The 72089-nt window shown below is 37.3% G+C and overlaps 1 long non-coding RNA gene across 1 annotated transcript; it reads right to left on the reverse strand.

Moving 5' to 3' along the window:
* Positions 1-37544: 37544 nt before the first annotated feature.
* Positions 37545-47883, reverse strand: LOC311583123. The gene is made up of 3 exons (XR_014774383.1): positions 47791-47883; positions 44516-44693; positions 37545-37772 (listed from the first exon to the last, which is right to left on the reverse strand). It is a non-coding gene; the product is annotated as an uncharacterized lncRNA (long non-coding RNA).
* Positions 47884-72089: the final 24206 nt, after the last annotated feature.

Consider the following 72089-nt stretch of genomic DNA (forward strand, 5'->3'; position numbering starts at 1 on the left):
AAATTTGATTTTAACATTAATATAATTACAATGCAATCACCAGGTCTCTCTTCCTTGCAAACCTTCCCACATATCCCTCTGTAATGCCCTCATACATACCCCTTCTTGTTCTTCAAATTCATGGACTTTTTTTCGCTAATTTTTGGTTGGTTGGTTGTTTTCACCTTCATCTGAGACTTCTTCTGACTAAACAGTCTTCCAACTCTCATGGTCTTGCATAACCAGCAAGGTTAGGCAGAGCATGTTGAAATATCCAGCAAACAGGATGGAGGGCTTCACTCTCTGGCCAAACATGCTTGCTTTTTGTCTTATGAAGAGCATCACAGAAACTCACGTCTATATATTCAGATATTTTAACTAAGTCGACTACATGCAAAGGAGACAAACTTTTACAAACCTAACTGTGCCACTTAATACAACAGGGTGTAGATTAGCCCCAGGCAGTTTTTAGGTACAAATAAATTGTACTTTTCCAAGCAAAAAGAATTAGCTGCACTTATGAAAACCAATATAAATCCTCACTGTCTAAAGCTGTTTTGACTATTAAAATATTTTAACTGCAGATTTTTCACATAAGCATTTTCCATATTTTTATATTGATCCCAGAAATGTTGACTTATTAATACAAGTGAGGGATCAGCATATGGGTTAGCAAGAACTAGAGATTTTCCACCAGACTCCATGAACTTAAACCAGAGTACCTCCTCTTTTGTGTTTGTTTCTATGGAGTATACATATACCAACTCAGTAGAGTGGAAGTCATGGTCATTATTGTAAACTCAGCCAAGTACCCATGGAAAGGTCAAGACATGACAGGAGAACCTACAACTGTCATCCTCCTGAACCAATATAATTCCCAACTGTACTGCACATACTTATCTTTATACCCACAAATAAGAGTAACTCCTACCTCTCTTCAAAGGATTTTTTTGTTTGTTTTTTTCAGTAGATGGTATTGTTACAAAACCCTAAAACTTTTCAAAAGACAGAGAATAAGAAATTATAGATAATATGTTAACCACACATGTAAAGAATGCACAAACAAAGTCTCTGATTTACCTACCGGGTAATAAAAGCTGAATTGTTTTTCTACTTTTTCCTCTCTTTTTGAGTATATTCACAAGTCTGGAGTGCCTATCCTTTTTTTTTTTTAAAGCCAAATTCAGGCACCTGGCTCTGCCTCTCCAGTGCTGGGATTAAAGGCGCGTTCCCAGCAGCAATGAATTCTAGCCATTCACCGAGCTTCAATTTCTATCTCAACAATTAATAAAGTGGAACAAGAAAGAAGACACCCAACATCAATCTCTGGTCTTTACCAGCACAGGCATGCTTACAGGTACACTTCCATACAGGTGTGTATGCACACACGTGCACACATACACTCACACAAACACACACAAGTATTAAAAACTGTAAAGTGGGGTGATTCAATAGTTTCATACTGATTGAAATCCATCATGAAAAAGAATATATTTTAAGGGATGTTGTGAAAATAGTCTTCACATAGTCCAAATGAGATGTAAAGGAATTTCTTAGGGGAGGTGAAATGTATGGAAAAATTGTTCTCATATCTTGAAAACTATATTTTTAAGAGTTCATATCACTACAGTAAAAACAAGTTTCTTTCAAGGGAGGTGGAATGGCTACTTTTAAAGGAAATTGGAGAGAGGAAAACATAGAAAAAGAAGAATATATGCTTATACTCATAAAATAACACAACTTTTCTTACTATATGTGCATTGTGTCTTACCACTGACAATTCAAATGCACTATAAATGTATGGACTGTAAATAGTTATACCAACTTAAACATTCATCTTTAATTTACCACATAGTGCTCTTACCATTCTCTCTTGTTTTTTTATGTTTTTTAAAATTTTTTAAATTAATTTATTCTTGTTACATCTCAATGGTTATCCCATCCCTTGTATCCTCTCATTCTTCCCTCCCTCCCATTTTCCCCTTACTCCCCTCCCCTGTGACTGTTCCTGAGGGGGACTTCCTCCCCCTCTATATGATCATAGGGTATCAAGTCTCTTCTTGGTAACCTGCTGTCCTTCCTCTGAGTGCCACCAGGTCTCCCCCTCCAGGAGACATGGTCGAAGGTGAGGCACCAGAGTATGTGAGAAAGTAATATCCCACTCTCCACTCTACTGTGGAGAGTGTTCTGTCCATTGGCTAGATCTGGGTAGGGGTTTAAAGTTTACTGCCTGTATTGTCCTTGGCTGGTGCCTTAGTTTGAGCGGGACCCCTGAGCCCAAATCTGCCTTTCATAATGCTCTACTTTTAGGTTTCTAGGACCCTCTGGATCCTTCTACTTTGCTATTCTCTTATGCTTCTCCCATCTAGAGTCCCAATAGGATGTTCTCCCCTCTGTCCAGTTTCCTGGTAAGTGAGGGCTTTCGTGGGACATGCCCCTGCGGCTAGTACACAGATATAAGCAAGTATATATCCTCTCTCATTTTTTATTTACATGTGGCATATGTGTCTTTTGTGCAGAAAATTTCAAATTGCTTAAGAAAGAGTTGCTACTTGATCTCATTCAATAAGCAAGAATTGCCTTATAAACTTCCAATAGATATCCTGGACAAATTAATGGTTTAAAAATATCTTTCACATGAATTATTAAAAATTGCTTAACACTGTGGGAAATATACATCTACTCCAAATGTGGAAAATAGGTTTAGGAAATACAGTCTTTAAAAAATGATGTCACAACATTCAGATCAAATACCCAGAGATCATTTCATATTCAATTAAGTAATGTAAAAATTTATTAACATTATGAAGAAGGTAATGATAGATATCTACCGTCTATAGCTTCAACAGTACAAAAGTAGATGCGCATTTTTGCAAACAATGTTTGTCTATAAAGATACACACAGGCACACACACACAGACACACACACACATACTTCATACGAATATGGAGATGGTGAATGTGGCTTTTAGTTTTCTCACTATAAGCGGGCTCTGCTCCTTAGCAGGCCCTTTTCTTCCTCTTGTCAACCTTCTGTAAGCATCTGTCATTATTTCAACATCTGGAAGAAAAGATAAGCTGCTTCAGTCGGAACACTGCAGTCAGCAACTTTCTCCAGAAATCTAAATTTGTCACTTCTGCAGAGCATCCATCTTCTGCCAGCTTTTGACTTCCTATCCCCAGGCCAAACTTGAAAATCAGGACTCCAAGTTTGTAAGGCTGCTGTGACGGACTAATTCAGCTATGGAGGGGAAAAAAAAGCCTGACAAAGGGTGGAAATCATGATTAATTCAAATTAATTTCTACAGCAGCAGGGACCCATCTAAATATGATATAGAGATTTAATCTCAGTCTGACTTTGACAACAGCCATTAGACACGACTTCTCTCTTAAAGAAGGAGGTGTTCAACATTGCTTTCTGTTTTCTTTGACAATACTTTCTCAGTCTGTTTCCACTTTGAATTGAATGCAAGAGCATGTTTTCATCGTAGTCAGAATACTTCTAGATGATAATTTGAAATGGAATATTAAATAAATTCACATAGAAATCATTGGAGAACATCTATTCTTTCTTTTTTTATGTCATTGTTTTTTTTCCTCCTTTATTAATTTATTCTTGTTTTATCTCAATGGTTATCCCATCCCTTGTATCCTCCCATTCTTCCCTCCCTCCTAATTTCCCCTTATTCCCCTCCCCTATGACTGTTCCTGAGGGGGATTACCTCCCCCTCTATCTGATCATAGGGTATCAAGTCTCTTCTTGGTAACCTGCTGTCCTTCCTCTGAGTGCCACCAAGTCTCCCCGTCCAGGGGACATGGTCAAAGGTGAGGCACCAGAGTATGTGAGAAAGTAATATCCCACTCTCCACTCTACTGTGGAGAGTGTTCTGTCCATTGGCTAGATCTGGGTAGGGGCTTAAGGTTTACCGCCTGTATTGTCCTTGGCTGGTGCCTTAGTTTGAGCGGGACCCCTGTGCCCAAATCTACCTATTATAATGTTCTACTTGTAGGCTTCTAGGACCCTCTGGGTCACATGCCCTAGGTGGAACAGGCTTCCATGAAGCATAGATCACCAGAATTTATCCAGCCAAGATACCTGGAAATATTAAAGATCTGAGACACTTTCTGTGAACTTCCTTAATGCCTTGGAATTACAGGGGTGCTACAAATCACATTTCAAGCAGTGAAAATAAAAGACCTTTTGTGTTAATTTGTTTTGGTTTAGAGACAGTCTTACAATATAGGTCAGACTGACATAGACCATACAGTGTTCTATATGCTGGCCTTAAACTTGTAATCTATTGCCACTAGCTTCTCTTGTGGAGATTACAGGCATAGGTCACCACATCTGCAAGGTATTATGTCATATAAAAGAATGTAAATTGTATGAAGTATTATAGTCAGTTTGGCATAACATTCTTCTTTAAAAGTTCATGCTTTCTTTCTGGACCTTCAACTAAGTTATTTTAAAATACTTTAGTTCATTTCTTTAAAGTGTGGTAGTTTAATACCAGAACACAAAAATTACTTGTTTACTCCCCACACCTCAGGATGACGGATATTTGCTTTTGAGAAAACCTCAGCTGTTTTTCTGCTTGTTGTTTATTTGTATTTTAATGAGGGTTATTTCTCAGAATAAAAAGGTTGATGGAAAATATATTAAAAGGATTGGATTATTTTTTTGTATAATTATTGCAGAATCACACATTTCCATATGTGTGTCAGAAATATTTTAGTTGGAAAAAACAGCTTTCAAGTTGTTGTTTCTTCTTTGATTTCATTCCTTGGGATGGAACTGAGTCTTCTCATGCTTGCTTCTTTATATAGATTCAATAACTTATAAGGCTGTAGGAATAATGAAAGAATCTGTGGAATATTCCGTCAAAAAGATTAGTGGGTAAAATTTCACTCTAGCAGTTACTGTCTTTGCTCAATTAATTAGCCTGTCTGAATCAATATTATCATCTCTGAATGTGGGCTAATAATAATTGTAGGAGCTGAAAATTAAGAATTATATTAAATAACAAATCTAGATTATGAAGTAGAAGGCAGTGGTGACGTGTAGTTCATGAACTACTTTAAACTCCAAAATACCACATTTTATATTTTATACATGTCATCAGACACTGCCTCTATAAAGAATACTACCAATTACACCACCAGTTCATAATTCCTTTGTCACTGTTTCTAAACCGTTTTCACATGGATAAGCCCTCTGCAGGGCAGTGTCTCTGTCTAATTGATTTTCAAAATTTTGCTTCTAAACTACTGGAATTGCAACTATAAAATGTTATAGATGAGCAAGTTGAGGTGCATAGAGATGAACAGACCTTTTCTTTCACGGTAGAAGAATAACTTTCTGACAGAGCAATGGCTGAAATTTATTGTAGCTCATGAAGGTCTTATTTCAACACATTTCTCTTTAGTTTTCAAAATGTTGTGATAAACAGGGAATTAACACCAAAAATGTATATAAGTGATAAGACATGTTCATAATGTATAACATATATTATATAGTTTGTCATCTGTATAAATTTGTATGTACAATATACGCTATATATGTATTCATGCACATAGTGCACAGATATACTTGCAAGCAAAACACTCATATAATGAATGAATAATTTTCAAAAATACATAGGAATATAATAAACCATTTGAATAGAATGAGACTGTACATCTATAGAAAAACAAAAGGGCTGAGGAGGTGACTCAGTGTTTGAAGTAATTGATGTGTGAGAGTGAGAAACAAAATTCAAATCTCCAGAGCCCCCACAAAGCAGAGCATGGTAATGGAAGAGTCTACAGTCCTAGTGCTCTGTTGTGTTGAGAGAGAGGAATCCTATTGATGTTCTCAGGGTAGTGAGATGGTGTACACAGAAGCAAATGACAAAAGACCCGAACGAACACACACACACACACACACACACACACACACACACACACACACACACACACCAAAGCAATTTTTATTTCATTGATGTGTTTATCTGCAATTAGAGCCAACACATTTTATATGTAAAAATCAGAATTCAACCTGTGTGTGTGTGTGTGTGTGTGTGTGTGTGTGTGTGTGTAAAGTGCATACTGTAGTATATAATAAATCTCAAGTTCAAAATGTCATCATTTAAACACAAATTTATGATAGTTGTATTTTAAATTTTACCTTGATATTTTAACTATTGAAAACAGAAAAATAAAGATTGGCATAACTATTGTGAGATTACTTTGTGACTACATATTTTTAAAAACCAAACTCAGTTAGCTAATACTCTCTGAATTTGTAAAATTTGTAAAATGGTGCTGCCATAACAGAGCTTGCTCTCTCCCCCAAGAAGTCCCAGTGAAAACTTTTTGCAAAAAACCAAGACCCATGGAAATGGAGATTAGTAAATATTTCAGGTATGGACTAAATTTGAGATAATAGATTCTAGGGAAAAAAAGAAAGAAAAATGAAGACCAGAAAAATCCAAAAGTTTTAAAAGTAAATGAAATCAAGATTAAGCCTAATCAATATATAAAGAAAAATATTGCGCCATTATAATAAATAGTATTGGCATTACAATCATCATGAAATGACCAATAGTGTGTTTACTGCCTCCTGTGTTTCAGTTACACAGCAATGAATATGGCAATGACCATCAGTTCTCATTAGTACATGATAGAGTTGGTCACTTTATCAGTTCTGTTTAATGAATATAAACAAAGACCATGAAGAAAAGAGAGTGAGTATATTGGGGAAAGTTTTTTTTCAAATTTTTTATTATTAATTTATTCTTGTTACATCTCAATGGTTATCCCATCCCTTGTAAACTCCCATTCTTCCCTCCCTCCCATTTTCCCCCTACTCCCCTCCCCTATGACTGTGACTGAGGGGGATTACCTCCCCCTGTATATGCTCATAGGGTATCAAGTCTCTTCTTGGTAGCCTGCTATCCTTCAAAAGTTTTGTCCTAATTATAAATACAAGTGATCACACCCTATAAGCATTATCATTCTAAATTAGCCTATCCTGTGCAAGTTTTAAAAAGTGGTGTCCTGCCCTAGGAATTCTCAACTGATGAGGAGTCTCAAATGGAGCTGCCCTAACTAGGTTGCTGAGAGTGGTCTGGGCAGCCTATGTACTTTTAATATATTATCCAAATACATCCACACACACATTTAATCCATCTTTTCCTGATAAATTTCTGAATAATAAAAAAAAAATAGTGAATCCTTACATGAAAAGTAGTGCTTTGTCATGCTGTCTATAGCCATTTAGGCTGTGTATGTTTTCCTGGGACATTTGTTGCCCACTTAGCTTGTGTGTTGGTAGGGTGGTACCCTCAAGGCCTGTGTGTGTGAAGAGGATTTTTGCCCATTTAACCTGTGTTTGTGTGTGGGGGGGGGGTGTTGCCCACTTAGCCAGTTTGTGTGTGGGTGCTGCCCTCATAGCCTGTATTTGTTGGAGGGGTTGCCCTCTTAGTCTGTGTGTGTGTGTGTGTGTGTGTGTGTGTGTGTGTGTGTGTGTTGCTATCATAGCCTGTTGGGGGGGGGATTTATTGCATCTGTCTGTATCTTCCTAAGGTTTGTTTCTGCCTTAGAACATCTCAGCCTTTACACAAAATTGGATCCCCTGATAAAAATTTTAGAAGTAAAATTCCAGAAATGATAAAAATTATTTTATTCCCCAAATTTAGAAGGGAAGTTCAAGGGATTCAAATGATAACTTATTCTTCTGAAAATCATCTATATATGTGGACTGATAATTGTTCAAAGACACAAAGGACATGTTCCTACGGAATGTGCGGGAAACATGCAGGTAGGACCACCGGAGTAGAGCTTGAAAGCTTGAATGCCCATAGATTTAATGCTTTACTACATGCAAGTAGAGTACACACACACACACACACACACACACACACACACACACACACACACGCACACACACACACACACGCACTCATACTGTGCATTTGAATCTAAACGTGCACTGAGCACAGCTTAAAAGGAATAAAGCCCCAAATTGTGCCAAGACAGGTCACTCAATTTGTAGGATTCCTTCTAAGGGAACTGCAGGTTAAGTTAAATAAATAAATAGAATACGTGTTTCCAAAAGGCACGGCCTGGAGCCGTGTGCGTCTTCCTGAAGTAAATAGCCCTTTTGCACTCCTCACATGGTCTTCTTCCGCTCACTGCATTTTAAACCAGCCAACATGATCGGTAAAAGAGCTTTGGATCTGAGAGCAAGTTGCACTAATGAGTCTCCTGATGCTGTCCTAGGGATGGGCACAGCCATTTCCCATCAATAAAACATGAGGATGAAGCACCCAGGGCTGTTAAGGTACCAGCCAAATCTCATTCCAGGAGTTGCAGTTTGTGTCAATTAAAGAATAGACTTCAAGAGATGAAATTCACTTTGCTCGGGCTTGTAGGACACCTCTGGCAAGCATTAGCACAATAATCGCAGTCATATTTCCTCCACCTCTCGGTCCTCTGTGCAGGGCTGAGAGAACGTTGCTCTCCATTCTCATTGGTGGACTAGTCTAATTTACTCATTGAGGCTTGAATTAAGTCCCAATTGATCTTGTACAACACTGTAATAGCATAAAACCATACATATTTTCAATTCTGTATTTTCTAATTTATTGAGTAAACTCATTTTTTTCTTACTTTTTTCTTCCTTCCTTTCTTCTTTCCTTGTTTCTCTTTTTTTCTTTTTTGGCTTCTACTGGGAGCATTTTAATACAACTGGGAGATAAGAAAATGATTTTCTTGTTTATTAAAACAATGCTTTTATAAATAAGTTGGGTTTCTCAGCATGCCTTTTAACACATTTCTTTTCCTATCCTTGGATTTCAGGATTATACTTTGGTGGAAGAATTATAATTCACTCGCTCTGTTTATTTCTTACACAGAGACTTATACAGCAATGTAAATATTATCATACAAGTTAGTTCACAATGACAAACTTCTCCATCCTTATAACATGTCAATTAACAAAAGGTCTTTCCTAAAAGAATCTATTCTGCTTGAAAAGGTGTATTTAGAATAATAAAATTCCATGGCTTTACATTTGGAAATCTCATCTACCTAATTTGCATCAAACTGATTTTTAAAAAAAAATTTTTTTTAAAGAATAGGGAAATTGACGTTTCCTATGTAACTTCCCCAACCAGAAGTGTTTTTTGCACATTCAGTTTTATAGAATTTGTCTTTATTGTTGACTTACTATGGGGTAAGCTATATATCAACCATTCCTAAGATTTTTTAAACTGTGCCCTGATTAAAGAAACATGAAGGCGACAGAGTACATTTTAATTTCACCAAGAGAACAGGTGCTCCTACCACCCTGCAGTGCAGCAACTCAAATAACATCCATGATGAGACTGCCCCTTGGCTCTGCTCCTCCCCAGAGGCCTGGCCCTGCCAGGAGCAAACTCTCACTATCAATAGGTCCTTTACTCCTGACATTTCCCGAGTCCCTGTCACCATCAACAAGGACTGGCTGCCAGTGCTCTTCCCCTCCTGCCTGATTGCTTCCGCTGCAAAGCAATTTGGAACCTAGGAACTTTACAAGCAGCAGCACTCTCTCTATCACCTCGCTGTATTTTATGTGTGACAGAATGCATTTCACCTGAGCACCAAAGCTGTGAGGTGATTTCCCGGAATTAAGTAGTCATTTGGGGGCAGAACTGAGTTTAGGTAAATTATTTTCTCATATTCAGTTTAGAAAGCATTCTAAACTGTGCATTGTTCAGCATTCTTGAGATTTTGAAGGCAGTCTTCGGTAGCATGTTTGAAATCTGTATGGGCGTTAACAAAGGAGGATGATACATTTCACACGCAAACTACTTTTTCCCAATCAATTCATGCTTCCTCAGCCATTTTAATGACAGAGTATGAGAAAACTTTTCCCTCTATATCCTCTTCAGATTTCATATATATTATTACAATAATATATATATTACAATAATAAATAATATATATAATTATATAAATATATATGCACATATATACTGTTTGTTTTTTTGGATGAATGACTTCTCCAGATAAGCTTTTTGCAAACATTATTTATGTATTACCAAGGCTAGCCCTTGCCTATAATGATGTACAGCCTTACACTTTTGGAATGAGAGGTCTCTGTGCCTGTTTTGTGTCTTAGTGCAATAAATTCTGACAATATGAAATTAATCTTGGTACTGGAATCAGTTCTCATGTAGTAGAAAGAGGGAAAGACTAAAGATAAGTTCATAAGTAAATATCTAATTATAGATATAATAAGCTTTAAGCTTAATTTGTTTTCTTTCTGTGGGCAGAATGATTACAACGTGAAATGAGATAAGGGGGCTTGCAGAAGCAGATGTGAAAATCAAGAAAGGCTTGCTTATCCCTGGCTGAGTGGTACGTCACTGTAATCCTAGTACTCTAGAGGCAGAGGCAAGAAGATGACAAATTTGAAGGCAGCTTTGGCTACGGAATGACACTGTTCCTTCAGAAAAGACAGAGAAAAATAAAGGAAACATTAGAATAATAACAATGTGGATCAGTAACACAGAAAAGGCAGTGAAACTTGAGAGTGTCAGCAGAGACTGGAGCCTAGAATTGTAAGGAAACAAACCCCCTTTAGTCTATTTAGAGGAGTGAATCACAGCAGAAACTATTGGTCACAAGTCACGTCAGTCTGCCTAAAAATCTTACTTTTAGAGTAGAACCTTTAAGTCCCATTCCACAGGTAGAATTTTTTAATTCATAAAACCCATTTTTTTCCCCATCATTCCAAATGACAGAAAAGATTTGGATCCTGGAGCCACTTTCCACCCTCATGCACTTCACATGCCAATTTGCTGCTTTTCTTGCAAACTTACATTTTTATTGTGTGTGTGATCCACCGGCCACATATAAGGCCAAGCAACTCTAGTTGAGCAAATTAAACCACATCATATCGAAACGTGATTTTTCTCAGCCAGCATGCAATACCTATCTTCAAACAGTTTGCAGCAAGCGTGTATTTTGCAAGTTGTACTATCTCAATCTGTATTTGCCCCGAAACCTTCCTCAGGCTCTGTCTACATTGTCAAATGGTGAGTTGAGCGATCACCCTAGGAAGGGTATTGACGGAGACAGTGCAGGTCAAATGAGTCCCTTTCCCCTCAGCCTCTACTGTATAATAGCCTCATGCCTCCTCTTCAATTTGCCTGCATAAACAGCGCCTGAGGGCATCTGTAAGCCGGGCCAGTACTCCAAACGTGCCTCAAATAATATTACAGGATTTAAGGTCTTGTCTACAAAGCATATTTGACCTGGAACATTTCATTGCTGAAGGAGACAGTGAACAACTCCGCATTAACTTCTTATTCCTGCAAAACTGAGGCTTATCAGCCATTACCACACAGCATCCCGTAGCGTCATGGAATCACGACCTGCATATGTGTCTTCACTGGCAGTTCGAGCATTCTCTCTACCTCAGAATGTTGTGATATGCGTCATCTTATTACAACCCACTAGCAAACACTTAACGTCTTTATCCTTGGAGGACACCCACGAACCAACTAATCATTGCAAGGCACACCTTACTCTATACTAGGGATTGCACGCAGCAATCCACATGCAATTCTTAATTGTTACACCAGGATGGAGGTAATTGTTAATCCCATTCTATTTAAGAAAAAAATGAAAATTTAAAGGTCAAATATCATTTTAAAAGATTTAGTCGTTTATTTTATGTATATGAGCACTCTATCTGCATTCACACCTGCAGGCCAGCAGAGAGCATCAGATCCCAGTGTAGATGTTTGTGAGCCACCATGCGGTTGCTGGGAATTGAATCCATGACCTCTGGAAGAAGAGACAGTGCTCTTAACCTCTGAGCCATCAATCCAGCCTCAGTAAAATATCTTTGTACAAAATTACACAACTATTCATTTAGTAGAATTTTATCCTCAACTGAGAGGCTTATATATTATGCTGCACTTCCCCATAAAGTAAAATATTTGCTGACCTATTGAATGTAATAAGCACTCATGCAATTCTACTATGTATCTGGGCATGAACACCATATAAAAGGTGTCATGGTAAAAAGGATACACATCATTTCCGAATTTGATGGGATTATATTACAGTAGGTATGTGAACACCGAAGATACCAAGATGAAATTGCTCTGTCAGACTCAAACCAATTTAGAGGCAGAAAGCTCGGAAGGAGAAAGTCTCATGCTTCCTGTTCTAAGTCCCTCCTAGTGGGCTTTCTAAAGGCCCAAAGGAGATTGCTACTTGTACATGTATGCTATGCTCTGTAAATCTTTGTGATGCTAATCTTTGTTGTCAATGTAACACATTTGGGGAAAAGGAACCTCAGTTGAAGAATCGCCTCGCTCAGACTGCCATGTAGTCTTGCTATTTTCTTGATTGCAAATTGATATAGGAGAAGCTTAGGCCATTTTGGCAGTACAGTCCTGGGGCTGTGTAAAAAAGGTATCAGAACAAGAGCTGTAGTGGCAGCCAGTAAACAGAATTCCGCCAGGTTCCAGCCTTGAGTTCCTGCCGTTGCTTCCGTCAAAGATGGGCCATAACAGACCATAACCTGTAAAAAGGAAACAAACTCTTTCCTTCCCAGATTCCTTTTGATTAGATTGTTTTATCTATAACAGAAAATCAAACTAGAACAGTCCTCCTACTATGCACATATTTCTGTAACTAAATTTCAATCTCCAATACTAGCATTTGGGAGGCTGAGGCTGGAAGATCACAAGTTCTAGGCTATGTGGGGCTACCACCTAACAACACTCGGTTAGAACAAAGCAAAGCAAACAAACATGTTTTCTAAAGATTCCCGACATCACTGCCATGTAAATATTAAGGAGCATTGAGTCATGATGCCTCTTGCAAGAGAGAATAAGGGAAATTTGGCCATTTGGGAAGAAATCAAATAGAAAGTAACAAGTGAATTTCTAAGGAGAGTTTTTAGCTTTTTGTTACTGAATGAAATCAAGGAGACATTTTTTTTTCTACTGCCTAGGTATTAAAAAGTATATTCTATATCTGGAAGGGAATTTGGAACCAGGTATTCCCTTTCAAAGTTGTAGTAACTCTAGATTCATTTTTTTTTCACATTTGAATGGCAGATTGCAATATATTACTGGATATTAATATAATTTTTCCCTACCTGTAATTTGCAGGGAATTGCCGACTCTCACTTGCAAGCTGAGTGTGAATTTTCCTTCAGAACTTCATGGGTTTCTCTACACAATAGTCACAGACAGGTCAGTTTGGTTTAGCAGTTTGCCTGAAACTGGCAACTAGGCAAGAATTTAACCTAAGTTGTAAGAAAGTTTCAATTTAAAAAATATGTGGATTTCTTTTCTGCCAGGGACTAGGTAAATGTTGGAATTAATTATTCTTTATTATTACTTTCAAGTCTAGAATCTTAAATCCAAAATAATTGTGCCCCTCTATTTTGGTCTAGACTTTATTGCCTCTCATTGGCGTATAAACGACTTGCCTCTTTTTATTTTATTTTCCCATTCAACGTTGATCATTCAGCAAATTATTTCAATAGAGATGTTTTTCTCTTTATTCCTTTCCATACTCAATACATTCGTGGACACTATTTGTTTCTTGGCTTATAATGTAAGTACTAATACCCTCATCCTGATTTAAATCATCTTTCATAGTTTTGGACTAAATTCCCCTGATCATCATGACACACATCCCTCTTCATTCCAATGTTTTCAAAGGACTGTGAACTGCTCCCAACAAGTGTCACCATAAACAGAAACAGTTCAAACAGAAGCAGTAAGGACTATAACATACTGAATATGTATATTTGATTATGTATAAAGCAATATAATATCAACATCATAATTAAGTTCTACTAGTGCCTATAATTCAAGGATTTGAAATAAGTATAGTCATTAATAAGTAATTAATATAACTTAATTATTCAGTGATTCAAAATATGTCTATTCAGTAATGTACATTCACAGGCATTGGTCAAGGAAGACAGAGTATAGTAAAAGAAAAACAAAGAATGAAGCAACACCCTATTTTCAGTGAGTTAATTTAAGCAATTTGTTATAAATTTTTTCATAGATGCCATTCAGTATGAAGGTCTTACATAGTCTACTTTCCTTCTTTTCTTAAGGACCACACAGAAATGATTTATTATAGAAATGGGAATAAACAAACTTCACCTCTGTAAGCCCCCAAAGGAAAACCCAATGCTTAAATGATTAACAGCAATTTGTACATATGTAAAGACAGCCACAGCTTCCAGAATAGAAATGTGGGTTTAATCATGTTTGGATTTTGTCAGTTACTTTTTCTAGGAAATATATAGGGTGGATTCTCTGTTTGAAGCCTCGCCTCTGTTATCTTATTCATTTGAATGTCATGCCATCCATGAGTCTCTTCAGGTGGAGATCACTTCATTCTTAATATAGTCAGGTTGCCCGGAGTGCTTTTCACTGGGAAATGGAAGAGGCACAGAACTGGGGACCTTCTGGGCTGAGGAACAAAGTCCAAAGGAAACCCCTGGTGAGACTGTCAAACACAGAATGTAAGGAGTTATGAAGAAGGGCCACACATTATCCAAAGGAAGGAAGAATGATTGGCAAGGTCAGTCTATTTGTAGAGATAGCATTTGAGCTCAGTTCAATAGCAACTTGAAAGCTTAGATATGTCAGAGGGCAGTGAGAAAGGGGGGTGGAAACAGAAAAAAAGAGTCAAGCTTCTCCTCATGGGATACTTGTAAGAAAAAGAACCAACTGTGTTAAAGGAGTTGCATAAATGGAAAAGGATTTGTAAAAGCAAGCTAACACATAGCCATTAGGATATTATAAAACAGGTCTTAATCGTATTAGGTGAACAAAATAATTGTCGATTGTGTGTGATATACGTGGACATCTCTTCAAAAAAAGACAAAAAACAGACAGGCAGCTAATATTAATGTGTGTTTAAAAGTCATTATCATGTAGCACTATAAAACCTATGATCAGTAAACAGTGTGAGAGAGAAACACTTGGTCAACGTACATACAAATCAACGCCATGTTCCTGACACTTTCTTCCTCACCTATTGCAGGTCCAGCTGGGTCTGGTACAAGTATAGGTCAGTATGAGTGGGTTTCCAGAGGCATGGGCTATGTCTTTTTTTTTTCCTTTGGTCAAGGGGAAATGTGCCACATGTTTCAGCAAAATATTCAGTCATGGATGGTGGAGGAATTCATGTGGTCCCAACCTGCCCAGAGGAAGGAGGGGCAGCTGAGAGATGCTAGAGAGGCATCCATTATCTTCAGTGATACAGCCACAGGTGAGGTACTCATTCCCCAGTGAATAGCTTCCTGCTCATTCTCAGATGAGTGGCACTGGCTTGACACAGTGATCAGAAGGCAAGACAAAAATAAAAAAGGAATCACGTGAAACTATAGAGACGTGGTGGAAGAAAGATGTAAAGGATTACTGGGGATAGGAAGTTTCTTTCTTTCTTTCTTTTTTCTTACTTTCCTTTTCTTTTTTTAGGCAGAGGGATGAGTGTAAACAGAATGTATTATACACAGATATCAAATTGTCGTGTAAGGAATGAATACATTAAATTAAATCTGAGGAGGAGATTCGCTTGGCTCTCTTCAAAATCTGGCGTGTGATTTTCCTCAGCTGTACCTTTAACTCCGGCTATCCTTCCATTGTAAGATTCTATTATTCCTATTATATCTACCCAAACACTAGATCAATGGCCATCTCCTTTCCATGAGTCACATTTTTACCCATTGCATGCAGTTTTATTTATCCATTTATTTATTTATTCATTTATTTTTTTATTTTTTATTTTTTTTTACAAATCACTCTTTCTTTTACCCGTCCAACGTTTACCTTCCTTTAAAACTCCAACTTTAGAGTCCTGCTCTAAGGACGACCTTTAATGAGTATACCAGGAGCTAGGAGAGCAGCTTCCCAGGTGCTTCTGGAACTCCTGATACAATGTTGCCTGTGGACTCCTTCCTCGGTGGAAAACTCTGATGAGGAACAGGCTTTCTCATGGCGTGCGCTAGACACTGACTGAGCTCAGCACCTAGTGAGAAAGCTGAAATGTGAACAACAGTACTCAACAAGTACCATCATGTCTACAGGATAAAGACATCATATCTTCAGACGACGCTCCAGGATTAAAAACGCAATGGGTGCTTGCTCCTGCAGAGTGAAGCCCCCGGAGTCTGCTGCCCTCCAGAGCTTTGCTGTTAAAACTCCTATCATTAATACGTAACTTTAGCAGAGCATTTCCTCTGTCTCAGTGAATTGGAGCTATTTCCAGAGTACCTTCCTCCAACTATCAAAACAGGTAAGTATTAAATCATATTTTTTGTATTAGTTCTTAGGGAGTTGTATATATGTCTTGATCATAATCAATACCAATTCTTCAAAGCCCACCCCTTTTCCTTATGAACTCAACTCTGTGTCCTTTAAGAAATCATACAAATATATTTTATAATATTCTTTTATTGTATAGAAAGTATATTGGTCATATCCATTCATCAGAGTATTTGTGTTCTGACTGAATGGGAAGAAAAGCTGCTTGCTCTTAGTTTTTAGGTTAATTACACAGCTTATAATAGTTAACTATCTGCTCAAAGACACTAATCATTTCATTTACGTCAGGCACTTATGTGGATTATAACACCTCATCTTTACATTATTCTTGCACAGTGCGTGTTTAATCTCCATTTGGGGGATAAGTAAAGAGGTTCCTATAAATAAAATAATTTGACCATAAACATGTGAGACATGGCTCTAAGAAAGTCACCCTCATAGAAGCAGAAAACAGAATGACAGACACTGTAGGCAGTGGTTGAGATGGTGCAGGGAAATGTTGGTTAACGGCTACAAATTTTGTTAACAGAGAATGAGTGAGCTCTGGAGATCAGTTCTATGGAATGTTGCTTTTAAATCATAATATTTGTGTATGCTTGCAAACTGCTAAGAAGTAAATGCTTTAAATATATATTTAGGGGTTAGAGAGATTACTAAACAGTTGAGAACTCTGGTGGTTTTCCAGGTGACCTCTGTTGTAATTCCCAGAAGCCCACATGATGGCTAATTCCCATTAGTTCTTCTCTCCAAGTGGATATGGTGCCCTATGCTGGCTTTTACAGGCACTCTACACATATGTTACATGTACATACATTCTGTCAATTAAACATATCAAATAAAAATAAGTAGGACTAGTTTTTAAGGTAATTGTTTGGCAGTTTCATATGTGTATACAATGAATTTGAATAATTTTCATCTGAACTCTTCTCTCATCCTCCTCATTCTCCCGCTGAAACCCTCCTCGGCAGTTCCCTTTATATCAGAAACATATTTTTCACTCTCTCCTTTTATTTCAAAGAATAATATCTATGTAAATGTATTTTTACATAGTTTACATTTTAGCATAACTCGTCAGTTTGTAATATATGTCTACGTTAGAGGCATTGTACACTATAAATATATACATTTCAAATAGACCTTAGTGAGGTTGAAAAGTGAAACCCCCTGACTTTAAATCGATGCAGTGTGATGGCAGGTGGTATGAATTCATCCATTAAGCTCTCTCATAGGCAGTTGCAAAAACTTTGGCATCTGTTGTGCTTTACTGAAATTCGTTATCAGAAACAAGCAAAAACAATTCTGAGTGAATGTGTTCTCTTAGACAATGGCACAGCCGTGTCAAGGACCCCAAGTTCTCGTTCATGTAGGCATAAAAAAAATCCACCTTACTCAGGTAAAGATCAGAGGAATTACAAAGCATTCTTTTGGTAAAATTTTTGATGGTGTGTGCACAAAATGTCCTCCAGTCCTCATTTGACAAACTGAAGATGACTCTGCTACAGACACCACTCCTAACAATGTCCTACACTTACCTCCTTGTTCAGCTGGATATATATATATATATATATAATCTGTTTCCTTGTTTATCTATAATAATGCTTCCCTTTTAATTCAGCTGTAATATAAACCCAGTTTCATTGTTCAACTGTGTGGAACGGCCCCACCTCTCTGTCAGGTTTCTAGAACCCACGCCATGCAGGACACATCAGTGATCAAACTCTGCCATTTCCAGGCAAAGGGAGGATATATTACCTAGGATCAGGAAGCCTGCCTTTTCTGGAAACAGGACTTGTCATCCAGGAAGTATATATCAAGCATCCAGCACTTAATTCATTAACACAAAGAAAATAATAGGAGCAAGTGAGATGTAAATTTGTAATACTAAGTGACTAGTTGTTAAATTATTAGGGTATTAATTAAATTGGCATTTATTTGTTATTTGTCTGTTAATTTCTTTACTTATTTAGCCCCATTTGTCACCACCACAACTACTCCTAGAGTTGTTAATTATTTCTTTTTCTTTTGAGGCGAGATCTTTCTGAGTAGAATAGGTTACCCTCAAAAATTTTGCTTCCAACCCACAGCAATTCTTCTGCCACAGCCTTTGCAAAAAAGTGCTTGGATTGAGTGTATGAGTTACCATGTGCAACTAATACTTTTGCTATTAATAGCAATACTGTTACAACCATTACAAAATTCTTGTGAGAATTCAGTACTTCTATTAGGACCAGGTTTCCTATAGTTAAATTGGCCTGTGAATTTTGTTCTGGTTTCATTTCTGTTGATGTAATAAAAATGACTCTATAAAAAGCAACTTAGGGCATAAACACTTCATTCTTCTTATAGTCAGGTTGTAGTCCTTTGTTGAAGGACAGTTGAGTCAGTGAGCACAATCCAGGTGACATCATATCCAGTCAAGTATAGAGAGAAACCAATGCATGCATGTGCACTTTCTTGCTTGCTTGTGCTCTGTTTAATTTCTCTCCCTTACATAGTAGAATACACACTCATGTAGTCCTTGCCTGTGGAGTGGAACTGCCTCCAGTGGGCTGCGTCTTCCCACACGAGTTAATTTAATCCCCCACAAACAGGACCACAGGCCAATCCAATGGAGACGGCCCTTCAGTGGGAATCCTTTTGTGCTGATTCTAGGTTGTGTCAACTCTTTACTCCTCTGATAAGATTTTTTTTCTTTTTTTAGGAAAATACAAATGACAATTGGGCTTAGAATTCTGACTCTACACATGTCAAAGTAGTTCTGGCTATTTACCAGCATTTCCTGTACTTACTGGTGTATGCTTCTTTTCTTCTTCTGCGTGACTTACCTGTTAAGACTTCAATATTATTTCAAACTCAGAGGCAGAAATCTTCCCATAATCTCACTCTTGGATTCCTGACATCAAATTGTCATAAGAGCACCACATTAAATGAAAATAAGATAAAGCAGAACAGTGATGTTGGTTGTCCGTTGCATCATAATATGGATGGAATTGTTGGCAGAACTCCTGGTCTTCCCCAGATTGTGTGTGTGTGTGTGTGTGTGTGTGTGTGTGTGTGTGTGTGTGTGTGTGTAAAAAGCAGTGAACAAAAAAGAATGACTTTATACATCACCACAAGATCATTCACTCTCACATATCTTCCCATCCAGGAGTGTTATTATCCCAAACACTAGTTCATTTTTTTTTCACATCTCACAAAAGACCAAATAATAGAGGACATGTTCTTCAGGGCATACAAGAAATTTCTTTCTTCTCTAAGAAACAAAATGAAGATGGTATCTGAAGGATCATCTTAATGAAAAATAAGCTTCCTGTTTTCATTTTATTTTTGTGGTAATGGGCTTAAGTCAAGGCCTTACAGATGCCAGGCAAAGTTCTACTCTGAATTCTAGATATGCATGTATGCATGTATGCACGCATGTAGGTAGGTAGGTATGTGTTTGTTTGTTTGTTTGTTTGAAGTATGTATTTATGTATTTGAAAGAGTGTCTTAGTAAGCTTGTCAGGCTGGTCTTCAATCTACTCTGTATGCCAGTCTTCATGACTCAGTGTTTCAAGAGGGTTCACAGACCTCCACTAGCAAGCTTGGCTCTCAGAAATAGTTGTATGGGTTTTTTTTTTTTAATAAAAAGGGAGACATATTTTAGGCTAGAAAATTATGATATCAATATATTTCTAGTGATCTCTCTTTTGGACTATAGCAGAATTTTACAAACTCTGAAGTGGCAATGTCTTAAATTGACACGGACCTTTTGTCCATATAAATCTTAAAAATACCTTAGTGATTAGCATTATAGTGTCATCACCTTTGAAGGGAGAGTCCATTAAGGAACACTTGAGTAAATGAAAATTATCTTCTAAGCTTGGGAAAACACTGATAGGGGCCCACATCTCATTCTTCATAGATGAGCAGAAATAGTCTTGTCTACAAAGTGAACAAAAGAGTAAGGTGTATTATAACAGCAGCAACACAAAGCTGATTTGCCATGCTTTCATGAGCCATCTGTTGCCTGGTGAGGGACAAGTGAAGCCTAAGTACTTTTGACAAAAATGGTTTAAACTGTCTTCGGAAAACCTAGGAAAATCTTTTCTTGTTAATTAAACATTTTTTATTTTTACATATACATTTATTTTATTACATGTATATACAATAAACTATGTATAGCAAGAAGAACCATGACACAATCAGGAATTATATAAATGTTACACTCATAGTGTTTTGGCTATTTGTATTTGACAGCCTTGAACAAAACGTCTTTGCTATCTTGTTGTGTCTAAATTCTGAACGTAAATCAGTATCTATAATATCTCCTCATTATCAACTTAAAACATCTATCTAGACCTAAGATCATCTTAACCCCTAAACAACTAAACTTCATTGTAAAACTAAGATAATTGGTCTTTAATTCCATCAGAGACTTGAGAAGGAATCAACTTCATTACCTGAGTATGCCAGGAGAGCAGGTTAGTAGGCTTCCAAATGAGGAGATGCCAGGACACTTTCAAAGAAAGCTTTCAGACTGTCCCACACAGGACTCTAATTAAGCCTGGAATTTTTCAGCATTTGGTAACTGGACCACAAATGCAATTGCTAGCTTGTTTAGCCATTTCCCCAATTTTAATTGGGCCCCAACTAGGTACTATTTGTACCAAATCAGCCGCAAATAACCTTAAGAGAATGGCACCCCCATTTCCTTTAAAGGGGATCAAGTAGGTTTTTGGTTGCTTTCTTGGGCTATAGAGGGTAATTATCAATGGGAGTTGATTACAAGTTATTATCGGACTTATTTAGAAAGGAAAATCTTATCATGGGGATCTACATATAAGATATATCAGACCAGCAAGATAGCTCAGTGAATAAGCATGCTGGCAGTCCTGCTTACCACTTGAATCCAATCCCCAGAATTTCCATGGTGGAAGGAGAGAATCTTTTCACCTCCCTATGGACCCGTGACAGGCATCTCTACACATACAGACATACATATGTAAACACACATTCATACCAAATAAATGCATGTAACAAGAAACCCTTTTAAAAAGAAATATCTACATTAAAATAGATTAATGAAGTATTATTCCTCTCGGTTTCCTCTAATGTTAGTAATTTTTTCTAATTATTTTAATTGGTACAGAAAAAAATGGGTTTCACAGTCACATTTTCATATATATACACACATATACATATTCATTTTACATGTATTTATTTATTTGTTATTCTTTCCTCATATAATACATACTGACCATAGCCTCCTTCTCCCTGCTCCTCCTGGTCCTCCTCTGACCATCTCCCTTCTCCACCAGATCTACTGCTTCTCCATTTCCATTCAGAAAAGAACAGGGATCCCAGTGATAGCAACCAAGCATGGCATAACAAGATGCAACAAGACTAGGCACAAACACTCATATCAAGGATGGATGAAGCTACCAAGTAAGAGGGAAAGAGTCCCAAGAGCAAGCAAAGGAGTCAGAGACTCCTACTTTCTGACCGTAAGGAGTTCCACAAACACTTCAGGCTAAAAGATAACACCATCATCATCATCAACAACAACAAAACAAAACAAAACAAAAAAACCTGCAACATGTAATCAGAGGAACTAGCCCAGACCCATATAGGCTCTGTGGTTGCCACTTCAACCTCTGTGAGCCCCTATGAACCCAATTTATTTTATTCTGTGAGCCATATTTTCATGATGCCCTTGACTCCTCTGGCTCCTGCAGTCCTTTCTCCCCATCTTGTCTAGGATACCCTGAGTTCTACCTAATGTTTGGCTGTGTGTCTCTGCCTCTGCTCCAATCAGCTGCCTGATGAAGTCTCTCTGATGTCGGTGGTTGAGTTAGGGTTAGGCTCTATGAGTGTAGTAGAATATCATTAAGAATAATTTCACTAACTTTATTATACATCGTCATCATCATCATCATCAATCAATCAATCAATCAATTATTTCAGTCCTGTCTTGTTCTGCTTCTTAGCAATCCAGGCACTGGTGGGCATGGGCTCCCTCTAGTGGCTTGGGCCTCAAGTTACACCAATCATTGATTGTCTATGCTAAAAAAACTCTAAGCCACCATTGCCCCAGCACATCTTTCAGGCATGGGTGGAAAGTTTTGTGCATGAGTTGGTGTCCAGGCACCACTAGGACACTTTCCAGGTTACCAAAGATGGCCAGTTTAGTCTCCATATCCTCCATTACTAGGAGTCCTCCCTAGGGTTATCCTTATAGCTTCCAGGAAGTTCCCATTATACTAGGTTTCAGTGTCCCTTATGCTAGTTGTTTTTCCCTGTCCCTCCTGTCGCCTGTTTCCTCGTCCCTTCATTCTGTCCCTCCACTCTTGCCTGATCCCTCTTGTTACCAGCTCCATCCTACCCCAGTCTACCAACAAAATCTATTGTATTTCTTCTTCCCAAGGAGATACCAGCATTCTTTCCCAAAGCTGTCCTTGTAATGTAGCCTCTCTGGCTCGATGGATTGTAGTTTGATTATCCTTAGCATATAATATTCATTTATAAGTAAGTATATACCATGTTTGTCTTTCTAGGTCTGGTTTAACCTCTCTCAGGAAGATTGTTTTCTATATCCATTCATTAGCCTGCAACTTTTAAGATGTCATTTTTTTCCCTAAGAGCTGAGGAATACTCCATTGTGTAAATACACAACATTTTCTTTATCCATTCTTCCATTGAGAGACATTGAGGTTGTTTCCCAGTTCCTGGCTATTATGAATAAAGTCACTATGAACATAGTTGAGCAAGTGTCCTTGTGGTATGACAGAGTGTCTTTTGGATATATGATCAAGAGTGGATCTTGAGTTAGATCTATTCCCAATTTTCTGAGCAACCATCATATTGATTTCCACAGAGTCTTTACAAGTGTGTACTCCCACCAGCAATGGAAACGTGTTCCCCTTGCTTCACCTCCTCACCAGCATAAGCTGTCACTTATGTTGTTGATCTTATCCATTCTGACAGGTGTAAGATGAAATCTCCAAGTAGTTTAGATTTGCGTTTCTGTGCTGAGTAAGATTGTTGAATATTCCTCTAAGTGTTTCTCAGCCATTGAAATTCTCCTTGAGAATTCTGTTTAGCTATATTCTTCACCCCTCCTTCCACTATTCTTCTCCATCTCTCCCAGGCCCTCATTAGTTCCTTTTCTCCCAATATCAAATAGAGTTCTCCTCATTTGATATTATATTATGCTATAAATATGTTTATGATATACATGATATTTATAACATATAAATGTGTATGAAGTCTAGCCATTTCAAATGGCACTCCCCCTCTGTATGTGTGTGCTTGTGTGAGTGAGAGAGAGAGAGAGGAGAGAGAGATCTTAACTATTTTTTATATGAAAGAAAAGATGACGTTTCTCTTCCTGAAGCATGCTCATTTACCTTAACGTGTTGCTCACTACTTCTATCCATTCCTTAGAACTGAGATAAAGTTCCTTGAAAAATCCATTTTACATGTTTCCTTATATCATAGCCTCTATATTCCCTCTAAATTTTCTTCCTATAACTCAGACATAAAGCACTTATTCATGTAAAATGTAAAATATTTGTTCCTGTTTTCTTGATTTTTATGAGCCCTCTGTACACCTAGGAAGATGTAAGCATTTTTTCCTTCAACCTTCAAAACTACTAGTCACTCACTGCTTTTTATACAAGCTAATCAACCTCTAGTATTTTGTTATGACATGTAAAAATGACTAATTGAATATTTCTACCGAAGAGATTAATAGTGATAGAATTCCTCACTTATTATTTGCCTCTGTTTTTTAAAATTCATACATTGGAAGGCTTTATAATTTAAGTTGCCAGAAAAAGACTGTGCTGCCTATCTACTACATCTGAACAGAGCGCCTAGGTCCTCACCATGCATGGTCCCAGTCTCCTTGTGGGTTCCATAATATGGGGAGTAGGGCAGGCTTCTTACATAGACTCTGGTGCCCACTTGTTGATAAGTTCTCGGGGGTGGGGCCTTTTGCTAGGCCACAGAGGAAAAGAATACAGACAGTCCAGAGGAGACTTGATTGGCTGAAATCAGGTGTTAGTGGAAGAGTGCTCCCCTTTCTGAGGGCTAGGGGAGGGTTAAGGAGATGAGGGAGGGAGGGTGGGACTGGGAGGTGACAAGCGAGGGAGCGAGCTACAATTTGGATGTAAAGTGTTCAAATTAAAAAATGAAATAAAATAAAAATAAATCATAAAAACACAAAAATTTATTTAAGCTGCCATAAATATCTGCTCATTAGCACTTTCTATGCTGTTATAATGCAGTAGATTTCCAACAATGTAACATAATAAAAAGTATGAATATATTTAATATTTTAATATACATTCTCAAATTGATGATCTATTTATAGATCTTATTGATGACAGCATCTATGGAGAGGCAAGATGTATGCTTGTGTGTATATGTATGTATGTATGTGTGAGAAATAGAGAGAGAGAGAGAGAGAGAGAGAGAGAGAGAGAGAGAGAGAGAGAGAGGAATCCCATGGTAAAGGAGAGAAGAAGATGAAACATGAAGACCGAGAAGTTGTTGGACAGTAAATTTTGGAATGACATATAGGAAAATTCAATTGGCATTTGTATCAAAATTATAGCCAGCTAGAATATAAAGAAAATAAAACTCAAATCTTTCAAGTCTGAGGCTTTTTTTTTTTTTAAGAGAAAGGATTGCCAGCAGGGTGCTTTCTTTCAAATTTACCACAGAAGACATTTTTCTAATCCTGTTTTTTGGAATCACATGCTCCTATTGGTGGCTGGGACACGGAAAGCCTGTCCTTAGGTACAAAGACTTATTGGGATGTTTTAGCGAGTGGTATTTTAAACAGAACTGATATGAACCATTGCTTCTCTCATAAGATGTGTAGAAAGAATACTTATGTTATTAGCTTCAAGTGAATTTGATACAAGACGAATTGTGGAGTCTCAAGTCATGTCAGTAAAGCAAAAGTAGATTTTTCCTTCATTATGACGTCAATTTTAATATTAAAAATGAGACAAATTTATAAATAAAACAGTGTTAATTATACAAAACTTGTATAATTATTTTGGAAGATGACTAAATTTTCAACTACATATTCTTAATTCAATACCTCCCTAAGGTTTTTCATCTCTAATTCTAAATCTGTTTTTGAAACTAATTTCTATTATATAAAGCAATTCTTGATAAAAGTTATGAGACAAATTATCTTTCCAACAAGTATGACTGTATAAAGAAAATGCCCCAGGCCTGGAAAAGCTCAGTGATAGAATGTCTGCCTGGTGTTTAGAAGACCCTTGATTCAAATTCTAGTGATTGAAAAAAAAAATTAACCTCTTTGAATACTATTACTTCTCAGGTGAACAAAGCTAGGTAAACGGGTGCGTTTATGTCCACAGTTAGCAAATAGCTACTCAAATCATAATAAGGTAGTGTAAAGTTTAATGTAGCCTCTTGTTTTTAGGCACATACTTTCTTATGTTAGTAATAGCTTAGAATCATACATTTCTGTGTTTTAAGATTTAAGATTTAGAGTTAAGATTTAGATTTAAATCAATGTCTTAATTTTTTTCTTGAATGTTCTGCTACGATAATGGGAGAACTCTCAGGGCTCTGCAAAATTCTTGAGAATGGACATCTACCACAGCTTGGGAGTTAAGAAATATGTGCCATGAGGCAGGTAATATCTTAGTTGACCTACGTACCATTCATCAGTGGGGAAAAATGCTGTAAGTATTACAAGTGTGATAGGATTGGTGACTTTCCTGAACCTGAGTCCAAAATGAGATTTTTGAACAATGCGTGAAGCTAAGGGCTAGCTGTGCACTTTGGCTGCTCTTAGATCAGGGGTCTTGGCAGCTTTTATAAAACAGACACCGTTATATAAGCTCATAATCATCATCCCGGTAGAGACTTATAAGCAAATTAGAAGAATTTGGAAGATAAAAAAATGCAAGGCTAATTCATGGGTAAACAGGTTTGAGTCCAAGATATGATATGCGGACTTTTCTACAAGAATAAAGGGAGAACAAAGGATCTCACGAAAAATATGTATTATCAAATATAGTTTCCAGGAGTTTTCTTCAGAAATCCCAGTCCTTTTCTCTGTCTGTCTTCCACAAAACAAAAACAAAAACAGAAACAAAAAAAACCTGAGCCACATTTTTAAAACAGGAATTGCAGAAATGAGAAATAATGTCTTCAAAGTATGAATAAAAGTATTTTCCACTCTGATTTTCCTGGTATTGGATAGGGCATTGAATCCACTCAATTTTATGGTTTTCACCTTTTGTGAACCCAAAAGGCCACGGAGATGTGAGTATGTTAATATGGTGGATGTTAAAATAATGGATTCCCAGTTAGTTAACAAGGTACACACTCAATAACCATTCTTACACAATGTTTTTCACATAAAAAGAAAAAGAGTAAATGAAATGTAGATATTAGGACATTTGAAACCAGTGTATTAACAGAATCATATATAAATATTTTAAATTAAAATATTCAACAAAGTTATTACCCTTAGATCTAACTCACTGTATGTGAAGCTAAGGATTGATATTTATAAACATCAGGACAATGCCATATCTAGTATATGTGTGGTCCTTAAATATGACCTTCTCTACAAATTAAACAGAGGCCATTGAGCAACTTAAAAAGTGATTTAAAAAGAGAGAGAGATTCTAATTTAGGATCCCGTGGTTAAATTCTCTCATGCATCAAAATTATGGCGTCTCCTTTTGAAAGCTAATCAGTAGTATACTCCCAACCTGAAAACCAGATAAGCATGATAAAATATAATGTATCATCTGGGGCCAAATACATATACATTATGACTGGGACCTGTACTCTGCACTGTAATGAAAAGTATGTGAAATAACTTCTCTATACCACAGTTTGTTAAGTGTTCTATCACTGTGAGGTCCCTTGAGGCTCTAAATATATTTGAATCCCGGATTTCACTTAACACACTGGTGGTTCTCTGTGGGACAGTGCTTTGAAATGGAGTGACTGCTTTAAAATATTTCTGGTCTCACCACCAAGAAAATGTTTCAAAGTATAAGACAGGAGAAAAGTTATGTGTGTGCTTAGTTGTGGCTACGGAGGCTGGGGGTACAGAGAAATAGTACTATATTTTTTTACTGTGTCCCCTGGAACCTGGCACAGAAGCTGAGGCGTGGCAGGATTCAGGGGCAATGCGCAGGATGAATTAACTTACTTAAAAGGCAGGGAATCTCTTCTCCATGGGGAAGTTAGAAGGGAAGCTTCCGTTTCTGAAGTAAGCCTTGGTTTTTCCAGGTAATGAACTCTACGATGGTAGGTTAATGGAAGTGGGAGGCGACTGCTTCAGTCACAGTCTGCGAGAGGCTATATACTGAAAAGCATAGTCATGTTTTTACCACTGCTAAACTTAAAAGGGTGAGCTTCCTTTTGTTCCCTCTGGGTGTAGGCTCGCCATGTGCCTCTAGATGGTGCTGCTGGCTCGCTTCAAAGCAGCCACAAACTCCAACTGCAAAAAGTGAGGATTTCTGTCTGACCTCTGACGACTCTCACCCATACCTCTGTTTTACCGCTTTCCAAGTCACGGGAAACTGCATCTTAAAATGAGTCTGTTTGGAGAATTTTGATCACTCTCCTCATCTTCTTTCCTCTTATTATAATATTATCATTGTTTTCAAATTTTAAAATAATCAGTTTTAAGACATTCTTAATAGCCTTTCTAATTGTGGAGTTTTTATTTGTGGTACACACTGTGGGAAGCAAGCTGGAAATAACAAATTCATGTTAGTTAATTGAGGCTATTTCGACCTGGAACATTCTACATTGAATTCTATATGCCTCTATGTGCAGAACTCAGAACGTACATGCCTGTAGCTTTTGATCTTTATGAGTTAACGTTTAGCTACTGTTAAACAGCTTAATGTTGGAAATACAACATTATCACACAGGATCACACAAAAGAAAACTATGCATTGTATAATCACTGGTATGCTGCTCTCTGATTCCCAGGTAAGACTCTCATATTTTGTTTTCATGGTAATTTTTGAAAATTATAACCATTCTAGAATGACCATAAAGGAAAATCAGCTGTGTATATGTCAACTAATCCACTGACCTAATAGTGTGTCTTAGATGTAGTTGGATTGCACTCTCCGGAGGTCTCTGTGTTGAAATGTTGGTTTTTTCTCTCAATCCCTGTAAGAAGGTGATGCAAACTTTTTTAAGACATGGGGGTCACAGATTAGGCCGTTAAGTTGGGGAACTACCATCGGAAGGTCTTTAAGCATGTGTTTTGGAGCTCCAGTGTGTTCCATTGTTCCAGAAGGGCATAACTAGGTAAATTATTGTTACCAGTAATCAACATATCAGCCATACTGAAATGTCAGTCAAGTACAGAATTACAAAAAAAAAAGTGTGAGCATTAGGAGTATAATTAATGATACCTTGGGATCAAAGCCAGAAGTTAAGCTCATTTCACCAAAATTTCAAAACATTCTGAGAATGAGTATGGAGCACCAGAATGACTGGTGTATGAAGGAGAGCTAAACCTGTTTTTTTTTAGGATCTCAAGTGCGGGATTGGAACGGTCTCGTGAGAGAACAGGTGAGGTTAATTCACTAGAAGAGCAACCACCTAGTGCAGGAGCTTAATTGTTGCCAGCTGAAAAGATCCCGTGAACTGACTCTGGGAGGAGATATGTAAATGAGCCCAGAACTGGAGGCGGGGCTTTTTGGAGACGGGATAGGTTTGGTTGTTCATGGCTGCACTTTGAGACGCTCCTAGAGAGAACTGCTGGAGGGAAGGCTTCGAGGCTCCGGCTCCTGCTGAGGTTCTGGGTTCTGGTTACCCCAGGTTCCAGCAGAAGAAATCCTGTGCCTCACGTCCAGAGAATCATTCCTCGGAACTGATATCCTTAAGGTTTTGTTACTGTGTTCATTAATCCTCATTTCCTATTGTTTTGGTTAGTCGGGTTATAAGGGACGTAGGCTCGGTCACTAAGTTGTTAATAAAATATATTAGTTAAGAAAATTGAGCCTACAGGTGTAGATGAACAGATACTTATTTTTAAAAATAAGAAAATAGGTAGGCACAGTGGGACAGATCTATAATCCCAACACTTAGGAGATGGAGACTGGAGAGGCAGAAAACCTAGGACAGCTTCCCCTACCTAGTATGTCAGAGGCTAGTCTGGGTACCTGAGCTGTTATTGCGTTCAACAGTGAAAAAATACGAACATCAATATATTTTTACTGGTTTTCCCAGGCGACTCAGGTCTTATTTATTTCTCACTCCATTTCTATACCCCCTCTTGTGTCTAACCATTTCCCATTTTACAGATCTGAAAACCCAGACTCTTACTAATGTTGAGAGATTTACCCAGGGTCACAGAACCAATTACTGAGCTGATTGATTTCAAAGCTCATGTATGCAGCTTCTATATTATTTAATGTTTCTTATTGCATCTTGATAAGGATCAGAGAGGACGGTAGGGAGAGGCTGGGGGGGCGGCGTAGATCAGTTGCAATGGTCTTCCTGTGCCACTCCATAAAAACATTATCTTTTAATCTCTTAAGGTGAAAAGGAGTTCTTTGCTCTAAATCAGAGGCCAGGCAAACTTAGCTGGGAGGTGGTGGAAGCTGCCACAGTGTTCCAAAGGATACTGAGCCGTTCCCAACAGCAAAGCTTGTATCCATACTTTGGCAGGTAAGCAAGTTAAAGAAGAGCAGTGCACAGCTGACTGCTGACACAAATCCACAGTTAGAAAATACACCACAAGTTCCAGCCGCAAGGAAGAGAGAGAACATCAGGAGTCTCAAACACGTGGGGCCCTGCATAGAAAACGCTGACGAGACTCTTAGAACTGTCACTTTAAACTGCTTGCATAATGTCGGGGGAAAAAAATCACTTCACAGTTTTGCAGCAGAGTTGCCTCAACTTGTGAGCGCAGGTAGGCATAATGTGAAAGCATTGTCTTCCTTTAGAGCCTTTCTATAGTTTTCGGCTTAAAAAAGGTGTGTGAACTCAGAGCTGCCACAGAACACTCAATTTGAGGGTATTGAAAGGTTAGCAACTTAAGGATTGTATGTAGAAGTTTGGAACTTTTTTTTTTTGTCTTTAAAGACTCCTGCAAGCCAGCCTAAAGTCTCTCTTAACATGCTTTAGACTTCTTTTTGCACCCTCTGCTGTGGCACCCAGCACAGTGCTTACCAAGCCCATGTTGAATGTTAGTACAAGCACTGTGAATCCGTTCAAAATCTGTGATGGACACCAAAAACCAAGATTGCCTCTTGCATTCACTGGGACTCATTAGGCTAAGATACAAGTGTGCTTGCTTGTGGCAGGAATAATCCAAGGCAGTAAACAGAAAGCCACAAACAAACCTTAAGTCTAATGTGGAGCAGGAAGTGGAGATTCGATTTTGTGAAGGTGGAGAGGCTCTGAGGATGAGGGAGAGACTGGATTCCTGGGAAGGTCAAGTTTGGGCCCATGAGTGGGTGCGTTGGGGAGAGATTTTTCTTTGTGGATGAATGTGCTGTCTTGCTCAGGCTCACTACCTGTGGGAGTTAAGGGGAGACTCATTCCCTTCACATTGCAGGTTCCAGAGTGCTTAACTACAAAAGAGCACACAAGTCAAATTTTCAATACGAAACAGCTTCCACAACTGTCTGGCTCCACCCTTCTTTGAGTTCTGTGTTGAAGAATGAAGTATAGAGCGTGTTTCCCAGTGAATTTAAATGCCTTTGCATGCTAAAGCACATAAATAAGAGAGAGCCCAGACCGAGCATCCTTGGACTGATGGGACAGCAGTGCAATCAGTCCTCTCGCATCTACCACTCCATCTATGTCGTGCCCTGTGGTTTTCAGTAACATCGCTGATTATTCATTCACAGACCTGCTCATCCCATCACCACTATACACTGGGCACAATTGCTCATTGTTCTCCACTGATTAGGACGCTGTGGTTTATAAATGGATGATGCAAAAGAAAAATAGACCAAGGCCATTACTCGTAGGTGGATTCTCTAGTGCTACACTCTGGGGTAATCAATCTTCTGTGGACTATTTCCAGCCCACTTGCTGTTGGGAATTTTTAAAGTGACATTCTCTCCTGGCAACTGTAGCAAACCCCATGAATGTCCAATTTTAAAGGCACCTTAAATATTACTTTTTTTTCTCCATGACAGTAAAAGTATCTAATTTACCATTATACTATCTTTTATGTGAAACCCCCTAATGCTGGACTCAAGACTCTAAATGACAGACTAAAAGGCCTAAATAGAGAAGTATGCATATTAACATATCAAGACTGATGCTACTAAAGTAGCAATGATGGCCCTTGTCCATTACCAGATGATGGACAAAAGTTTAGACAACAGAATCACTATACATTCAATTATTCAACTAGTTCTCAGAATTAAAACTCTCTTTAATCATTGTCATATGTAACGTAACCGGCCTCTCATAATAGATAAAGAAAAGTTAAAAAAAGAAAGAAAGAAAGAAAGGCCAAATGTGTAGTAGATGAAACAAAGGTGTGCTTTTTTTCTCTTGAATTAAAAATTGGTCCTTCAAAATAGTCACAAGCTACACCAAAATAGGGCCCTTACTCTGTGGTCCATTCCCCTCTTTGATATCCACATAGCCTCCAGCATTACTGTGCTGAACACAAGAGGTGCACATAAGTAATACTTTGCATGACTAGGGCACTTACATATCTCTGGAAAATTAGGAATGCAGAGTTTAATTAAAGTCTGTAAAGGAATGATAGTGAAAAAGAAAAAGTTGTATTCATTTTTGTAGATTTCTAACGTCTATCTATGTCAGTTGTATGAAACTATCAACCCAGGGTCTAACAAAATCTGCCACGGGAAAGATGTGCTCTTTCTTGGTACATGCAAACAAATAGATTTCTCATGTTTCAGTTCAGTAATGGAAAAAGTAAATGGATATAACTCACACCCAGGAGGACAAATTCTGCATGTTTTATTTTATTTGTGTGTGCTAGATTCCAATCTTTCGATAGTGGCATACAACCTGGAGCAACCACAGGAAAGTAGAAAGGGCTACGCTAGAGGGAGGACAGGAAAGAGAGAGAAATAATAGGGTTCCCTATCTACAGGGGGGAGAATGGAAAAGGGGGAAATTTGCCTGACCATAGGGGAGGGTGGGCACTACAGAAGGAGAATGAAAAAGAGGAATAAAGAACACCAAGGATGCTTGAAAAGCCACAGGGAGGTTTGTTATTTTTACTTAAAAGTAAATGTTTGTGTGTCCTTGTGTGTGTGTGTGTGTCTTTGTATGGCTGGTTGTGTAAGTATGTGTGTATGTGTGTATGTGTGTTTGTGTATGTGTATGTGTGTGCACGTGCATGTCTTGTGTGTATGTACAATATAAAGCCTTTCTCTGTCTGAGTGTGAATGTGGATAGCGTGTGTCAAAACCAGCAACGACTGCATCATCTTTCCAGATGTTTATAGCCTCAGACATCTTCCTTATGGAGACCTCCTCTTAGACGAATTCCTCCCGCTGTGCTGTATATAATAAACATGCTGAGGTTCCAGTTTGTTGTACAGCTGATGCTCTCTGTCAGCGCTCACACAGCCCACCCGATCCAAGTGTTTCTGCATATGAGTCTGTGTGTCTGTCCTGTCTTCATTCCCTTGGTGTGCTATGCAGGTTTTCAGATCCTAGACATGCAGGAATGTCCGGTTGTGTTTGATCAACCTAGCCAACATGACTTTTGAAATGAGGTAACTCATGAAAAAAAATGTTAAATAATAAATATATAGAAAAGCCTTGTACAACATGATCCAAAGGAAAGAGGAGTAGAAGGACGAAAGGTTTTCCAAGTAATTTTCAGAGGTGATGATTTTCAATTATGCAGGTTCAATTTAAAAGACACATCCTGAGGTAGAAGAAATGGTTGAGTATTTAAGAGCATTCATGGCTGTTTGGAGGACATAGGTTCAACTCCTAGTACTTGTATGACTGTTCAGATTTTTTTGTAATTCCAATTCCTTCTAGCCTCCTCACACCAGCACTCAAGCAGTGTGTATACATATGCATATGCATGCAATCAAAACACTCATACATATAAAATAAAACAAATGCCATTTGGGGGAGGTTGAGACAGCATTTCTCTGTATATCATTGGCTGTTTTGGACTCCCTTTGTAGGCCAGGCTGGCTTTGAACGCAGAGATCCGCCTGTCTCTGCCTCCTGAGTGCTAGGATTACAGGCCTGTGCCACCAGACCTGGCCAAACAAATGCCTCTTAAAGATCAACAAATTCCAGAGGTTACAGTGACCAGATCAGGCTACTGGACATTTCTATTAACATGATAATTATCTTTGTTTTTACTTAAGAGAAAAGGGTAAAATAGCAGAAATGTCTATGAAGAAAGGAATCTTTCCATACTTGAAGAGAAAGAAAAATATGCACAAAAGTTAGCCTATATTTCAGATAACTTTCTTATATGCTAATCTCTAGTATTTATCATAATGACTTCAAGTCTGGCAAAAGTCCTAAGGATCATGAGCAGATTAAATTCCACTCATTACCCTGTTGCTAACTAGGCAGGAAAATGTCTGATGCGAGTCACAGTGGTTTCTAATAACTTGCTCTGTGACCTTGGAAAATTCACTTAACTGCTCTGAACTTCAATTTTAATATTTATCAAATAAAATGGCTGAGAGGGATCATCTGCAATCTTTTGGATAGCAGAAAGGCATTTTTTTTTAAAGGAAGTGTTCAACAAAATATCATCAGATCAACATGTCCTAGAGCTGGAAAATTAAATTATTGAAATACTTGTCAGGAGTAGTGGAGGTTCCCAGAAGCCTTTCCAGATAATTGTGATATGTGGAGATTTGTGGGTACATTAAACACCCCAGGATCATAAAAATACTGTGGCTTACAAGTCAGACTTCAGACTATGCTTTTGCTGGACAACCTATATTAATTTCAGGCCTCCAGATTTATTCTAAATGTTGACTTTGCCGTAACAGAATGATCCCGAGGGTGAAGGCATTTGCCAAGCCCAATCACCTGGCTCGATATGTATAACTCATATGGTACACTTTGGAAATCTCCCCTTTGATCTCTACACATGCACAGGCATCTATTTGTTTATTGAAAATAGGATATGATAGAGCCCAGGAAGGCCAAGAGCACCTTGTGTAGCTTTGTCTGGCCTTGAAATGACCCTCATGCCCTACTGTCTGTTGCCCAGTATTATAGGCATGTACCCACAGTGTCCTGCTTTATTTAGTTTTCTTGGTCTTTAGTAAGGTTGGATTTGAAGAAAAAGCATTTGATTTTGTTTTAATTTATTTTCTCCATCAAAATATTTATCAGTCATGGTAAAGAATTAAGGACTTACGTTATGTAGGATTTCAGGATAGATAAAAATCCCCAAAGAGGAAGAGGCATAATGCATAATGACTAGGGCAATGGGTGATATGGATTGAATGCTTAGAAAACACAGCTCACCCCTGAAGCAAAGTTGCCTATGATCCTCAGTGCCTGCCTCTATGGCTCATCCACTAGAGACATGGTAAGTCTAAAGGTTTCTACAATATCCCCAAATAGCCCCCACCACTGAAGATAAAGTGCACAAACATGTGAGCCCTCGGAAGACATAACACATTCAAACCTGAGCACCATCTTTGCTGCAAGTAGCAAATAACAAAGCATAGGCTGAAACCAAATACACTGAAGCTTCCCTATACAGGGGATCACGGCCACCCCAGAAGCCGTAGTGTGCCAAATGTGGGATACTTCCCTTTGAAATGTTGGATCCCCTTTAAGCACAGGCTAGTGACATTGCTCTTAGCACTGGCCACCCAGAACCTGATGTTAAGATTCTATTGCTGGAGACACAACAGTCTTTAGACCCAGAACAGGGAGAAATCAAGTGGGTACTGAGCAGGAAACTTCTTCAGTACTGGCTAGCTTTCCTAGTACTCTGAGGTAGGCTCTGGAGTCATTCATCCACAGTCTTTGCCAGCTTTGAGTTCTATGTACTACAATTTTTAACCGAAGTAGCAGGATATGCCCATTTATGCAGTAGCAGTATTGGTAACAAACTGCTCTGTCATTGTATTTCCGATCTGTCTACATGGGGGAAACACATGGCTACTAATGTGAATTTGACCAAGAACCCATGGTTGGGGATTTCATAGTCCACAGGGGGAAGCCTACTACTATTGTTTTGCTGAATGGACAGAGTAGCAAAGTGCCCCTTAAATTTGTGTCATACCCATTGATTAGAGAAGATTCTGGACTTCAACAGAAAAGTTTCTGTTTGTAATTAATGGTGGCTAATGCAGAAACTTACTGCTGGTCAAATTGTAGAGAATACGTGCCAGTGGACTTCCTCGGAGACAAATCGACATCTATGTCTCTCACCATTTTGAAGCCTCAGAAATCATTAGAAGAGTGGGTAGAAAGGGTAGGAATCAGAGGTTAGGAAAGGCTGAGCAGACTCTGCATTCTGAACTTGGCAGGACTGCTTCACTCCCTCACGAGCAGCAGGTGTGGCTGCTGACATAAGACACACGCAGATGATAAAGCTATAAACATTCTAGCATGGAAGAGGAGGGGACCTCTCAACTCTTCACTGCAAAATGAGGATTTATAGACAGTGGAGCTTTTTAAGAAGACAGGAGAGGTGTTCTTCTGAAATAATATGGGCCCAGACAGAATGACCATACTCCAGCGCATGGTCTCATGTCCAGCAGTTTAAGAACAGCACAAACCGCACTTGATTTATTTGAAAGTGTTATGCAGATGGGAGTTTGGTAGTAAGATGGAAGTGGATATTTGAGGATTTAGAGAAAATATGGGGATTGAATATCAAAATATATGGTGTGAAATTCTAAAAATAGTAAAAATATATTAAGAATAGATAAATATGTATAGTCTTCTAAGAAAGACATCCATGTACCTACCACTTACTACACAATACTGAACTACACATTATGCCAAACCCTAAAACCTTCCATTCAGAAACCAATATAGAAATACACTCATACATACAACACATAAAAAATATACAGAACTAGGGGCTAGAGAGGTACCTCAGAGGTTGCGAGCCCTGTCCGTTCTTCCAGAGGTCCTGAGTTCAAATCCCAGCAACCACATGGTGGCTCACAACCACCTACAATGTAATCTGATGCCCTCTTCTTGTATGCAGGTATGTGGGCAGAATACTGTATAAATAATAAATAAATAAATAAATAAATATTTTTAAAAAATTCACAGAACTAGTAGAGGAGGACCATGCATTCAATATCAACATAAAATTCTTTCCTAGTTCTATGAGGTTTTCAAAGCAAGTATGTGAAGATAAACTTTTCTTTTATACATTTTAATTATTGTGTCTGATTTTTATTGATAAATGTAACATTTGTACACAAGTATGAGATATAGCATGTATGTGGTTTTGGTGAATGCATGCATCAGGTACACATATCTGACAATAAGTAATGTATCCCTCACCACAATATTAATAATTTACATATGATAATTACGATCAAGATTTAGTTTAATTTCTGGATATATAATGCATCATTGTTAACTCTATTCACCATGTCATAGAAGACCAGAACTTATTCATCCTATCTGAGTTTATTGTACATGTAAACTAATCTCTTTCTGTTATACTTTTATTCTAAAACATAAAATTTCATCCTATGTGTGCACTTGAATGATCAATACTTCTAAATTTTACTTAAATGGTTTTGAAGTGGTAGTTTTATAATCACCATTCCTACTTAATATTCATATATTAAAACATATCATGATAATTTTACAAGATAGAGATACTATTTGAATGAACAAATGCTAGCCTACCCTTCATAGGCATCTAGAAAGTGATAGAAGAAATGTATATTCTTCATCTTGTTTTCTTCTTTCTTTCTTTCTTTTTTGTTTTTGTCTTTGTTTTGCTGTTGTTGTTATTCTGAGACAAGGTTTCTCTGTGTAGCCTTGGCTGTCCTGGACTCACTTTGTAGACCAGGTTGGCCTTGAACTAACAGAGATATGCCTGCGAGTGCTGGGATTATAGGCATGTACTACCACTGCCTGGCTAAAAGTGACCTCTGATGGTGTCTTGGCTCTTTGACTTATTGGCTAAACAACACTGGAGAATTATTTTTTTTTTTTTAAGCATCTAATACTTGATCTACAACATAGCTTGATAAACTTCTAAGCATTAAATAACAAAAGAATATGTAAATAATCCATTTTAATATAACCAAAATGTGACAAAAACATTATTATCTTAACAAAAAAGCAGACAGATTCCTCTCACTGGCATGTAGTCATTGAATACCCTAATGAGCAAAGAGGCACTAAACAAAAGCAGTCTTGTTGGAATCCAGTACAAAGTTAAACACTTCCCATATGCAGGAGACTTTGATGGTACCTGATTCTCAGAAGAAAAAGGCATGTCTTCTGCAATCTCCTGCAGAGAAAACAAGATGATGTGTACAGTCAGCTCGGAAGCATTCCAAGATGTGCTGGAAGAATTAAACTGTTCTATTGATTATATACTGCCAGAAAAGTATCCAAAAGACCTCGTTCTTCCTGGAACCTATTTGAAAGTATTTGCTTAACAGTTTTAAATTGTTAAAAGTATAGTACAGACTTGGTAGAAGTGTTTCTAAAATAAGAAAAATATATACTTCAAGCATCATAGAATTTATCCTAAAAGAGTGGTGTCAGAAAAAAATGTTGTGGAATCATTGTGCTTTTTTAAAACTGATTTTTCAATTGTACCTTTGAAAGTAGCAATACGAAATAAAATCAATAAAGTCTGTGATTATCAAATTTTTCTTAATATTTTAAATTGGCTATTCCAATGCAGTGTTTTTTATTTGTCAATGTCAACAATAAATATATATGTTCATACCTGTAGATATAAAATGTGAAGTCATTAGACACATATACAGTGTTATGCATGTGGGATCTTTTCATTGATGCATACTATGTTGACAGAGAAATATGGCTTGACGCTTACATTAGGAATCTAAATTTAAAGTTGTTGATTCTTCCTGATATGATTAAGTTTTATAATCAAGCCATCATGGATAATTTATCTGCCAGCTTGAATATTTTATCTAATTTAATTCATATATGTATATGTCTTTCTATATTTATACGTAGATCTTGAATAGAAATGTTTACTCTCTGCTTCTCATAGCAGCTTGATAATTGCACAACCTATATTAGTATTTCGGTTTAAGCAAGTAAGACTGGGAATTGAGGAATAATCAGTAATGGTTATCTGCCTTTTCCTATTTAAGAACAATAATGGCACTCAGTCATCCTGAACAAGGCTGTTAATTAATCATTGTAGCTATGCAGGTTGAAGTCCCAATGTTATCACCACCGAAGCATAGCAGTAATATAAACTCTGCTTAAGTGCTTTTGTTCTGTGAAATAAATCTTTGCATTACAACCATTGCTAATCATTTATTAAAAGTATAACACTTTGCTATTATCATACTTGATTGTGTTGTTTTTAAGCCATTTATTTGGTTTATCTATTTGCAAGCTCAAATTTAATTTGCTGAGGATTTTAAGCATGCAGTGAGTTTGGTGGGAGGAAACTGGGGCATGCTTTATGATAATACTCCCTCAAAAATAAGAGCAAAATCCAAACTAATGCCGTGGGGGAGAAAATCTTATCTGACTGACAATCTAATAGATTACCCAACAGGTATTTGAGCTAAAGCAAAAGTGTTGTTAGAACCGGATTTTACTGTGGAGCACAACTAAAAAGATCCTAATAACACTGATTAACCAGATTACTTCAAACAGCTAGAACTTTCTATTGATTTGAAGAGCATGTTCTCTAATTTGGAAGTTTAGGTAATAGCCTAATTTGCTTAAATGTTAGTTAGTATCTGCAAATAATTCAAGGGAAATTACTACTTTGTAGTCTCAAGAGACTTAGATTCCCCTCAGGAAACAAGTCTTTTAAAAGACTTTAAGCAGATACAGGTTGTTGTTACCATTGTTTTTAATTCATACAACCCAAAGAGAAAGGGTCTTGATTCTTCTTGTCATATGAAAGGTATTGTTACTTCTTGAATACTTCAAAAACAAGAAGCATGTTCCAAAACCCAAAAGCAGACCTTGGATAGATGGTGGCCCACATACATTCCTCTATGTATACATTGATTTGCATCTAAATATGCAATGGTGCAGTTTATGAGGAAACTGCACATTACTAATTGTTAAATGGTAGACCTGTAATTCACACAGCAGATGAAAGTTTGTTTATTTTTAAAAATGCACCTAGGGATGATGCTGTAAAATGAATTAATTATTCTGTATATGTTAATTAATACAGTAAATTATTACAGCAGCAGTTATTCATAAACTAGCTATTTTCCAATTAAAAGACACAGAAACTTGTTAGAGTTATTGTAAGCCTTAAGGCCTGGAGCTGGGCATATGTTAACCCTCTAAGCGTCCCATCTAAAATCTCAAATACTTGCACATGCTCCATTTGGGCTACTTCTGCTCCACCAGGCCTATCCTCCAAGCATGTTGCTCTTGCCCAGGTGCTCCTGGTTACCCCATGGCAACCACTAGTCCCTTCACCATCCATCTTCCTCCTCCTCTCCTTTTTAGTTCCCCTGAGACCACAAACCAGGAAACCTTAGCTCCACCTGCATTTCTTCTCCTCAGCCTGGGCTGTTAGCAACTTTATTAACAAGCAGGAATAATTAGGAAGCATTCTGTACATCATATGGATACAGGAGATGGTTCGACACACATAACAATGCTCTTGGAAGGGTGGTAAGGAGATCTCAGGGAGCTAAAATCAGCATGAGAAAACACAGTGCAAAAGACCCTCCTCCTACATGCTGCAGAGTTATTTCAATACATTATATCAAAAAAGATTAAGTTTTTTTGTATTGTATTACTTCAGGGGGACCAGGACAATTTGATAGTAAGACTGTCATTCATAAGCCTAGGTAGTTTTCTTTCTTTCTTTTTTATTTATTTATTTATTTACTTATTTATTTATTTATTTTGAAAAGGTTTCTCTGTTTAGGCCTGGCTGTCCCAGAACTCACTCTGTAGACAGTGTTTTATGATGCAGCTTAAAGTAACATTTAATTTAGGCAATTACTCTGGCTCAATAATCAGAGACCACATGACCTCTTTAGAGAACATTGCTTGACATTCTGACAAAATAACGATTTCATAAATACTCTATCATCATCAGTCATCATCATTGTTTTCCATTTAGTTCTTTTGTGTATTAATTGATTAAAACTATTACAAATATCTCTGACCTGAAAAGGTATATAGATACACAGATATACACAGACACACTTGTATATGTATATATGCATATACATGATATGGCTAGTAATAGTTTGGTAAACCTTCCTAGTTAAAAAGAATACTACCAAAACTTTTACTGACTTTTAAATTATAAATCTGCTTTTCATCTTAAAAATTCTTCACTAACTATTCTGGGACTTGGTTTCCTATTAAAAATTCGAGTTCCCTTAAGTGTTTCTCAGCAATTTGATATTCCTCTGTTGAGAATTCTCTGTTTAGCTGTGAACCTCATTTCTTAATTGGATTATTTGGTTTGGTGGTGTTCAATTTCTTGAGTTCTTAGCATATTTTATATATTATTCCTTTGTTGGATGTAGTGTTGGTGAAGATCTTTTCCCAATCTGTAGGCTGTCGCTTTGTTCAGTTGACAGTGTCCTTTGCCTTACAGAAGCTTTTCAGTTTCATAAGTTCCCATTTATTAATTGTTGATCTTAGAGCCTGAGTTGTTGGTGTTCTGTTCAGTAAGTTTTCTCCTGTGCCAATGAGTTCTAGCCTCTTTCCCATTTTTACTTCTAACAGATTTGGTGTGTCCGGTTTTATGTTGAGGCCTTTAAAATATATATGCCAGATATACTGGGCTAGAAGTTTGAACATGGTGCTCCAATGTTATTGAGAGTTTTGAGTTGACTTTTCAGGAAGCAAACTGTCTCTGTTCTGTTTACTTGGGTAATTCATTTTATTCCTTCTTAAGCCTCTGAAGGGGTTGAAGACCAGATAGTTTAGTTTTGCAATTAAGCTTAGTTGTTTAGGGGTTAAAATGTTTTAAGATCTAGATAGATGTTTTAAGTTGATAGAGATGAGATTTGATAGATATTGATTTACATTCGGAAGTTTAGACTCACCAAGAGAGGAAAGATGTTTTCTTCAAGGTTGCCAAATACAAATAGCCAAAACAGTATGAATGTAACATTTATATAATTTATGATTGTTTCATGGTTCTTCTTGCTGTATGTAATTTATTTAATATATTTATGTTATATATGCTTATTATATATGTGTGTATTTAAGTATATATATGCATGCATATGTGTGTGCAATAATATAAATGCATATGTAAAAAATGATTAAATAAAAATATTTAAAAATTAAATGACTGAATAACACACATACAGAAAGAAAATTTGATAATTTTCTATTCTTTTCATATTTCACTCCGGTGCTTTAGAAATTATCAACAATTACAATGTTTGTTTAATAATATAGTGTCAAGAAGCACCCACTTGATTTCTTAATAGTATTTGACTTTTAGCAAATGTTCAGAACTACTGAAAGAAATTGGAGGTACCTCCTTTTGAGTTTCTGTTCGTAATTCATTAACAGATCCTCACACTTGGCTCAAGCAGCCCATATTGTACATGGATGAGCAATTATAAATCAGATTGCCACAAAGACTCATCCAAACTAACCTATCAAAGAAAGCATCATTGCAATAAATTAACAAAAGTAAACTTTCAAAGGTACATCCTGTGAAGCTCAAGGACAAGAGACGAAAACTAAAACATTTGCCTTTTGTTGAATAGGTCAGTCACGTCACTCTGAATCCAGGAAATGAACACAATTCCTTAATTTTCCTATTAGAGTTCTCTGCAGTCCAACTGCAAATAATTATTTTAATTAATTCCCTTAAGTGAATTTCTTCGCTGAGGAAAGATATAGGTAAAATTAATGTTATTTCCCCTAATGTTACTAGCCCTCCCTATATTAATCTTTTTAGAATGCTCTTCTCTCCTTTGACTCTCTTAAAAATCAGTCACTATCAATCCTCATGGACTTGTCAGTTGCAATGTTTCATTTCTAGTATTTGAAGCGTTTGGATAGTGTTAGGTATCTGCAACAGTCTGCCTACCTGTGATGTCACTGCTTACCTGCCATGAGGGCGTGGCCCTGCCCAGGGCCATATAAAAGAACAGATCCTCCAAGTGGCTCTCTCTTTATGCCTTTTTACCTCTCTCTACTTCTCTCTCTCTCTCTCCTCTCTACCCCACCTCACTATCTATCTCTATCTCTCTCCCATCGTGTGTCTCCCAGAGACAAGTCCTTTATCTCTCCATTAAACCTCTTAAGTGGTTCTGTTACATGATGTGATTTCATCCCTCTGTACAGTTCCGCCATTCATCTCTAACCTCTGCAGCCCACTTTTTACTTATAGAACAAAGAGAAAATTTATACAAGGAAACATATGCCTGATGATTTAATGAATACCAGGTATAAGAAAAAAAGTAGGAAGGGAAGAGAGTGGGGAGAATCAGGAGAAGGGGGGGAGGAAGAAGAGGAGGGAGAGAAGTATAAAGAAACTTCTTTCATATTTTTACTTGTGGTTTCTACTTCTGTTTGATTTTTTTACCCTCCTCATTTCCTAGCCTGATTTAGTAGTTAGTTACCCTTCATTTTATCATGGACACATGCAGAATTGTTCTCCCTATTCAGTCATAAGTTCTTTGATAATAGAGACTGCATTTTGTTTTATATCTTTATGCAGTTCTTGATTTTCTCTTGGCTCATTCTTCAGCAGGGCATGACATATTCTAACTGCACATGAAACACTTGTTAAATAAAAGAATGTGAAACAAACAAAATAAGAGTAATGTTTCATGGTGAAGGCAGGGGCTTTTTACAAATGTAAGGGCTGTTTTGGAACACATGTATGTGTAGGTAGAGAGCCACATATATAGCAACATATGCTAGACGCACTTTTGTCTTTTTACGGCTTGATTTTAAGATTGATTGCACAATTACATAAGTCTTCTAAAAGTTTGAATCTTTTACAATTTTATATTGTGTATATAGGCATGCACAGCATAAGTCAGCATGAGAGAGAGAGAGAGAGAGAGAGAGAGAGAGAGAGAGAGAGAGAGAGAGAGAGAGAAAGTAACTCTTCTGCAGTACAGCTTTTGAAAGAAATTTGCAGAGAGTTGTGTGTGCTGAGTGTATGCTGAGCAGGTGAATATCAAAGGCAGACTTCCCTTGGCTGCCATTAACTACATGAAAGCTTCTGGAACTTATTCCTTTGCTCACTTTAGTGCCTTGTATAATGAGATCAGAAGACAGAAATTCTGGAAACTCTTAGGTTCATCTGTAGCTGCCAGACAAAGAGACACAATCTTCAGAGGAATGATGATTCTCTTAGAAAACATAGAGTATCCAGATGGCAGAAGGGGCTGACTATTCTCACCTCACCATGCTTAGTTGGCATGGAATGCTTTGCCTTTTACTAGCTTTTCTTTTCTTTATTTTTCTTCTGTTTAATGTATTGTGAGCATGAAGTAGCCCACTTTTTTGCACACAGAAGAAAATAAAAAGCAGATTTATGCACATTAAAATTATTACAGGGAAATTAATCACATGTATACCACCATATATGCATGTTCTATCTGGAAAAGATGTAGATCATATCTAACAGTTGGAGAATTTGTGATTTCTGAGGGGTGCCCTAATTCTCACCTCATATGCCTGTGTCCTTGGTGTTACAAATAGATAACACATGATTTGTAATCTGAACAAAGGTTGACTTTATTCAGTGTGTTTCTTAAGCAATTATATGAGACTTTCAACCGTATGGAAAATAAATATATCTTGCAACTTATGGCAATAGCTGGTGTCAGCCATATGTGAGTTAGGATCAACATTAAGGCTGGTGCAAGACAACAGATGAAAGTGCACTGTTGATGCTTCAGGATCTTTTGACACAGAGCAATATAGTGCACAAGATCTCCTTCTTCATTAAAATTAAAGTCAAACAATTTTACCAGGTCACTGGCTTTGGATTCTTAGCCTCCCTAAACACACTTTTAAAGCATTTACATGTGAACATCCTCGGATGCTGGATTAAGAGTTCCAACTCACCCAAAGCTCTGATGAGCTCCGCCGTGTCATGTTCATTTTATGGTGAGTTAGCTTTGCTGAGCATTTCCCGGTTCCAGGATGAAATCCAAATTTAAGTCTCTCTTGTAACCATGACTCTTAGTAATATTCCACTTTACACTTCCAGTTGTGTGGACACTTTGACACAGGGGTTCTCTACCTGTGGGTTGAGAACTATAGGTGTTTTGTATAAGATATCCGCATAGCCAATATTTACATTACAGTTCAAAACAGTAGCAAAATTACAGTTATGGGATGGAAATGAACCAATTTTGTAGCACAACATGAGGAACTGTATTTAAAGGGCGGCAGCATTGGGAAGGTTGAGAACCACTAGTAGAGGACCACTAATTAGACTCTACCCACATCCCCACTGAAGCTCCTACTACTGTAACTTCCAAGTGAAACCTGCAGCATGACCTCAGGAACACAACATGGAAAGAGAAAGCCTGAACATCAACCTCGAAGGTGGAATTCCTTACTTGATTAGGTCTACTCTCTGCCTATGAAGATGTGGTCGTTCAAGAAACACTCTCTTGAGTCTAATGAAAAGTCATGATTTGTAACATATCACAGTGGGGGGAAAAAACTACTGGACACCAGTTAGCCAAGAAATCTTACATGTCATAAAAAATGATGTTGTCCATAATAGTATAACTATGATTACTATTTAAGGGTTAAAAATTGAGTGACCCTGTTGTTTTGCGAAGGTCTAAATTTCTTCATTGATTATTGTTTTCTATTCATATATAATGAGGAAGATAGAAGGAGCTATTTCGGAGATGGGGAACCTGTGCTCAGAAATATCAAGGGATTTTTTATCAAGATTATGAAATAATATGAAGTTATGCTTTACCTATGGAGCTTAGGTTCAGAATGTTATACGCTTAAAAGCCATACAGAATTATATTTTTTAATTTTTGTTTTTTCACTCATTGAGCTGTTTGCTGCCTACATTATTTTCTTCTTGACTCATATGTATCCATCATATATACATTGCCCTGTTTATTGCAATGATCTTTTCACTTTACAAATGAAAAGAACATGTTTTAGTTCTCTGGCAGCAACAGTCAAATAAATGATCTATAGCTGTCTCTCCATTCATTAGGATTCCATGTAAATGTTTGTATTTATGGTGACTTTAAAAATACCAACTTATTTTACAAGGAAGGAAGTACAGTGCCAGGAAATTTTGGTGACCGTTTAAAATGTTTTCTGTCTCCTTCAGAGCCATAGAAATCTTATTAAACATTCACACACAAGCATAAAACAGAGAGGGCTCATAGCTTAAGGTTCATTGTATCTTTAGATTTGTTGCTTGTAGTATTTCTGCATTGAGAAACAATATTGCCAAGCATGTAAGCTTAATTTAAATAATATGACTTCTAGCTGAAAGTTAATTATAAGAAATGATGGCCACAGGAAGGATTTTTGCACTTCTGGATATGTGTGTTCAGAGACTGTCTTTGGTTGTATTCTGTTTTGCTTTCCCAGATAGCAAATGTCAAGTTCTTGACATTATTCAAGTTTTTTCAACATGAGAAACCTGAATTTTGTTCTCCAAAGACAAAGAAGTGGTGATTTCAACCTTTAAACTCAGTATTCCAAAATACAAGTTGTACACATTCTGCATTGATTATCTGCCTTTTTATAACTGTAGTGGTTGGTATTGGGAGGGTTAAGGAGGGTCTGTATTGGAGTTAGAATGGAGAATAAGAATGACAGCCATAAGAAACAAGTGGGGAGCACATGGCCTGGGCAGGAGGTACCAGGTCATCACTGTCCTTTCAGTTAGAGAAGGGCCATCTTCTTGCCTGGTGGGGTCATATCAAACATTTCTGGCTAGGACCCAACTAAGCCTGAACAAATGCCCTCCATATTATGTCATGCCACCACACCATGAGAGGAGTTACTCCTGCTGTTTGTCAGCGGAAGATATTTGGAGATTTTGTAAGCATTTAATATATTTAGAGTGGCTAGGGGCATTGCTAGTTGTATGTTAGGGGGTAGGCAATTGTTTTTGTGGTTGTTTGTTTGCTTGCTTTTTAACTTGGGCTTTTCGAGTTTGACGTGCTCTTTTTGTGAGTCCTTGGCTCTAGGGATTGTAAGCAATCTCCATGTGAAGGGTAATCATCCACTGTCAGCATAAGGTTTTACACTGGGAACTAGTAAAAACAGGGCCATTATCAGTTTTATCTGTAGGGGAAAAACTATGACAGTAAAGGTGGAGAGTAAGTAGTAAATTAATATTTTTGGGATTTCTGCTGTTTAAGCTTTAGCCCATATGAACTGCAAGTGTGTGTCCGCAGTAACCCAGATATATTTTTTGGTGACCGAACGGAGGATTGCGGATAACGTCAATTTGCCAGAGGGCACTGGCTTTGAGACCTCAGGTACCTCGTCATTTGTAAAAGCTCAAACCAGAAATAAAAGAAAGAAGGGAAAAATATTACCAGCCCTTGTTATGGGAGGCAAGATTGGGGTGGCGGTGGTATTGAGTTCCCTTTCAGGGTAGGGTGGGGTATATTGCTCATCATCCTCCTGTAAGTCCTGGTGGTCTTTGAGCGTCACATTGGCACCAAATGCAGTTCAGGCCCAGTTTCCTCCCCCTTTGTGTCATAATCAGCCTGAAATCCTGTGGATCCTGAGAGGGCCAGCAGAGTAGGAACAGCCAGAACCAGAAGAGACCTCAGGAGGCTGTGAGCATGACTAGCACAGACTCTTGGGAGACAGCTTCAGTGAAACAACTGTTTCAGTTTAGTAGGGGAAACAAAGGGCTACTTAAACCTCTAGGGGTTGAGTAGGTACTTTCAGGGTGAGTGTACCTCACTGGCCAGGGACAGAGTGCTGAGTGCATCTTATTTGCATAAGGAGGAATTCCAAGTACTTCTGGATGTGACCTTTTAAAGGGAGACAGAGTTTAACCTGCTATGTGACCTCCTCTGAGTGACAAAGGTCTATGTGTGCCAGAACACTCAGGCTTGGGACAGGGCAGGGAGCAATTTTACTCCTGCCAATCTCAGGACTAGTTTTCTGGGGTTTGGACGTGCTTCCTCCCTACTCTTGCTTCAGGCACGCTTCCTCCAGTCCCATGGTTCCCAGGACCCACAGCTGTGTACAAATGTATCAGGCATCTCCTCAGTTTTTGATTGTTCTATGCTTACCATACAGGTGATTTACTACTTTAAACTTATAGGCCTGACATAATTTTAAAAATCTATGATTTAAGGAACTTAAGTAAGAGATATTAGGTTTACCCAATTCTGAACTCAGGGAGTTCTCCTTGAAGATGTGGACGTTTGATTTTCCTGAGACCTTTTTAAGGGGCTGCACTTGGCCCCTTCTCGCTGTTGAGTCACAGGGTTCTTTCCTTGAGAAGGCATCTTTTGTGTGTCTTTTCTGTGAAGAAATGTCTTTTTCTTATGATGACCGCAGACACTGTCACTTAGGGCCTACCTATTGGACCTACTTCTTTATTTTAATTATCTCTTTATATGATGTATATAAAAATATCACCACATTCTAAAGTAGTAGGGAATGAAAGCTTCAGTATATGAGGAGCTGGGGAGAAGAGATATCATTAAAACCAAAACAATGTAGATAAATTGACTTCAAATCCTCTAATAGTAAACTGATCACATAAATGATAGGTGCAAATTCACTAAAATATAATGATTCTAATACTGTCATAATTTTGAATATTTTTACAATATTTGTTTATCTATTTCAAGTACTTTTTAATGCATAAAGATATTTAAAGAGAAATATTTTATCATCAGAGTACATGTAAAGAAATTAAATTTACTAACTATGAATATAAGGTCCTAAAATTAAAAACCAAAATGTATTATTTGATCTTGCTGCAGTATATACTATAAACCGAAAGTCTCCTCTATCTTGTTTAAAATGGCAAGTGTTGAAAATGTGGTAAAGTCACATTAGCAACATACTGATTCATTCTCTTTGAAGTATCCTGAGGGAAGGAAAAAAAGTTGAGATGAGAAAATAACTTTCTTGCTGTAAGATTTAAGGTTAATTATTGCCTTTCCAGGATACTGTCTGCAATCATCTTGTGTTCCAATGAAAACCATTCTGATTTACATCCCAGGTTCATATCCTCCACATAGGCAAACTCTGGACTCATTGATTTCAAATTCCATTTCAAAGATCCTACCAATCTTTTAAGATATGTAAGTGTCAAGTATAAAACGAAGTAGAAAGGAAAGTTAATAGTAAAAGTTGTGGGGTTAACTGTATGTCAAATGGATTGAGAGGAGCCATTGAATAATGTCTTTATAATTGACATGAGAGTGCTGTACAGTTCAGCCCTAATGTGATTGTCTTTAAAAGTTCAAAGACAAGAGACTACTTTCCCCTTTTTGGTACACATATCAAACAGTTTTGTAATAATTCATGTGATGATGGACTGAGATTGTTCTATGATTGATAAACTCAAGGGATGTAATGTATCATTTTTTGAAGTAGGTGTTACGGTGATTGGTTTAATAATGATACAAGATGTCAAAGATTAAAAATATCAAGGGGAATGTCTATATAATATGCAAATGAATGTTAAGTGCAAGCAATTTTAACTAGATGAAGACAGAAAGCACATGTGCCAGAAAGAGTTGAAGATCACTTTGTCTGGAACCCTCCATCTTACATAGACATTTGTAATCCCTTCAAGTTCATTGCTGGAGTCAGTTTATGGATTTCAAAATCACTTCTTCATTTCAAACCTCAGATGTGGATACCACATAATAAAACTGATTAGCATTTGAAAATAGTGATCAAGAAATTATGGCATCATTTTTGTTGAAAACTAGCCTGAGTTAATAAAAATAAAGATCACTTTCTTTTTATTGTTTGATTTGGGTTTTTGTTTGTTTGTTTATTTTCTTGTTTTTCAAAACAAGACTTCTCCATGTAGCTTTGGCTGTCCTGGATTCACTTTGTAGACCAGGTTGACCTCGAACTCACAGAGATCTGTCTGCCTTTGCCTCCCTGAGTGCTGTGATTACAGGCATGTCCCACCATCCCTGGCTAAGATTATTTTCTTAATTTTATTTGATCTCCTTCTCTAGAGTTCTTATTTATAGTAATCATGTACAATGATTAGTATCAGAAAAAAATATTTCTATATATACATTGAGAAGCACTGTATTGTGCATGGCATATTCACAAACATGAGACCTTGTACTGTGTTCACGGGTTTCTCATATCTCCTAGTCATCTGCCACCACGCTTCCCCTCACCCTTACTCTGGCTTTTTATATCAATACATATTTTTAGTTGGAACAAAATAATGCTATTACAAAACAATCCTTTCATAATAAATACTTTGAGAATGTCTCTATGAAATCTAGGTTCTGCAGTTTTGAGAAAACAAGAAACATTGTCTTGAGGAGTCTGATTTATTTCACTGAGCCTGATGACCTCCAGTTCCATCTATTTTCTAAAAAAAATTACAATTTTATTTTTCTTTATACTCATATATACTCTATATCTCTATATCATAGTTTCTGTATCAATTTGCCTTTTGTTGGGTATAAAGGTGGAGTCAATAAAGCTGTAATATGTAATGTTAGAATGCGTACAGGTGTGCGGGATAATCTGATTTTTATTTATTTATTTATTTATTTGTAGAAAAAGATCTTTTTTCTGTGTAACCTTGTTACAGAGTCTGGACTAAAGAGTAGTTTTATTTCTTTTATTTTCATCTTTATGGTGTTTGTTTGTGTGTGTGTGTGTGTGTGTGTGTGTGTGTGTGTGTGTGCATGTGTGTGTGTGTTTGATACATGTGGGTATGTGACATATGTGTATATATATGGGCATATATGTATGGGTGGATATGAATGCATGTGGACAGCAAGGTTTGATAATCAGAGCCTTCTTGGTCACTCTTACGCTCTATTTATTGGGATAGGGTCCCTCAATGGATCCCAGTACTTTCCAATATGGCTAGTCATACTAGTGAGATTGCCCAGGCCATTCCACACCCATCCCTCCAGAATAAACTAAGCATGACTCATACGGTCTCACCGAGACTCAAGTGGCAGTCACAGAGCCTGCTTTGATCTGTGCTGTGTTCTTTGCATACGTGCTATCATTGTTTAGCTTGGAGTATTTGTGGGATTCCTACCAGAGACAGCAGACCCTGCCTGCTCTACGCACACTTTTTCTTCTACTGGATTGCCTCATCAAGCCTTGATATGAGGGTATGTTCCTAGACTTATTATAACTTGCAGGAGCTAGGACAAGTTCCTTGACTTCATGAGTGAGAGACATTATAAACCTTGGGCAGTGCAGGGAGTTTCAGGGGTGTATGGGTTTGCTTTGCTGGGGCTAAGAGTACTTGGGACACTTCCTTTACATGAAGTGGTATAGCCTTATCATAAGAAAAGGAACCCAATACTTACTTTTGCACTGAGCTTCGGGGCTATGTGGTAATGCCAGAGTTGGATGTTAACAACAGGTCTCCAAGCCAAAATATTTTTTTTCTATATCCAAGAATTATTAGATTTGGAATTATGCTTATTTTCCTGTCAGCATGAGGTTGTTGTATAATTTAAATGGTGATTTCTGTATTCCCCATATCTAGTTGCAAGCCTTGTTCTGACAAGCTCCTGTCTCAATGTTGTATAAACTTTGCTCCCCAACCATTGGCCCTAATATGCCAGTAAGGTAGCTTATCATCAATCACTGAGCAGGTGAAAGAATAAAGCTGGGCATCTTGTCAGCCAGGAGAGGAGGAGTGAGAGGAGAAAGTAGGAGAATGAGCCACCAGAGAGGTTTGGAGAGACAAGGATATAGAGTCCAGAAGGGAAAGCTACAAAATACAAGTGTCTCTAGCATGTAAGCTGGTTTTGTTTAGAGGGTTAAGAATACGGTAGTAACAACTCAGCTCTTGTGCTACGAAGCTTATTTTATTAAACAAATATAAAAGAGTCTCATTTACTTATGTGATTGCCAGATTAAAGGAGAAACTGAGAAATGAACACAATTTCGTAAAAACAACATTAACATTTTTCCAACTAAGACCATGATATTTTAAATTTTTTTCCTATACCAGTTTTTTCATTGTAATGATTATATAAACATCAATCACCGGAGGGTTGATTTAATCACTATAGTGCCAGACTCATAGACATGAAGAGCTATGTTGATCCTCAGAAGCCACATTAAAAAGAGGGGAGGATAGTATGCTTATAAAAATTTGGATCCCAACATTATACAGGTAGAGAATTGTAGATTTCTTGGGCTCACTTGCCTAACATCTTTTTATGGTTCATAAGTTTCAGATTAGAGAGAGAGAGAGAGCTAGCCTTTAAATTTGTGGACAAATGGATAGAACTAGAAATGATCATAATGAGTGAGTTAACCCAGAAGCAGAAAGACTCACATGGTATATACTCACCTATAATTGGGCACTAGCCCAAAAGGCATGTCCCATGAAAGACTTCACTTACCAGGAGATTAGGATAGATATGAGCACATCCTGTTGAGACTCTCGGTGAGAGAAGTATGGGAGAATGGGGAAATAGAAGGATCCAGAGGGTCCTAGAAACCTACAAGAAGAACATCATGATGGGCAGATCTGGGCCCAGAGGTTCTGCTCAAACTACTGCACCAACCAAGGACAACACATGCAGTAAACATCTAACCCCTACTCAGATCTAGCCAATGGACAGGACATTCTTCACAGTTGAGTGGAGAGTGGGAACTGACTCTGACATGAACTCTGGTGCCCCATATTTGACCACCTCCCTTCAGTGGAGAGACCTGATGGCACTCAGAGGAAGGATAAGCAGGCTACCAAGATGAGACCTGATAGATAGCCTATGATCATATAGTGGGGGAGGAGGTACACCTCCGTCACAGACATAGGAGAGGGGAATAGGTTGAAAGCGGGGTTGGAGGGAAGAATGAGAGGATACAAGGGATGGGATAGCAATTGAGATGTAATCTGAATAAATTAATTAAATAAAAATTAAAAGAATAAAAAAGTAGATAGCCCCTGAAAGACAAAAAATAAGCTTGTCCTCTGTTTATATCATTACATATTTACATGTTTGTCCATCCATGTATACACATGTACCTTCACATACATAAAGACTTATACAAAAAATACACAAACATCCACCTACACACATGTGCATACACACAATCCACCTGTACACATATGATGTACACATCCACACTCATTCATCCTACACACATGTACACACACACATACACACACACACACACACACACACACACACACACACACACACACACCCACACCATTTTTTTCTACTTAATGAAATTCATGTCTATTCCCAGACCACAAATCAGTACTGTGAGTCCTACATCTCTACCTGAAAAATTTTAATTAGAATCATCATTGGTATATCAAAACACTGGGATTAATAGAGATAGGGGAACTTGACAAAGAACTATTAATTTTTTATGCTGACACAGAATAACTTGCCAAATGAAGAATTCTCCAAAGTAGAATTAACTGGATAACACATGGGCAGTGTCTTTCCCTGGATAGGGTACTTTGGGCAATTTTGTTACACCTGTTGATCTCTTTCCCTTGCTCTGCTAACATACTAGGCTCATAATGAATATTTCCAAGGTTCATCAAGTAACACTCTATCCAACTGGGGCAGACAAAAGTAGAATAGTTGTATCTAGGATAGGTAGAATCAATCATGGCTAGTATCTAATATATATTATTTTAGATATCTAGATTGTTTTGAAGATAGAAAATTATTTAAATTGTAAATATATGGGAAGAAGCTATGTTTCAATATTTGTAGAAATATGAAAATCTTATTGAGGGATGTAACTGAGCCAACTAGAAATCAATTACATTAATCCAATAAAATTAAGAGATATGATAATATATTATGCCTTAAGATAAACAATTGTTTCCCTATATATCCATAAGAACCAGTTCATAAACCATATAAGAGGTTTTTCTACAAAATTAAAGTATATGTTAAAGCTATGAGAAGTGTGTAGAGCATATAAAGACATGAAATTTGCTTAGGGATCTTAAGAAAGATTTTAATAAATTGAAAGGTGTGCTATTCAATTTCTTAGATTCAGAGAGTAATTAATAGGAATAAAAAGTTGATTCTTCACAAATTGATTTACGGATTTAATATAGTTCCAATTAAACTCAGAGTCGTGCTAATGAGATTTAGAAGCAACCTGAATAAATAGTTGACATTTCTTGTAGAATAAGAAATAAAACTGAAAGCTCAGTATTGATGGAAATAGTGTGTCAGTGGAAAAAATAATTTTGGCATAAACGCTATCAAATATACAATATTTATACCAGATGTCATTCATTATTTGCTTATGGGTGGTCATTTTCAATGAATTTTAAGGATGTTAAATAATTTATTTGTTCTAAGTATCCTAATACATGGGGGACTCTTGTGAATAACAATAACAAAAATGAAAACCTAAACAAATCAGGAGAGTAAATAATATAGCCTAGTACAAAGAATGAAGAAGCCAACCCACAGAGGACATAGTGGGCATACCATTAATCCCTGCGCTCAGGGAGGAAGAGGCAAGAGGATTTCTCTGAGTTACATGCCAGCCTGGTCTACAAAAAGAGTCCAGGACAGTCAAGTCTACACAGATAAACCATGTCTCCAAAAATAAACAAAACCAAACCAACCAAACAATAAGAAGAAAGTTCCTACATTGTCAGAAATCTGTCTAGTAGAAGCCACTGAGAAGACAACACCTTTGGGAAAAGAACATAGTAAAAAGTAATTAATATGAAAGCAGATGGGGGTTATTGAAGTAGGAAATGTTAAAGCAAGGAGTAATTGTGGTATAAGAGAGATTAAGAAGTATGAAGAAGGGTTAACCAAAATGAAGTGGTATTAAAATGCCATGTAGAAAACTGTTATAGCCAAAGTATAAACTAAAAGTTATTGTTTAAGGACAGAATTATAGAGAAGAATTCTTGTATGGCTACAAAAGTTTCCTCCTAGAAAACATGGATAAACTAAACAAAGCCCACAATGGCAGGTTGGAGGTACATCTTGATGAGTTTGTTGCTCAGGGATAATCCAAACACTGCCAAAACAACAATTCTTGCTACTCCTCTTGGTTTCCCACCCATACAGACTAGATAATACCCTAATGCTGGAGGCAGCACTTACCATGAATGCATGATATAACAAATTGAAAATGAAATTGCGCTAGGATCTTCCTCACTGCTAGGTAGTGTTCATAGCAACAGAAAGTGTTATGCAGGCTCCTGGATGAGAAAAAAAATTAACTATTTCCCTCATCTATGAGTCAGTTAACTATGACTCTAGCTTGCTAAGTTAATATTATATATATATATATATATATATATATATATATATATATATATATGCCAATTTGTCAATAATGGAAAGACTATTACTGTGGTAACCATCCATTCTGTGACTGAATTTGAGACTCACCTGTATCCTAAGCTGGTACAACAAATCTTCTCAAAATCCCATTGACCTTAGGGAGAACTTAGTTTTGTTTCTTAGCTAAGTTGACTTAGTGTTGAACTGCCTTCTACATATGTGTTTATAGCCATAAACCATGATAATTCCATCTTAGTAAGAAATGCCTTTTTATAGTGAACTGAAGTCAAAGTCAACATTTTTGCACTATTCACTATAGGGTCAAGGGGACATTAAAAAAAAGATTGAAAGAATGCATGAACCAGCAGATAGGGTCAGGTATTACAAAATGTCATCTTCTGGTCAATACACAGCCATAGAACTCTCAGTAGCTGAGGGTGACTGAACTGGGTCTTCACAAGTGTTGACCCATCAACAGGGAGACCTGTACGGGGGAGTGACCAGAGGAGGACCCTACTCAATGCTGTAGTATTTCCTAATGTTAGATTTAGAGAAAGGAGTTCCATTGTATAGTCATTCATGACCCCACGAGGCTCCCGTAGGTAGCTCCACAGCAATTGTAAGAAAAATGGACCTGGTTAAACAAAAATGAGTCAACAATAACAATTAAAAACCATTAATTTGGGAAAAGGATAGTACAGAGGAGTTGGGGGTTGAGTGGAGAGGGAGATAAGAAGAACGGGGTAGAAAGTCATCAGAATATATTAAATGCATGTATAAAATTTCAAAAAACTAACTTAATAAAAGAAAGAAAGAAAAATAATTATATGTGCCAAATGTGTACCCTGTGATGTTGAGAATGATTTTCAAATCCCTAAATGGGTGTGAATCTAGCAATATTCATCAGAATCCTTAATAATATATCTTCTATTTACCGTATGACTTCATACATTATCATTATTGGTCATTATATTAACTGACAAAATCATTTTGAATTATTTATTTTGGTTTCAAATGTATTGTGTAGGATTTTAAACTCTGTTAGAAGGTGTCAAAATTGTGGTCTTCTGTCTTCTTCATATGAAGCTTTATTATTAAGATATTAAGTTGATGTTGTTTATTTCATGTATGACTTGAATGCAGAAAAATACATTTGTCGCAGAGGCCAACTTTCTACTTTTTATGACTGGTAAAACTAAAAGCAAAACTCATACCTCTTTAGTATGAAAATGAGTATGCAAAGTACTTATTGCATATTTATAAAAATAGCAGCTTTCATTTAGTGAGATTTTTACCGTGTCAGGCGTGTTGCTAAAAACATCTCATGTGTCAGCTCTTCCTCACTTCTCACAAATCGCTGTGATCAATGAGTACCATTAGCTCTTTGCTACATATTAATGAACTGGTAAGTAGATAGATTATATGCTCAATTTATATTAGTCCTATACTTGATTTACAGTATAACCCATGCTTTCTAACAACACAGTCTTTGGATAGGTAGAGTAAAAGTTTAAGGTGATTAGTAATGTTAATACAAACTACCATATATAATTGGGGAGAGACAATTTTGGGAAGGTAGTTTTATGTAATATTATTTAAATGTAATTACAATTAATTAAATATAATTGGCCATTAATAAACAATGGATCAGACAGTGCTATCCTGTGTGGTGGAGGAAGCACTGTTTGTAAGTCAACTTTTCAGTAGAGGTGATCTATAGATCTGTAATATCTGTGGTATCATGGATACAACATTTCTTCTCTTAACTTAGAATAAGAAGTGAAACCAAATAATAGTATGGGAACTAATTCCTACCATAATAGTCACATCCTCATTTGAGTATAAAATGTCTCCCCAAATCTGGCTTGTTTGTACCCCTGGGCCCCAGCTGGTTGTTGTTTTAAGAGGTTGTAGAACCTTTATCATCTCTATTACAATTGCTTTATTGCAGATTTAGGGCCATGGGCATGAGCACTATAGACTAAAGCCTGACTTCACTACACAGGAGTTGTTTGCCTCCTGACAGACAGATGGGCACCTCATGTCATTGGTACCCTAGTCCTCAGTCATGCTATCTACATCTTCCCAACAGAAAAGATTGTACTCTTTCAAACCATATGCCAAAGGAAATCTTTCTTATGTTATGCATCATAGTGCTGAATAAATTAAGAGTATGGACAAGAAAGCATAGGAAATAGCTTCTGGGAAAAAAAAGACTTATGCATAAAGAAAATAACAAAATAACAGGCAATGGATTTGTCTACACGTACCTTAACCTTTTCTAAGAATGTTGTAAAAAGATTAGGTTAGTACACTTCTAATAATTTCTTAAATATATAGTGAATTATCTTAGACATATTTAATACAGTGGTGAATAAATACAGGGAAGTAAATAACAAAGATCTTCAAGTGAAGAAAGAGAAAAGAAAGTGATGATGGAGACAGAAGTTAGAGAGAAAAGACCAGACCAAGTGATAGTTGTGACCCATGTTTCTATAAATTATTAAGAACAAAAGTTATCTATCATCTTTCTTAACTTTCACGTTATTTTCTTGGAATGTGTGTTTTGGGAGAGTCTACCACCCCAAAATGGTTTGCTTGTTTGTGCTTTTTATACTCTTCTTGTTTTATATAAGAAATTATTGAAATGGCACCTTTGGTTAATTTCCAAAGAAGATAAAGTGAAAGCCAGAAGATACTATTCAAAAATAAGAATTGAGTTAGGAATTAGGGAATTGATTCCTAGAACTTAGAGGAGTTTTAGGCACAGTACGGAACTGTTACAGTAAAATATATCAGTTCAGCTTAAGATGGCTAATAAATGACACAGAGTCTGAAACGTACCTTAAATCTGCCAGCACTATGCTGGGAAGAATCTAAACTGGTACAAATCCACTCCTAAAACTAACATAAACAAACTACTCTAAACCTCATATCATACATATACCCCAAGCACCTGCCACTATGGTGATCCTCAGGCCATCTCAACCCCCGCCCTCCTGTGCTCCTCAACTGTAAACCCTCTTCCTCTTCTCAACTTTCAATCCTCGCCCCACCACCCTCTTCAGGAAGTCCCGCCTTCCCCTTCCTGCCCTTCTGTCCAGCTTATTGGCTAAACAGTGCTTTATTGACAGTAGTTACATCCATTCAAGACATTCCTCCACAAGGTACACATTTTTGTTGACATATAAAGGAGAGTATTCTGTCCACTGGCAGCTCTTTTACATTTATGTGGGAGGAATGGGAAGAAGTAACTAAACTAGAAAGAAAGAAAGAAAGAAAGAAAGAAAGAAAGAAAGAAAGAAAGAAAGAAAGAACAACTATTTCCTATGACTTTTACTTGCTAGAGGATTCAAATGTGAAAGAACCTTAGGTTACCTGAAGGCAGTGCTGATTTTTTCCACTTTACTATCCTCATCCTAATCTGATTTGGTCACCATCTTTAAGATAGGTAAAGTCACATGGTATTCTGCCAAAATCATTGGCTAAATTACTCTGGGTCTGCAAAAGAAAATACACCAAAACCAGAACTGTAAGCAGAAAAGGTAAATAAGCATCTTGGACAAAATATGTTCACCATTTTGCATCTGTGTCTAATATTCAGTGAGTAATTTATATTAAAGCTAATAAAAAGTATGTCAGGAAGTTTATGACCAAATGTCCCACAAATCATGAATAAGTGCTGCAGTGAGTATGAGTGAATTATATCTGCTGTCAGTGTGTACAGGAGAAAGTCATAAGACACTTTTACACCCGTGGAAGTTTCAAACTATGACTTTAAAAACTTCTCGCTAAAGTCCATGCATTCTCTCTGAGGCTGCGTATGTTTGCCTGACAAAAGCACGGTTTGGAAATGAGTCCCGAAGTGTTTGCATTAAATTCCCACTCACACAGTTAGTTCTTCAACTCAAGCAGACTAGCTGACAACACCTTAGAACGCCTTTCCATAAACAAATCGTATCCTACAGACTGCTTCATCTCACCCTTTTGCTTGGATGCTAATTAAAAGTAGCAGACCACGACTCTTAAACAGTAGAGAGGCCATGAAAAAATCCTCAACCAAATACAACTTTCATTAATAAAAAATTATTTTCTTCATAATGTCCTGTTGCCTAAGAGTAAACTTTGAACACATCTTATTTCACATGAATTACTGAAAACTTTGTATGAATGCCATTTTATTCCACAATAACTACAGAAGAAAGGATGCGTTGCCTAATGATGTGTAGTAGTTCTGTACCGTAATGAGGCACTGAAGATTAGGGTTTAGGAAGAACAAGGTGTACATCTCAGATCAAGCTTTGTGACATTGGGCATGTAAACTAAAATTACTGGGTCAGAATTTAATCAGCTAGAAGATACTGGAAATATATTTGCATCAAAGAAATGGGATATCCACTAACGCACCACACGTTCTCTTATAAAGCACTCAGCACAAATCTAATATATAAAGTTGTAAATGAAGGTATGGTGGCACAAAGTGGTCATTTTAGTCTTCCTGAAACACAAGCAGGGAAAAAGTAACACAGAGGCCAGTGTGAATTACACAATGAGTACAAGATCAGATTGTGAAACCGTGTTTCAAAAACGAAAAGGGGAAAAACAACTACTCTAACAATATTCTCATTATAAGAGAATCTATCACTATAAAAATAGTATATACTCATTTACAAAAATGCACCTTATGTAGAGAAGGGTTGGTACTGTAATGATTGTTAACAGAAATTTCTTTGTGTAATATACTTACGGACATTCAATTAAAGATGGAGGACTTAGCATGGTAGTACATGGTACTTTAATGGCAGCTCAGGCAAAGAATATTATTAACATCATCATTACTAGGTGTTTGTGATGTTTACTACATGCTGGTTATGGATATATTTTAATCACAGTCTAAATAAATCCCTAGATGTCATGTTAATCTACTATGTAAAGAACTTTAACGAAGATATACATGCAATGACTTTTTCATAAATTATACTAGATAATGAAAATTTATGATGCGCACTTTAGTTTTATGGATTAATGTAATAATATTTGGACTTATTATGACTATTAGAATATAAGCATATAAATATCAACAGGTAAAATGAACTTTAAAACCTTTATATTTAAAAAATGAAGTTCTAAATCCTAAAGGAGGTAAGGAAATTGCATTGCTCAGAGATACCGAACTTGGCCAACTGTTCCCTAAAACTGTTACAGATGGTGCAGATATAATATAATATCAAGAATAAAAGAAAATTTAAAGTACATAAAAATAATTGATGGATTGGGCTCCATTGAATTAAGGATTTATATTCAAAAAGGAAAACATCGACAAACATAACAGAAAAGTGACAAGTTGAGACATGATACTTGAAAAATTTAAAACTCCGAGTGATTAATAACTTGAAGTTTTCAAGAGTGTGCTACACATCACAAAAAAATGACAGGAAATCAAGAAAAATAGGTACATTACACAAAGAGACAAGTCACATAAGGGATTACAAATGTGTGACAAGGAAATGAAAAATAAGTACAAGGAAATAAATTTAAAATCTCAGAACAATGGAAGACTATGCCATGTTGCCATTTTGGGGAGGGCAGAAAGCTGTCATCTACTGCATTAGAGGAGACGGAGTTTGACAGCTTCATTGAAGCTGAGGTTGTCAGACTAATTGAAAACTGCAATCACCACCAGTCCATTTGGGACTAGAAATGGATCAATGGTTTAGAGGACCTATTACTCTTGTAGAGGACCTGGGTTCAATTCTCAGCACCATGTGGTTGCTCCCAGCTCAACTATCTGGAACTCCCATTTGAGCAGACCTTATAGTCTCTTCTGACCTTTGCCTGCACACATCAGGCACACATGTGATATATATACTTTCATGTAGGCAAAAATCATCCGTACATATAAAATAGAGTATGTAAACATTTAAATATTTATTTAATTTTTAAGTATTTAAAATTTAAAAGAAAACAACAAAAAAAAGAGAAAGTTATAGTCTCCAAAAATATTGTCACAAGTGCCCAGGAGGATTTAGGCATCAGCCTGATACAAAAGATTACTTTATACAAATTTTAAAAGATACATTTTCAATTTTGATATTTATAGATAAAATGAAATATTTTTTCATCATCTCTCTACTTTTTGTCCTACTTGTGGTGCCTTATCTATATCAAACTTTATGTTTTTAATAAGGAATAAATAGATATAATTTCTATCATTATAATCTATGAAGAAATTGTAGAGTACAAATATACTTATTTAAAATCAGTGGTTCTCAACCACTTAATACAGTTCCACATGTGATGACCCCAACCATAACTTTATTTTTATTGCCTCTACATAACGGACATTTTGTTTCTGTTATGAACTGTAATGTAACTATCTGGTAAACAGATGGTCTTTAGTGACACCTGTGATGGGGTCTGTTGATCCCTAAGGGGTTGGAATCCACAGATTGAGAAGCACTGGCTTATATCCTACACAGAACTGTTTTGAAGTATCTCAGTGGATCATCTGTGTACATGAAATAATAGTACTATTTTGGTGCTGACACTTAACATGGCCAGAAAATGACAATATCTCCTACCGCAAAATATCCTTTTTGTTGTAATTATACTAACAAAAACAATAAACATTGTATTGATTGATTGTATTTGCACATATTTTCATTTATAGTGTAAAAATCTAATGTTAATTAAAATGACAGATCACAAAATTACTCTAAGGTTCTGAGAGAAAACACTGCTTCCAGTATTTGCACCTGTAAGGTTTTAGACAGACAGCGAATATGAATGCAATAGGTTATTTTTCCAAGTTTCAGTTATTGTCTATTATAAAATATAGGGGACGTATGTGAATGCATTTATACATGTATGCATGAGAGAATCTATAACCAACTTCAACCCAGTATCAACAGACATCTAGTGCCCATATATTTATTTCTATATCATCTATCCAGATAGTTTCTATCCAGATAGTTTCAGTAAAAGGAAAACAAGTTATATTCCAAAAACTGATAAAGAAGACCTGTGGAAAAGCTGGCGTATCTCTAGTGACTTATCCAAGCTTTTCCTGCTTTCTATATACCATTGACAGTTCTCTTGTGGTTATTCAGAGTATAACAATAACCCCATGGAGGTTATACCTGTAATCAGTGGAGAGACATTTGCAGAGAATGTGCCAGATCTGGAATCAAAGTTCTGCACTGTAGCAGCAGTAGCAGCAGCAGCAGCAGCAGCAGTGGCAGCGGCAGCAGCAGCAGCAGCAGCAGCAGCAGCAATGAATAATGAGAACAGCAGAGCAAAATGCAAACAGGAATTCTCTACATTTTTTAATGCTTTTCTGTGAATAATTAAATGTTGCAAATAGCACCACTGTTTCCCATCACTCACGATGCCCAGGTTTGAGAATTTCTACAAATTTGAGTATTAGTCCAGTCAGGCCTCCAATGTAAGACTCTATCTTAATCATTTAATTAATAATAATTTCAAATAAATAATATTCTGTTTTGTGTGTTATTTGTCATAGGTTTATTTCAAGGAAAATGGACTCAGTGGAAAGAGATAAACAAAAATACACATGTTTACAGTGCTGTGATCAACTATAGACTAAAGAATATAATTAATCGATTCTTGTACAACTAATTATTCAAGCTGGGTGCAGGAGTTATAAATTTCAATATGTACTACATATTAGGAAGGGTGAAAAATGGAGCATACAAGATTAGTGTGCTGAAAGTTTTATAATTGTTGCTTGCTTCTACTGGGGCTAGTGAGACATCTAACGTTTATTGAGTACTTACTCTGAGCTAGGCACAATTGTAGGTGCTTTCCATATACTGTCAAATTCATGCTTTGGGTCAAATGCTGCAGTGAAATCTGTTTTACGAAAAAAGACGTGGGTTTACTGAGGCCATACCTAACATGTTGAACATTTCTGCAGATAAAAGAAATCCAGTCCCAGAGATGAACGCTCTTAGCCAGCACAATCTACCAGTGCTGTCTGACCGCCATGGCTCTTACTATTTCCTAATAAAGACATTATTCCCTGAAAGTAATCCAGCACTTTGGAGGCAGCGGCAGGCAGACCACTGTGAATTCGAGGCCAGCCTGGTCTACAAAGCAAGTCTAGTAGAGTTAAAGGAAAAGGAGACAATATTTCCTAAGAAGAAAACCTGACCACTTTACCTTATATTAAACTAGTCATTAAAATCTGAAGTTTGGATTCAAGGTTCTTCTAGCCTACTATGAATTAAGCCCTGGGCTCAATTCCCACTCCCTACGCACATAATTTTGATTATTTTTGAAACTCTCCCCAAGTTTAATATAAAAAAAATTGTAACAACATAAAATGAAATAGTTATCAATACAGTATGATCTCTTTAAAAAATAACTCAGACCGTAAGCCAGACATTGGATGTGTTAGAATGAGTTTGAAATTCTTAGAACAATAAAAGAGACAATTGAGGACCAATGGCAACTATTTAAATTTTAGGTTATAAATGCTACATATAAAATGTTTGTAAAGAAGAGCATTCCTTCTTTGAAGCAGACTAATGACTAATTTAAGCCTTGGCCAGTTTATGCCATATACTCTTATGCTTGCATTTATATCCTCCGTCTTCTGTCACTTCATTCTACATACACAAAATCTGTAGTGGAGACATTGTTCTGGTTGCTATGGGACTGTAATTTTGCTGGTACCCAGACATCTGGGTCTGGGGGGCTGATACCTAGTCTTGTCTTTTTTTTTTTTTTTTGGATGGATGTTTTGCTGTTGGGGGATGGTATGATGTATTTTGATGCTGATTAATAAGAAGCCCTCCCACGTAGGCAAGGCAGAGGAGCTGGAGTATGGCTAAGGTTCTAGAAAGAGGAGAGCGAGGAATCCTGGGACGAAGAAGAGAGACTGCCATGAAAAAGAAGGAGAAAGACTGGAGGAGGAGGAGGAGGAGGAGGAGGAGGAGGAGGAGGAGGAGGAGGAGGAGGAGGAGAAGGCCGCCATGGGTTAGATGGAGGAGAAGCATATGCTGGTGTGGATGAGGAATTTGGGCCAGATGAAGAACATTAGGAAATATTTGGGATTATGGATGGGAAGTAGCTTGCTAGAAATTGGTAGAAAGTTTACTGCCTGTATTGTCCTTAGCTGGTGCCAGAGTTTGAACAGGACCCCTGGGCCCAAATCTGCCTATCATAATGTTCTTCTTGTAGGTTTCTAGGACCCTCTGGATCCTTCTACTTTGCCATTCTCCCATGCTTCTCTCATCTAGAGTCCCAATAGGATGTCCTCCCCTCTGTCCCACTTTCTTGGTAAGTGAAGACTTTCATGGGACATGCCCCTTGGTCTAGTGTGCAGGTAAGGGTGAGGATAACCATTTAGATGTAATATGAATAAATTAATAAAAAATATATACATAAAGAAACTGGTAGAAAGAGATGACATGGGATTGAGGCAGGGATCTCATACCTGTCCAACTATGGGAAGTAGTTTAGAGGATTTATGTCTGCTCTGCCCCAGGTCAACTAAGGCTATTTTAAAATATTACAGGTGTCAGTGTCTTAATTGATTGCTAGCCGGGCCTACTGATAATGCTGGTAATTTAAAAGCAATATTTTGCTCTTAGGTGAAGAGTGGTGGCTGTGTGTTGCTGGTACGAAAGTCTTCTATAATCTTGACAAGGGTGGCCACTGGGGGTTCTGGGTAAAATGTACACGTACTGGGTGCTGGTACTTAGATAAGGGAGTGGTCTGGATGGGGGATGGGGGGTCCTCAGGAGGAAGGAAAGCAGAATGTTCCGTCTAGCTCTACTTTGTTCATTGGAAATGTGGGGCAGGCAGTGAGGAGAGGCCCCAAGTAGTCTGCTGCAGATCTGTGGATAAGACTCAGGCACTGAATATGCAGCAGACCAGGGATGGTGATGATCTTAAGCTTGCCTACATGTCTTAGGGCTTACTACTGCCCTGGCAGGGTGCTAGGGAATGTCGGCTGGAATTGGGGGCTAGGATAAAAGCATGAGTTGGGAGAAAGGTGGGAAGAAAGGATCTGTGTAATTCTCTGGAGATGGGGGACAGAGAGGGAGGAGGAGCAACAGAATGTGGGTGAGACTAGAGATGGGAGAGGCTAGCTGCTTTCCTTGAGTTGTGCCTTTCAGATTCTCAGGGAACACCTCCTGCCGGAGTTTGGGGCTGCGATAAAGTAAAGAACTAGGGAGGGAGATTTAGGGGGAATATTTGAGCGATCTACTGGAGATGGCGTTGGGGGAGGTAAGGCCACAGAAGGTGGTGTGTTACAGAGCTGGGGAGGGGAATGGGGGATTGGATTTGAAGGAGCGGAGAGAAAGGCCAAGATCTATAGTCAGACTACTTGCTTCCCCGGGCAGGCTGTTTTTGCAAAATAACTATAAGAACGATTTGTTTATTGAGCTGTATTTGTGTTTATGGGTATGTATCTGTCTGCATTGGGTTTCTGCACATACTTGTGTCAGTTTTGTGGAAGCAATCAGCCTTTCAACTGTAGTTACAGGTAAGTAATGTAAACCTAGGCTATGTCTACTTAATTAGATTCATTCTGGAAATCATAATTAAAACTTGGTAGCAATATCCACTTTTGGCCTTTATACACTAAGGAATTAATCTTATGGCTTAGAGTACTTTAAGTTTCATCAAACTTTTGGTGCAATTAGAGCAGACCTCTAACTGTTTACAGACTGTTGGGGAGGGGTGTTCATAATGAATAATCTGCCATCATGATGAGCCACACTTGCATAATAAAAGACTAATTATTTTTCATCACATTCTATGTCCATGCTGCCATGTGATAGCATGTAAGAAAATGGCTGTATTCTATTGGACACTTGAATGTGTTTACGCTGTTTCTTTCTCTCCAGTTGTATTTGTATTTTTAAATGGAAAGATAAATGGGGGTCTGGAGAGATGGCCCAGGGGTTAATATCACATTCTGCTCTTGCAAAGGACCTGGGTTTGGTTTTCACCATGAAGTCAAACAATTTAAAACTCTATCTCTAGTTCTAAGAGATCCAAAGCCCCCCCATCTAGCACTCACATCCATCAGGATGCACGAACACACAACACACACACACACACACACATACACACACACACACACATTCAATAAATATAATACCCATAAAATGATTTAGTCGATCGTCTTCTAGAAATGTTCTTTTGGATCTCTGTACTTAGTGGTGGGCTACCGGTTTTACTCCATGGGCCTGCTGACTTGAACTGATATGCGTCCAGCCTACTGAAGGCCTACTGCCTGTGCTGCCTGGATTTTTTGCTCCTGCCTTGTTTGTGACATTTTGTTGTCACCTTTGTATCAGACCATGGAGACTCATATCCGAAAAGATAAAATTGTGCCAGAGAGCACTGCAATCTGTCCCATGTCACTGCACACCTCCCATCATCTTATGCTAGGCTCAGGCATTGACTTTTAGAGGACCTCCCACCCAGGCCGATGCATTTGTAAATTTACCTTTAGCCAAATCTCTCAGAGCCAGGGATCCATGACCAGATAATGGGATCACTCAGGCTGGCTGATTTATTCTGCACCTCCTAAATGGTGTCATCAGGATGTGCTTTTTTCCTTTCTGCCAAGAAGCACTCAGATAGAAATGACTCCAGCATTTTGCAGGAGAAGCCTTGAGACACTATCATTAAAGACAAGGAAAGAAGCTTCCATTCACTAGTCCTGATTCGACTTTCCTCATAAATACACATAATTGTAAAAAAAAAAACCTGCTTCATTAATATGGATTAATTACTTTTTTAAATTCAATGAGCTTATTAAAAATTATTTATTTCTGAAAACCAATGTGATAACTTATAAAAGACGAGGGTCCGAAAGCATGAAAACCTACTCTTATATGAAAATTTCATGGCATTTAGCCATTTCAGTTCTTTGCCCTTTGCTTATCCACTCCTGTGTTTGTTTTCTTTACGAGTAAGAATGTTTAATATTTGTTTCCTAAAGCCTCTTGCACAATTAAATGCAGGCATGTTTCCAAATGTCTTTCCTCTCACTTAGGACATGTTGCCCTGATGGTAGTTGACTTCCTTTTGGGAAGAATTCTGCATCTGAGGCAGTTTGCTTTTAAATCTCCTTGGTACTATGAAGCAGAGAAATGATGTGTTCTGGGAATCCGGAAATAAACACAGTCCACCACCTACTTCCCATTATCGACCCCACCACACACATAAACCTTATGGCAGAATGGTTGTAAGGATTCACACAGATTAGATATAGTCAACACAAATGAGAGCAGGAGAATAACAAACAACATTGCCTTGAATTTAGTAGCCTAATAGAGAAGGACATCGTCTATGCTTATTCCAATCCTCCTACCTTTTATTCTATATTTTAAAAAAATATCACTTCTGTTTTTTTTTTCCGTTTATATCTAATCATTTCCTTGACTACTGTGTCCTTATCTGTCCTGGAGTCTCGTATTTAGCTGGAACTACATGAAGCCTAGACTCACCTTTTCAAACACCTGAAAGTCTGAACTCCCCTTTCACTATAACAGTCTGATTGGGTTGGCTTTCTTCCAAAAATGAATATAGTCTATTATTCTAAATATAAGCCCTATCCCCCTAAAACGGGGATTTGAAAACTCGTAATGAGATACTTTCTCCCTGCGACCCAAACATGCATTTTTGTCATACAGTTTCTCTGCCTTTCCACTACAGACTTAACACATGTTTCATGTTCTCGTGGCATGTTTTTGCATTAAAACGTGTCTGCACACCTCTGTCTCCATTCCCCCAGTATTGCCACATGCATTCATCTTGTTGCTCACTCACATTCATCTCTGTTAATGGATCTATACACTAGAAAGATGATAGATAAAAGACTGATAGAATCTACAACTGTTATGGATTTGTTAAATTACTTTGAAGATAGCACTGAAGGACCGTATTTCACACACGTTGTCTCCTGTTTCTAAAACCTTATCTTCTCATGTTACATTAGACACAAGAGTGGTTTGATATTGATGTATTATTACCAGCAGAAGTCAGCACCTTATTCAGACTTCCTACTTTCCCATGTTATTATTTACATTTCAAAAGCCAATTGAAGAGAAAACAGCACAGGATGCACATTATGGAACGCCTTTTTGCTTCAAAACTTTCTCACAATTCTCTGGTTTTTAAGGTACGTACATTTGTTAGATCTGCCGAACATCATTTTGCAGAATGCCTTTCAGTTGCCATTTCCATGTCATACTTTCTTCTTGGCTTGGGCTTGGGGAAGAAGAAACACAAATAAAGGAAGACATAGTTTACATAGAAAAGACACAGAGTCCTTACAAATGAATGCTATTGTTGGTCTATGCTGACATTGCCTTCAGCAATTGTTTATTTTTCCATAAAAATTATTTATATTTGTTCTCCCTTGTCATACGATATTGTCTTATTTTACATATGACATTGTCAATTTTATTTTATAATGTAATGCCACTTATTTATTTCTTTTTCATTCTTTATTTATGCATATGGATGCTTTGGCTGAACATATGTCTGGATAGCACATGTTCGCCTGGAACATGTAGAGACTATAAAAGTGTCTTGTTCTCCTTGAACTTGGTTGAGTTACAAGGGTTATGAGCTGCCATTTGTATACTGTGAACTGAATGGAAGTCCTCTAGAAGAGAAGCCAGTCTTCTTAACCACTGAACCATTTCTCCAGTCTCTATCTTATTTATTTTCTTTCTCATTGTTATCCTAAACTTTACCACTTGAATTTCTGCCAGTTGCCTTCTATATTTCTGGCTAATATGTCATAAACAAATGAAGATATTTTATTTCTTTTCAGTCAACCTCCATGAATTCTTTTTATTTTCCTTGACCTACTTAATGACTTAGGACTCCAAGAAAAAAAAATTGCCTGTAGTGATAAGGAATATGATCTAATTCCTTCTACTTGTAGATGGTCCTAATCAGGTTGAGAATGTGCCTCTGAATTCTGAGTTAACTGAAAATTGTAAATGAAGAATGTTTGTTGGAATTATATAATGCATTCTCTATTGTTACCATCTTTAGCTCACTGAACTGTAAGTATAAATTAACAGAACTGATACAATTCTAAAGATAAATTAAAGATACAATTCTAAATAAGATACAAGAACGCACAGAGTCCAAGATTTTTTTCCAGAAGCATTCTCATGCTCACTGAGATTCTACCGTTTTATGCAGAAATTCTGTATACAAATGGCTATATCTGTATTGCCCAGGATGCATAGCATTCACGGCTCCACTTGAGCATATTTACTTGTGGAGCTCAAACTTTTAATGTTTAAGAGTTCATAAATTAACAGAACTGACGTATCTCTGTATCTTATTTAGAATTGTTTAATTATGAGCAGACTTTAAACCAACTAAGGATAAGAAGAAATCATTCTCTCAAATCATGGCAAAAACCCAGGTCAGATTTGAACATGTCTAGATAGAGGATGGGAGGTTGTACACAGGAACTCCTACTTGACTATGTTCTTTGCTGCCTTTCTCTCTTACCAACCTATACTTATTACCCCCTTTTCATTGAACCAATTTGCTGTGCCAATCTAAATGTCATGTATAATAAGAAGCCTCTAGAAATCTAACACCACAATAATTCTGACAGCTTTGGGAGTTGCCGTTAAGAACATCTCTCAAATCAAAATACATGGCTTTAAATCGATCACCTGTTCTTCAGAAAGAAAGTTTGAACCAGCACTATCAGGCCGTGGGTGGGAAATGCCTCCAAGGAGGAAGATGTCAGCACATAGGTAAAAGGAAGGAATGATGAAAGTTTATAGACTGTGTGTTTTGAGAGTTATAGAAGAATCTTCTTCATAAACTTGTGTCATCATGGGAAAGTTAATTACCCATTTTTAACATGGCATAGGAAAAAGAAAGTTATCAGAATCTGTAGAACATCATCTAACTAACAATCGGTTAGTTACACACTGACCTGCCAAGACTGGGCTCCCCCAGTCGGCAACCAGTTCCAAAGGGCTTGTTTGTGCTTTTGCTTTAGCACACAAGACTATTCATGTTTCGCTATTAATTTTTCTCCAGTAATGCCAGCTTATGGACTTTTAAACATTAAAAGTTTGAGCTCCACAAGTAAATATGCTCAAGTGGAGCCGTGAATGCTATGCATCCTGGGCAATACAGATATAGCCATTTGTATACAGTATTTCTGCATAAAACGGTAGAATCTCGGTGAGCATGAGAATGCTTCTGGAAAAAAATTCTTGGACTCTGTGTGCTCTTGCATATTGGTTAATAATTCAAACAGGTCAACTGTCAATCAGATCATTAACCAGCCATGGCAGTCAGTGCATCCTGCAGCTGGGAAACTTCTTATCCTAAAACCTAGAAAGGCAACTAGCCATGCAGGCAGGTAGTCAACCAGTCATCTAGCTGGTTAACAGCCATTGAGTAAGCAGATGGCGACTCCTTTCCCTGGAAGGTACAGACCAAATGAATAATTTTGAGTGACCAGGTCATTGATCAGGATCACAGACTGTTTCCAATCAATCATCCATTTTGACAGCAACGAGAAGAGAATGGTTGCCAGGTAATAACTTTTTTCTTTTTAATCATTTCAAGACGTTATTACCACATTACCATTAATCTTGACAGTTCTTATTAACAAACCAGATTATTCTATTATAAAGTTTCCATCTCCAGAGGACATTTAAAGGAGCACACTGTGAGTCATAATAAATAGAACATACATTGTCCTCTTTAGTGTTCACACAGTGACAACATTGCAGAAGATATTTCAAAATGCTAAGAAGAATGTTTTAGAAAAAGGTATTTGAGTCTTTCTGCTTCGGGATATTACTTTTTCACATACTCTGGTGCCTCACCTTTGACCATGTCCCCTGGAGGGGGAGACCTGGTGGCACTCAGAGGAAGAACAGCAGGTTACCAAGAAGAGACTTGATACCCTATGAACATATACAGGGGGAGGTAATCCCCCTCAGGAACAGTCATAGGGGAGGGGAATAAGGGGAAATTGGGAGGGAGGGAAGAATGGGAGGATACTAGGGATGGGATAACCATTGAGATGTAACAAGAATAAGTTAATAAAGGAGAAAAAAAGAAAAAAGAAAAAGGTATTACCTGGAAAAAGTTTACGACTTACTGCCGTATCAGTAATTATTTCAGTTACTGTATGCAGTGAATATTTTACAGATAACTCAAACACTAAAAACTTAAGCTCCAATTTTACGTAATTATAAAGTTAAGAATTTTTGGAAAATTGAAACATATCTTTCTTAGTTTTCTAAGATGAATGAGCTTGTTCTATTGAAAAAGAAAAAGCGATTCAATGCATGTTCATTTTAAAATTCATTCATGTGTTCTATAGTATATAGTGTTTAAAGTATTGCCTTATGAGGGAATAATTCTCTGAAAGAGTAAATAGACTCTGGTTTTGGTGAGGACAACCATTAAACTCTGAACAGCTTCTAATTTTGACACATACGCATGTTTTCCTAAGACCACACTGGAGCAATGCTGGGGGTACCGAGCTGAATTTGTTAATGAGCTGAGACCGAGGAATCAGGAACATGGTACAGAAGCAGTGCTTCTTTGGAGAATATGAAGGGTCCTTTCAGAAGTCCCAATATTTTTTCTTTTTTTCTTATTTTAGGGATAAATGAAACTCCTATAGTTGTTTTTACATATATATTTATATTATTACACATATATACAATAAACTACCTATAGCAAGAAGAACCATGACACAATCAGGAATTATATAAATGTTACATTCTTAGTGTTGTGGCTATTTGTATTTGACAGCCAACAATGCCCAGCTAGGATAAGCAAGTTCTGAATAATTCCTGCCTCACAAATAAGTCTGTCATATATATTGGACCAAAAGGTGGAATAAGATGCTAGAGTTTTGGGTGACTATTCAGGTACAAAACTGTCTCTTTCATCTTCTCATTTGGAAAGCTACTAATATGTACTCCTGGCATACTCAGGTAATCAAGTTTATTCCTTCTCAAGTCTCTGATAGAGTTGAAGACCAGGTAGCTTAGTTGTACAATGAAACTTTGTTGTTTAGGGGTTAAGGTGTTTTTAAGCCTAGATAGATGTTTTAAGTTGATAATGACAAGATGTGATGGAGATTGATTTACATTCAGAATTTTAGATGCACCAAGATAGAAGTCCCACTTTCTACG

Source organism: Acomys minous (assembly GCF_964271855.1).
Source record: "Acomys minous genome assembly, chromosome: 14".
Lineage (NCBI taxonomy): Eukaryota > Metazoa > Chordata > Mammalia > Rodentia > Muridae > Acomys > Acomys minous.